The sequence below is a fragment of the Xenopus laevis genome, chromosome 8S (assembly GCF_017654675.1).
Source record: "Xenopus laevis strain J_2021 chromosome 8S, Xenopus_laevis_v10.1, whole genome shotgun sequence".
Classification (NCBI taxonomy): Eukaryota; Metazoa; Chordata; class Amphibia; order Anura; family Pipidae; genus Xenopus; species Xenopus laevis.
The window spans coordinates 94,876,802-94,927,455 of NC_054386.1; the positions used below are offsets into that span (position 1 = coordinate 94,876,802).

The 50,654-nt window shown below is 41.4% G+C and overlaps 1 protein-coding gene across 5 annotated transcripts; it reads right to left on the reverse strand.

Moving 5' to 3' along the window:
* Window positions 1–277: 277 nt before the first annotated feature.
* On the reverse strand, window positions 278–41,835 carry arnt.S (aryl hydrocarbon receptor nuclear translocator S homeolog). 5 transcript variants are annotated; one of them, XM_041574145.1, is made up of 22 exons: window positions 41,817–41,835; window positions 36,419–36,530; window positions 34,963–35,013; window positions 31,788–31,838; window positions 27,232–27,276; window positions 22,674–22,887; window positions 21,003–21,216; window positions 20,809–20,911; window positions 19,228–19,293; window positions 16,299–16,384; window positions 12,470–12,546; window positions 10,984–11,118; window positions 10,794–10,868; window positions 10,197–10,348; window positions 9,817–9,927; window positions 8,711–8,789; window positions 7,694–7,817; window positions 6,941–7,043; window positions 5,546–5,693; window positions 5,282–5,441; window positions 3,824–3,963; window positions 278–3,025 (listed from the first exon to the last, which is right to left on the reverse strand). In XM_041574145.1, exons 2-22 carry the CDS (start codon window positions 36,526–36,528, stop codon window positions 2,936–2,938), a joined length of 2,334 nt encoding a protein of 777 aa, XP_041430079.1. In that variant the 5' UTR covers window positions 36,529–36,530; window positions 41,817–41,835; the 3' UTR covers window positions 278–2,935.
* Between the last annotated feature and the right edge of the window lie 8,819 nt (window positions 41,836–50,654).

The following is a 50,654-nucleotide window of genomic DNA, read 5'->3' on the forward strand; positions in this document are numbered from 1 at the left end:
CAGGGGTAAAGGAGTAAAACAGGAAGTGACATCATTGGAAGTAGGCGTGATCAGGTGGTAAAGGAGTAAAACAGGAAGTGACATCATTGGAAGTAGGCGTGATCGGAAAAAAGGAGTAAAAATCGACATTGAGAAGACCCGCGATATTGAACCGCCGACCCACGTCTATACCCGCACACGGAACTTCTACCCGCAACCCGCAGGTTTTTGTGGGTACCTGACCCGCTGCAGGATCAACCACCCAAGGATCATCACAAAAAAAAAACAAGGCGCCATAGAGAGATCATAAAATTATATTATTTCATACTGTATTCACATAAAACAATTTTCACAAAAAGGGCATTGAAGTAAAAGACAAAATGAGAGCAGTTGATCTGCAGACAAGGAGGCAGAGAAAAGAAAGCCTCTGTAGCAAAAATATAAAAGTGAAATACATATTTATCCAGTCAATAGGAAACAATGATATAATTATATATAGCAACAGGTTACATAAAAAAACAAAAAACAGGGGGTGTCCAGCTTACAGCGCTATTGCAAATGGCAGCAGTGAGAAGACCTAGACAGACGGCAGGAGGGCCACAAGTTGCAAATAATTCAATCTGTGTTTCAATTGGGGGACTTGGTTCTGAACAGAAATATTCTCCCAATGGGATCCCTGTCTTTCTTCCAGTTCTGTACAATAAGTGTCACTCGTTTCTCTCATACTAAAAGGTTTAGTGCTCAGTGGTGGAGCAGCCAGCCAATCACGGTTGTGAAACTCCAAATCATTGCTCAGTGTCTTCTTTCTTCACCCTGTAGTTCTCTAGCACCTCTTTAACAAAGACTCCCAGCATCCTCAGCCAGAATACTGGAAAATGGAAAACAGATGGGCCACCACGGGGGTTGCCAACTTCCTGTTCTAAGAATGCAGATGGTAAATTCCGTTATACTTCGGCAAATACCCATACAACCAGGTCACAATAAGTCTTTCAATCAAGATAGATTTCACTGTATAACACACACGTTGATTCTGTTGCTTCTCCACAAAGCCAGATTACTTAAAGGGGAACTCAGGCTTCCGAACCAAAATTTGATAAAGAGGTAAACATAACACAGAAATCCCTAATATATCCATCACAGTTACCCGTATGTTCAGAAAGTATGAATAAATGCCATTTTCTATGCTGAAATCCAGCTGTTTTAACAGTTCTTCTCTTTCTGCATCATTTGAGATCCTGGCAGAGAAGGAGAGACTAAACACTGACAGACAGCATGCAGGAACTACATAACCCACAATGCATTGCACTGTGATGTTCCTTTCCTTATTGAAATCACGTGTGCAGGGAATTGTGGGGTTTGGAGATGGCTGCTGATACGGAACACATTTTAGGACATGGTCAGGGGAAATTGTTGTCCTGCATGCGCTGTCCTAAGCAAGAGGAATGCAACATGGCATGCTTTTTTACTCATCCATACTCTGAGGCTGACGTCACACCTCCCTCCTCAGCTCTTGCTCCTCACTCCATCCTTCTCCCTCCTCAACCATCCGTCCTGGGTCCACGCTCCTTACTTCTCAGCCATCCGTCCGGTGTCATAGCTTCTCCCTCCTCAGCCATCAGCTGTTGCTCCTCACTCCTCAGTGTACGCATATTTAGCCCTGCGCCCTAATTAAAGTTACTTGTTCTGCCATTTCTTTTAGGCAATAGGCGGTTTAGGTTTTTTAATTGCACCAATCAAATTCGAGCTAGAGCGGACAGCTGGGAAGGGAGAAGCTAGGACCCAGGATGGATGGCTGAGGAGGGAGGAGTGAGGAGCAAGGACCCAGGTAGGATGGCTGAGGAGGGAGGAGCAGAAGCTGAGGAGGGAGAGCAGTGTGTGACGTCTGCTTTGAGGAGGGATGAGCGGGTGTGACATTTGCTTTGAGGAGCGGTGAATGGAAAAGCAGGCAACGTTGCATTCCTCTAGCATTGGAGATCGCATACAGGACATGGATTTCTCCTGACAATGTCCTAAAGTAACAGTAGTCAGTCAGCTCAGCAAAGTAGCCAGACAGATCAGCAGGAGAGCAGGGGGCTAGGCTTAGGGAACTGTTCCAAACCATTAAAAATCATGGAAAGTCTGCATATTTTTTTAATTCATTGCAAAGTTGCTTGAAATTATGTTTACTCTTTAAAAAGCTTAAGTTATGTTTGTGTGGAGTTCCCCTTTAAATTTCTCCTGTGGTCAGAGATATAGGTGGTTCTGAATCTCATGCCTGTAAGTGCTAAAAAGAGACCACAGAATTATTTAAAACCCAGAGCAGCTCTGATCACATGCAAGTCAAGCAGCTGTAGTCACATGATCTCAGCGGGACCTAAATTATGGACTCATGGGTAATTGTGCATACAGCCGACCTGGATCCATTCCTTGCTTTTAGAAATGCAACAGCATTCGCAATTATTTGGGAAGGCTGGGATCACTTGCTGAAGGGTTTCCTGGCATTACAGAAGGCACCGGCTTTGACTTTGATTATCTTACGCAAACGTTTTCCCTGAAAGAGAGGTCCATAATAAACAAATCCTGCTCATTATTTTAGCCATTTAGAAAAGATGAAATGTGATTGGTTAGAATGGGATTTCATCACGTTTTCAGCCACGATGGGATGTTGCTCATTATAGGCTATAGAAAAATAAAGCAGCGGCGAAACAACATGAATTTAAAGCTGGTGTTTATGCAGATCGGCTTCTTTCAGCCTCTCGCTGTTCGATAAAAGGCAGTTCTGTGGTATCCCTGTAAATATCCTTCCACCCTTTTGGGTTCAAGTACTTCGCTTTGTTTTAAGCCTTAATCACAAAAGGCTTTCTCCATTTCTTTGTGCTTCTGGGAGGAGCCAGACAAAATAGCAGTCTTCGTGGACAAAAGTCGGAACGGATTCTCTTAAGGAAACCTTCCAGGAGATCTATCCACTACTACGACTTTACTCAGCAAATGACTGGAACATGTTGAGCTCTGAAAACTCCTCGTTGTTGTAACTTGAGGTCTGGTCTCCCAGCATGGAGAGCATATCCTGAAGGTAAAGTAAAAAAAAAAAATAGAAATGTAAAATGGCTTCACGGGTTGAATTTAAGCAGCTCTAGTAGACCTGACTTCCACATTAAAGGGATTGTTCACCTTTCCGTTAACTTTTAGTATGATGTAGAGGGTGATATTCTGAGACAATTTGCAATTGTTTTTAGTTTTTTTATTACTAAAGGTTTTTGCATTATTTTGAATGTGTCTCAGTGGGACCTGGATTTTATTATTGAGTGCTGTTCTTAGATCTACCTGTGATCTTGTGTTAGGGAGCTGTTATCTGGTTACCTTCCCATTGTTCTTTTGTTTGGCTGCTGGGGGGAAAGGGAGGGGGGTGATACCACTCAACTTGCAGTACAGCAGTAAAGAGTGACTGAAGTTTATCAGAGCACAAGTCAAATGACTGGGGGCAGCTGGGAAACTGACAATATGTCTAGCCCCAGGTCAGATTTCAAAATTAAATATAAAAAAAAAATCTGTTTGCTCTTTTGAGAAACGGATTTCAATGCAGAATTCTGCTGGAGCAGCACTATTAACTGATGTGTTTTGAAAAAAAAATAATAATACAAGGTTTGTGTATTACAGTTTAAAATTATTTGAATGGTTATTGTTGACAATTGTAACAAACCCCCAATTATACCAGGTTAAATCTTTGAGCATTATATTTTCCTGAAACAGAATACTGCTCACGGTGTCACTATGTTTTTTATTTTTGTCATGTTTTGTTGTTACTTTGTTAAGATTGTTAACCACTGCAAAAACAACAATAAAAACAAGGATTGGGTATACTTACTGGGAAGACCTCAGTCTGGTTAGACACATGAGATTCAGCTGTGCTGTGTCCATGATGCTGGCTTTGCCACGGAGGCCAAACACCGACTGAATCACCGGCCCGGGTCTGGAACTGGCCTCTTGGTTGGGCAACTTCTGCAGCTGCAAAGATAATGGGGTTAAAGGGGAACGAGCTAGAAAATGAAAATGTAATATAAGCTTCATTATACTGAAATAAGAAACTTTCTACATACAATCAATTAAATATTCTGTACTGTTTCTGAAATAATCAAGTTTATCTTCACTATTCCTCTCTCAGCATCTGTTTCTCTTCATTCTCTCTTCATGCAGCAGTTGGGTGTCAGATATTCACTGGCAGTTAGATCCAATATATCTTATAGGGGGGCTCTTTTTGCCTAGAAGATGTATTAGAGCTCACTCTATTAAAATCCCCAGACATCATGTCTCTCTACATGCAGAATTTGTGCAAAAGGCAGTTATTTTGTTAGGTTTTGTTTGTACTGGAATCAGTTACTTGAGTGAGCTCTAATACATTGGCTAGGATAGGAAACCCCCCTATAAGATATATTGGATCTAACTGTCAATGAATATCTGACACCCAACTGCTGCATGAAGAGAGAATGAAGAGAAACAGATGCTGAGAGAGGAATAGTGAAGATAAACTTGATTATTTCAGAAACGATGCAGACTATTTAATTGATTGTATTTAGTAGGGATGCATCGAATCGACTATTTTGGATTCGGCTGAACCCCCGAATTCTTTGCGATAGATTCAGCCCAATACCGAACCAAATCATTAGGAGTGGGAAAGGGGAAACTTTTTCTCACAAAACAAGGAAGTAAAAAATGTCACGTAATTTCCCTCCCTGTCCCTAATTTACATATGCAAATTAGGAATAGGAAGGGGAAAACATTTTTTACTTCCTTGTTTTGTGACAAAAAAGTCACGATTTTCCTCCCCGTTCCTAATTTGCATATGCAAATTAGGATTCAGTACGGCCGAATCGGAATCCTGCTGAAAAAGGCAGAATCCCGAACAGAATCCTGGATGAGTATTTAGAAAGTTTCTTATTTCTGTATGATGAAGCTTATATTAAGTTTTCATTTTCGTGATATTTCCCCTTGGCAATAAAATAATGATATTAACAATAGAATAATGAGAACACCCTATTCCATGATGGGCAATGGCTGGTACTCAGGACTATTAATATAAATTAAAGATCAAGACCCCTCGTCCTGGTACTTAGAGGTCAGACCTAAGACAGATAGGGGGGAAGGCTGATGATAGTGATCTCAGGTAATCATACAATGTAATGCTGAAGACTCTGCAGACAGAAGTCAAACAGCAGTGAGATACAGAAGTGTTGCTTCAGAACGGCAAACACCCATCCTGTCTCAAACTAGCAGACATAGATTTTATGGTTTGTGTATGTTGGAATCAGGGAAACTGCAATTATACCAAAGTTGTTTGTCCGGCTGTTCATGCTGGAATATGATGCTCCTGCGGGAGTGGAGGCGGAGCTCTGTGATGACAAATGGCTGAAGTTGGAAGGGGTTGCCTGGAAGTTGCCCGTCCCAAACTGTGATGCCTGAGTCTTTGGTGTTTGTGTTGGTACCTGCTATAAATAAACATCCTAAGTTAATGTGTGTAGAATGATAGCAGGTGATGCACGTGAAGGTGCTCCAGTTAAGGGACAACAATATGTGAGAAAAACATCAGTACCTGGGCAGTGAAGGACGGACGAGTGCCAGAGCTCCAATTGGTCCCTGTGACCTGTGTGGGACTGGTATGGCGGGAAATCTGGGCCAACATCTGCCCTGTGGATACAGGTTGTTGGATGATACTAGGCTGAGGCACCATCCCACCACTCCTTTAAAATAAATAAGATTGGTAAATATGACAACACAGACATGTGATCTTCCCACATCATGATCACGTGACTCCCACATAAAAGCAGTGATGTAAGAAAACAACGCTGAGCAATAAGGGCAATAATACCATTGCTATCTGATTCCAAGCGACTAGTCAGAGTAAGGACGGCTGCAGACACAATGGAAGACGCCCAACAGCACAGTTGTAGTAATGGGTGGGGAATCCTCATTGTGGAAAGAAGAGTCACAGCAGGAGTAGTTACAACAAGGACTCAACAGATAGGACCTGTGCAACATCACTTAGGGGGAGTCCCAGGCTAATGCAGGATAGAGCAGTTGTTTTCCAGCAATTACTATTCAGTTCACTAGATGGCGCTCTGAACAGAAACTAAGGCTCAAGAGCAGCGATGAGCGAATCTGTCCTGTTTTGCTTTATCGGAAAATTTGCGACACTGCGGAAAGATTTCACGGAACTTTCACGAAACGCATTGAAGTCAAAGGGCATTTTACTCGTGTGACAATTCTTCTTGGAAACTTCGGAAAACAAAGTGCTTAGAGTGCCGTTTTGCCGGCGATTTACATTCTAGCGTTTTTTCTTATGGCGACTTTTTTGTCCTAATGCATTAAAGTCAATGGGCGTTTTTTCTTATGGCAACTTTTTGTCCTAATGCATTAAATCAATGGGCATTTTTTCTTATGGAGACTTTTTGTCCTAATGCATTAAAGTCAATGGGCGTTTTTTCTTATGGCAACTTTTTGTCCTAATGCTTTAAATCAATGGGCATTTTTTCGTATGGAGACTTTTTTGTCCTAATACATTAAATCAATGGGCATTTTTTCTTATGGAGACTTTTTGTCCTAATGCATTAAAGTCAATGGGCGTTTTTTCTTATGGCGACTTTTTTTGTCCTAATGCATTAAGGCAATGGGCTTTTTTTTTATTGTGACTTTTTTCTCCAAATGCATTAGTCAGTGGGCGTTTTTTTCTCATCGCAACTTTTTTCTCCAAATGCATTTAAGTCAGTGGGCGTTTTTTTGCAGCAAATTATCGCGAAAAAATTCGTACATGGCGAAATTCTGAATCCATGGCTGGTGAATAAATTCGCTCATCTCAACTCAATAGTTAAAGCATATAAAGATGGGCAGAAGGCTGAAGTCCCCCCTTTCTGTACATTTATAGCAGTGATTTTACTTACTGTACAGCAGTACACGGTACATGTATTTTATTTATTTGCATTTATATTACCTGAAAGTCTCTACAGGGCGAGGCGCAGATGTAAAAGTGCCAGATTGCTGGAAGAGCTGCTGGTTGCCAGAGACAACACTGGGGTTTATTGATTTGTTCTGATCTGCAATAGGGGAAGTTGCATATATTATGAACAAAGAAGTTTTCCACACAAAATCAAAGTACAGCAAAACTCGATTTTAAGTCCCCTGTTTTTAAGTTTTCCAGCATTTTACATTTTTTATTTGTGGTCCCACCAATTTATAATGCATTTCAATGGGTGCATTTCCCTGATTTTAAGTCATATTTTCCTGGATTTTATATCACAATTTTGTCCGGATGTTCCCAAAAACTGTTTTTTTTTTCCTCTATGAATGTTATTTGTGAAATAACGAGGTTTAAAATACTAACCAGATGTATATTTTGCCATGGTTCTACCTGTAAATGGTCAATTGCAATAAGTCTGCCCCTTATACAGTCCTGCACCAATCACTTATTGCTTTAGGTTGTGTATGTGACTGACAGAGCGACTTGCACTTGCCCCCCATAGTGTAACATTAACGCTGCAATTGTTATTAACACAGTAAACATTGTTTCTCAAAGTAAAACGGACTCCTGTGCTTATATACTTTCAGTGCTTGAAGAAAAAGTTAACAGATGTCCCTAAATTTACATTTTCACGGATTTTACATAATTTTTTCCTTGTCCGCTGAAAAAGATAAAAAAGGCAATATCCAAAAATAGAAAATGAGAAATGAGGCCCTTTTTGCCCACCTGAGTTGATGTTGCTGTAGATCTCCACAAATCTGGGGTCTCTGTCCTGTCCATAAATGCTCTCTGTTTTCTCCAATGGTTTGCTGTGATCAGGAACAGCTGAGCCTATGGGCTGCACTGGGACCTGCATTTGGTCAAGGGGTGTTTAAAGGGATATTGTCATCAGAAAAAGAATCAAAAAGCATCAGTTAATAGTGCTGCTCCATCAGAATTCTGCACTGAAATCCATTTCTCAAAAGAGCAAACAGATTTTTTTATATTTAATTTTGAAATCTGACATGGGGCTAGACATATTGTCAGTTTCCCAGCTGCCCCCAGTCATGTGACTTGTGCTCTGATAAACTTCAGTCACTCTTTACTGCTGTACTGCAAGTTGGAGTGATATCACCCCCTCCCTTTCCCTCCCAGCAGCCAAACAAAAGAACAATGGGAAGGTAACCAGATAGCAGCTCCCTAACACAAGATAACAGCTGCCTGGTAGATCTAAGAACAGCACTCAATAGTAAAATCCAGGTCCCACTGAGACACATTCAGTTACATTGAGTAATTCAGAGCTTTCTGGATAATGTGTTTATGGATAACGAATCCTATGCCTGTATGCTAAATAATATTTTTTAAAAATCGAATTATATATGTTTAACCAGCACATACGTAGATACGGTCATATGAAAACAATTTAATATACAATATTTTCTTTCTAGCATTATTGGCCGAACAATGGGTTTGTCTCCAAACCACTGGCGATCACAGAATATCATTTATTTTTTTTATCTGCTTTAGAAATAATCTCCCCAGGTTGTAACAAGAGATACCATTTAGCACATATATACTGTAGCCCATAACTAAATGAAACCTATAATAAGACACCATCCCTAAGCCTTCTGTTACATATATCAGGCACCAGATAGAGAAAGTGAGTAAACTACAGTTATATAAAAAGGCATGGGAAGTAGAAGCAGCTAAATCTTTGTCTTTACACCATAACAACACAGGATAATGGGAGAAAGACACACTGACCTGTGTGTGGTTATAGGAGCCCAAGCCCTCTCTGTTGGACACAACATCTGCTTGAGGAGGTGCCTGTGGCTGCTGCTGCCTAAATATTCAATAAAGAAAATAAACATCTTGTGTTTTCAATATTATTATAGCTGCAAATGTCTAAAATAAAGTGTAATATTATGCAAATCTGGAAAACATTGCTTTCATGCATTAAAAAAAAAGCTATGGATGAGTGAGAGACGGGATAGTGTGACAGCTATCAGTAGTCTTAGAAAATTTGCAATCATTCTTCATCATTTTTTTTTTTTTCAAATATTCACATTTTGCTTGCGTCAGTGTAAAGACTTGGAATTTCAAATGCTATCAGGTTGCTAGGGCTTAGTTTCCCAGAGACGGCAGAATTTAAGATCAACAGTAGACTTGTTTATATAAACTATAGTTGTGTTTCCAAAGCAGATACACCCGTTTCCCAATGCAGGGCAACAGTAAATTATATTGTCATTCCTTTTAAACACTTTCTTTTTTTGGTGTTTTTGGGTTACTGTTCCTTTAAAGTACTTTACGGAAAAAAAAAAAACCAAGACACTTTTAACTTTAAATTCGTAAAGTCTTTATTAAGAAATAACTTACCGATTCTCCACTTGCGCTCGTTGACAGGGTGACGATCCATCGTGCGGTGCTCGATTTCTCCACCCTGGCTATCCCCTCTTCTAGGCAGGGAGGAGAAATCGAGTGCCGCGCGATGGATCGTCTCCCTGTCGCTGTTTCCGAAGAGGAGCGCAAGTGGAGAATCAGTAAGTTATTTCTTAATAAAGACTTTACGAATTTAAAGTTAAAAGTGTCTTGGTTTTTTTTTTCGTTATGTAGAACATCAGAATTTGTTTAATAAGAAACTTATCCAGACTGGATTTGTAAATATCTGTTTACATCAATGCTCTCTATGCTTACTGCTTAAGAGATTTTAATATTGATTAAGTGTCTATTCTAGGACTGAGAAGGTTGATATATAGCAGAACAGGCCAGTCTTGGGTTTGTATTAGTTCTAAGTAATGTTCTATAACATTGTGCTGAGAGATCCTGGGAAGAGTAAAGGCATTGAGTTTTTTTTTCCAAGTAATCTTTACCTCCCTGGAAGCTGAGTTGGCCCCATATCCATGGGGTGGTTGATGCTCGGACCAAGGGGAGGCCTCTGTATTGTACTGGCCAAGGCAGGGCGAGGTTCCTGATTGGAGTTTCTGAAATAAGCGACACAATAGTTAGCACTACTTTCTCTAAATGTATCTTTTAATCAACAGTTTCCCGATAAGGCATTTTATATTGGGGGAGGGGTAATTTTCTGCAATTTTATCTTGTAACATAAATTAATTATTTGTTTTGGAAGAACTATGCCAGTGGATGAACATTTTTGTCCAGTCTATATAGGGTAGGTAGGAAAGGACAGATAATGGGGCAGCAATAATGCTAAAAAATATGAAATGCAGAGTAGAAAATTCATCCTACATACTTCACATTAGTGTTGGTACAGATGATATACTCAATCTCATCAGAGTATGGATTCTGGAAGGTAAAGGAGCTGGTTCTCATCAGAAGCCACTCTCTTGTTTTGGAGCGAAACCGGAACATGACGGACAGGACCTGACCCTTTAATTTCACCACCTGGAAGAAGAGGAGGTAGAGATGGTAGTCACAAAACTTTAGACTTCAGTAGACAATAAGTAAAAACTGAGCTTAAGAACAGCTTTTGTTGTTGAAGGCTGTAGCCCTCACCGCCCTTAACTGAAGACCTAGGATGAAAATGGCTTAAAAAAGGCAGACTCAGAATGGCCCCCACCATTCATTTCAGTAGGAAGTTGCAATTCCCTGTATTTGAAAAATGTGAAAACTCACAATGGAGCTTCTTACAGCTGAATATAGCTTGAAAAAGAGTGAACTTTTAGATAATGAGGCAGTTTTGAGTGTTGTTTCTCACCCAAGGAGCTTTTATCAAAATAATACAAATGTTTAAATGATTTTCTTTTTATCTCTAATATCTATATCCGTCTATCCACACCTCCATCCACACCTCTTAATATAAATATATATCTTTAGATCTACATGTTACCTGTTGGAAACTGTCCCTAAGCAGCTGCTGGTCTTCAGGGTGGGCAAACTCCACAATATCCTTTCCAAGGAGCTCCTAAAGATAGTAAAAGCAAATAAGAAATCTTTAGGGTGGGTCTGTTATAATGAAAAGAGATCAGAAAGTAATGAGGTAGCCCATCCACAGGAATTCAGGGTCGAAGCATCCTAACCTGTGGCTGGTATCCAACTGTAGCAGTGCATCTGTGATCCACAAAAGTGAACAAGCCATCAACACTGTGCCGGGAAATGAACTCTATAGGCTGGCAGACAGTGTTCATGTCTGTGCAGGTTGGAGAACTTGTCACCTTTAAAGAAAAAACAAACATGTTGTTAGATAAAATCAATGCATAATATGAGAACATACAGTGATTATCATGGATATTCCCCAGATGCTGGTGTTTTGTGGAGTCTCCCTGCTAAATGTAGACATGTACAACTCTCTGCATCTGGAACGGGAATCTGATTTGTTTCAAAAGGCACATTTTAAGGGGTTGTTCACCTTTAAATTAACTTTCAGTATGACGTAGAGAGTGATATTTTGAGACAATTTGCACTTGCTTTTCATTTTTTATTTGAGTTATTAAAGGGACAGTAACATCCAAAAATTAATGTTTTTAAGTAATAATAACAATATAATGCAGTGTTGCCCTGCACTGGTAAAACTGCTGCGTTTGCTCAAAAAAAATACGTTGGTTTATTTAAATAAGCTGCTGTGTAAAAATAGGGGCATCCATTCAAAGGAGAAAAGGCTCAGGTTACACAGCAGATAAGCTCTGTAGAACATAATGATGTTATCTGTTATCCACTATTTAACCTGTGCCATATAGCCTTTTTTCAATTTCCACCATTGCTACACAAGCTGCAGCTTGTTTATATAAACTATAGTAGTACTTATCTGTTATCTACCGTGTATCCTGTGCTTGAATGGCTGCCCCTTAGCTATATAGCAGTTTGTTTATATAAACTATAGTAGTACTTATCTGTTATCTACTGTGTATCCTGTGCTTGAATGGCTGCCCCCATGGCTACACAGCAGCTTGTTTATATAAACTATAGTAGTACTTATCGGTTATCTACTGTGTATCCTGGGCTTAAATGGCTGCCCCCATGGCTACACAGTAGCTTGTTTGTATAAACTATAGTAGTACTTATCTGTTATCTACTGTGTATCCTGTGCTTGAATGGGTGTCCTCATGGCTACACAGCAGTTTGTTTTTATAAACTATAGTAGTACTTGTTTGTTATCTACTGTGTATCCTGTGCTTGAATGGTGGCAAACACACCAGTTTTACCAGTGCAGCGCAACAGTGCATGATTTTTTCATTACTTTTAAACAAATTCATTTTTTGGTGTTACTGTTCCATTAAGTGTTTTATTCAGCAGCTCTCCCATTTTCATTGTCTGCAATCTGGTTGCCAGGGTCCAAATTACCCTAGCAACCCTGCATTGATTTGAATGAGAGACTGGAATATGAATAGGAGAGATGAGATGCTCAACCTTTAGGCTGGTGCAATAAGTTCAATATATAAAATATGACATTTTTAGGCATAATCATCTTTTGGGTTTAGTTCTCCTTTAATGTGTAGAAGCAACCAGTTCTGGAGTACAGCGGAGTACAGCGAAGGTCAGGATCATGCAACAAAAACGAAAACGTACCTGCAGTCTGCCAATGGCCACAAGACAGAATTTGCTGCTTTGACCTGCATCGGGATCATCGTCTGGTAACGTGACACCTGATTAAGCGAAAAGAAAAACGTAATTTCCATTTATTAACCACTTAAAGGAACTGTAACACTAAAAAAATATTAAAGGAAAACTTTACCACCAAAATGAATATTTAAGCAACAGATAGTTTATATCATATTAAGTGACATATTAAAGAATCTTATCAAACTGACATATATAATTATCTTTTGCCTTGAACCACCATTTTGTGATGGTCTGTGTGCTGCCTCAGAGATCACCTGACCAGAAATACTGCAGCTCTAACTGTAACAGGAAGAGATCACCTGACCAGAAATACTTCAACTCTAACTGTAACAGGAAGAGATCACCTGACCAGAAATACTTCAACTCTAACTGTAACAGGAAGAGATCACCTGACCAGAAATACTGCAGCTCTAACTGTAACAGGAAGAGATCACCTGACCAGAAATACTGCAGCTCTAACTGTAATAGGAAGAAGTGTTGGAAGCAAAATAGAGAACTCTGTCTTTTAATTGGTTCATGTGACCGTACATTTATGTATGTTTGTGTGCACCGTGAACCATACGATCCTAGGGGGCGGGCCTTTTTTTTTTATTTTTTAAATGGCAATTTTCTATTTCTGATTACCCAATGGCACATACTACTTAAAATGTTTATTATGAAAATGGTTTATTTACATGAAGCAGGGTTTTACATATGAGCTGCTTCATGCAATATATTTTATAGAGACCTATATTGTTCGGGGGGTATAGTTTTCCTTTAAGTAAAAAAAATCCATTCTACCCTGCACTAATAAAAGCTGTAGCCTGCACAAAGTTTACTATATTCAATGCTTTATTAAAAATACCTCAATATAACTGAGCTTCAGGTCTACTGAAATAAGGCGACATTCACACTGCAAGATCCAACATGCAGCACTCGACATCTCCTCCTAGTCTGACTTCTGACAAAAAGTTCATTGTTACTGCTGTATGGAGCATTATCTCAGCTGCTTTGTAATTTATCTCCGTCTTCATTTAATTTAAGAACTTGGAGAGGGTGTGCGTGGGCAGCGAAGGCCGTGCCGTATCAACTTAACAATTGACTTGCCGTTTGAGCAGAGTCCAGGCTAACGGTAGAGACCCACACTGAGATTCGGGGAGATTAAATATTCAGAACAAGATGAGCGAACGAAATCAGATACGTGTAGACCTGCTGTTTCAACACACACCATCCATCATGTGATAAGCATTCAATTTGAAAATAAAAGAAACAGACCAGGAACAGGCAGTACTTTAGTCTGCAAACACCCTTTAATGGTGTATTTTCACTCACGACATGTTTCGGCTCCCGAAACATGTCGTGAGTGAAAATACACCATTAAAGGGTGTTTGCAGACTAAAGTACTGCCTGTTCCTGGTCTGTTTCTTTTATTTTCAAATTGAATTCGGGGAGATTAGTCGCCCGGCAACCAATCTCTTCTTCTTCTTCTTCGGGCAACTAATCTCCCCAACTGCCTCCCCATCGGCTAGGATGTAAATCGCCGGCAGGATGGTACTTGGAGTACTTAGTTTTCCGAAGTTGCCTCACAAAGGAAACTTCGGGCAACTTGGAAAATGAAGCGCTCTGAATGCCATCCTGACGGTGATTTAGATTCTAGCCGGCGAGAAGGCAGAGGAGGCAGTTTGAGGAGATTAGTCGCCCCGAGGAAGAGTCAACGGGTGACTAATCTCCCAGAATGTGTCTCTGCCCTAAGAGAGGATGTTGAGTTCAGGCCGCATGATGGATCTCGCAGAGTGACTGTCGCCCCATCGCCTTATTTAGTAGACTGGAAGCAGAGTTTTATAGCATGGTATGTTTTAATAAAACATTGCAAATAGTAAACTTTGTGCTGGACACGTTACTGTTACAATTTCTTTAAAGGCAAATATAAAAGAACAAATTAGCAGCTATACTCTGTTATATGCACATATTAATGAGAGGGACCAATACATACAAAAGACATTTGTGGACATTTAACTAAATTGTATTGAAGTTGCACAGATGAGTGTACTGACATACTGGAGTCATTCTATTCACTTAAGGAAAACTATACCCCCCAAACAATGTAGGTCTCTATAAAAAGATATTTACTAAAACAGCTCATGTGTAAAACCCTGCTTCATGTAAATAAACCATTTTCATAATAATATAATTTTTAAGTAGTATGTGCCATTTGGTAATCACATATAGAAAATTGCCATTTAAAAAAAAAAAAAAAAAAAAAAAGGGCCACCCTCTGGGATCGTAGGATTCACTGTGCACACAAACAAACCATACATGTTAGGTCACATGAGCCAATTAACAGACATAGTTCTGTCTTTTCCTTCCACACTTCTTCCTGTTACACTTAAGAGTTGTAGTATTTCGGGTCAGGTGATCTCTGAGACCACCAAGAAATGGTGGTCCAAGGCAAGAGATGTAAAAGGGCAATATGTACTTTCATACAGTATATATGCCAGTTTGGTAGGATTCTTTAATATGTCACTTAATTTGATATAAACTGTTGCTTAGATATTCATTTTAGGGGTATAGTTTTCCTTTAATGCTACTGACAGAGCAATGTATAGTGGATAATGTACCCCCTACTGTAATTTATAAAGATATTATAAGTCACCGAGGAGTTATGTGACCATATAAAAGCACGAGCCGCAGGCCGAGTGCTTTTATAAAGGTCACATAACTCCGAGGTGCTAATAATATCTCTATAAATTTTAAGTAGGGGGTACATTATCCATTATAATCTACAGTTTCTGAGTTCAGTTCAGTTTTTACTTCCAGTCTTTGCTTTTTACAAAATGCAATACTTTTTTTGCTGTTGTCCCTCCTTGTTGTTTTTTATATTCTTTCTTTCCCTGTATCCCTTTTAGTACCTGTATTTCTTTTGCTTGTTCAGATTCTTTTGCAGGACCCTGCTCTGCGTGGTCATTCAACTGCATTAGAGATGGGGGAGGAGGCCAGGGAAGGAGGAGGGAGCGACATAGAGCTGGGAGCGAAATTTGAGATTTTGAATGGGAGGGGGCAGCAAATCTTGCGATAGTGGACAGGAGGGGGAGCCGAGATTTGATGGATGGGAGGAGGGAGCGAGCATGGAGAGGAATCGCGTGAGTAAGGGAGCAACACCGGCAGGGAGGCAACTGCAGGAGTCATGAGAGGAAGACGTGAGACGTGACAGGAAGGAAAAAGAAGCAGTTACATGTGAGGGAGTGAAACAGGTGGATCGTGTCAGGTGGGGGAAGCAAAGAAATGTTGCGCTTGAAAGCCAAAATGGTGGGAAACAAGGGTAGGGGAGAGAGCAGCAGCTGCAAGTGCTGTCTCTTTAAGCATATAAACGGCGCGTTCTGACGGAAGAACGCGCCGTTTATAAGGATATAATTTACAGTCTGGTCCCATAGGGAAATGACCAGACTGTAGATTATATAGTGAATAAAGTACCCCCTCTTGTAAAATATAAGGATATTATTAGTTATCGAGGAGTTTCATGACCATATAAAAACACGAGGCCGAAGGCCGAGTGTTTTTATACAGGTCATGAAACTCCGAGGTAACTTCTAATATCCTCATATTTTACAACTGGGGGTACTTTATTTATTATAATACACAAATTTTAGTGAGTCATGTGACAGAAATGACATCACTACTCACCGTTTATAACTGATGACATCACTACTCACCGTTTATAAGGATATAATTTACAGGATATTCATGGCTTTTGTGTATTATAAACAAATACATAAATAAATAACGTCGGATTGCTTACCTGCTGGAGGCCAGGCTTTGATGTATCCGGTGCAGTGCACTACCACAAACTGTGGCTCTCCATCTTTAGATGGACCCAAACCATTTCTAGGATATAAAAATTATAATAAATGTATGATCGAAAATATTTGAATCTCAATTAAAGGCACGCCGTTTATTTTACATTTCCCAGGAGATACATCATTATGAATGGTTAAGTCTATGGTTAAATAAAGGCATTATTAGCTTGCTGGGGGGGGGCTCTGTCCTACGCTGAAAGCCATTGTTTGTATTTTTGGTCCTATAGCTATTCCCATCTTCTCCCAAAGCCCTCAAAGTCTTTGTCTTGTTATCCACTTGCAAGAAACCACCCTGTAGGCATGGCCTTGGATACGGACTGGAAACCTTGAGCTGCCATTAGGAACAAAGCTGACAAGCTATATCAGGGCTGTCCAACTTCATTGTTTAAACCTCAAATTCAGACTAATCCCCTGTTTTGTTCACACCTCTGATCCCCCTTTATTGTTCACACTTGTGACACCTCTATTGTTTATATCCTAAAGCCTGTACTGTTCTACCTGAGACCCACACTGAAACTGCCACATTGTTCACCTGTTCACACTTTATACAAAATGCTAATGGGGCACCAGCACTGTGTCACTGTATGTAGTACATATTAGACTGAGAGCTTTCCTTGTCTCCTGCTCTGTTCTGCCTTCCCTATACTCCCTGTGTTTGCCATACTTTGTCTGTTCTTTGCACCCTGTGTTTGCCATACTCTGCCATACCCTATGGAACGTAAGTCTGGTATTTGTTCTGGGGGTTTGTTAGCATTTCAAAATTATTGTTAGGGGCCCCTAAGGTGTTTAATCATATGCTGGGGTACTGTATTATACACAGGGGAGGAGGAGGCATATGGATTTAAGGGTATGTCTTAATATGATTTAACTTTTTTCACATGAGTGACATCCTTGCCGGTGCCAGGCCAAGGTAGTTTGGCACCCTAGGCAAGAGCTTCAATCAGTGCCCCCTGTCCTGCATTACCATTTCCATCCTTACCATGATGGTTTTTAAAAAAGAAAGCAAGAAAATGTACTTATTCATTTATATTACTGCCCCCTGTACCAGCAAGTCCAGCAGACATCCATAATACAGGCCCCCTGTACCTGTGCCAGCGGCCATCCATCATACTGCCCCTCCGTACCTGTACCAGCAAGCCCAGCAGCCATCCATCATACTGCCCCTCCGTACCTGTACCAGCAAGCCCAGCAGCCATCCATCATACTGCCCCCCCATACCTGTGCCAGTAGCCATCCATCATACTGCCCCCCATACCTGTGCCAGTAGCCATCCATTATACTGCCCCTCCATACCTGTACCAGCAAGCCCAGCAGCCATCCATCATACTGCCCCCCATACCTGTGCCAGTAGCCATCCATTATACTGCCCCCCCATACCTGTAACAGCAAGACATGGTCTTGCGGTAACATGGGTGTGGTTTAAAGTGGGTGTGGTCTAAAAACAGGGAGTGTCTAACACTGGCTTCCATTATCGGCCCTCCACCATGTAGATTAGAAAAATTCCGTGAACAAGACAGCAACTGTTTTTGTTTTTAATGCCCCTGCCCTCTTCTATACTATTCCATTCTATTCTATTGGCTGATTAATGTATTCTGTGATTGCTGGGTTTGGGGTATATATCTGGTTTACCAGTATGTTTTTTGTTCAGCCTATGATTAAGTGTAAGTCTATGTATTAACTCTCTTTGTAGTCTATAATAAATTTCGCAGTTTATTACAAGCCTGTTTGTGGGAGTGCCTGCCATTTTCTCCTTTGATTGGATACCTCCACCTGGAGCTGTAGGTCTGGGGCATGAGCAGCAGGACCCCACATACTACTGGTGAGACTATAAACTTATTGGCTTTACATTTGGACTTTCTTTCTTTAAATGCAGCAGCTTTTTTTGGCCCAATTATAGCACAGATCAAGAGGCTTCATGTGCAATAGCCTAAAACACTTTAAAGTGGACCCGTCACCCAGACATAAAATTCTGTATAATAAAAGTCCTTTTTAAATTAAATATGAAATCCAATTTCTTTTTTTTATTAAAGCATTCATAGCTGTTGTAAACGCATTTAAACATCTCAGCTGTCAATCAAATATTGTCTGCCCCTCCTCTATGCCAGTGGGATAGAGGCGGGGCAGACAATTACTTTCACTTTCCATTCAGCACTTTCTAGATGTCACTGCTCTCCCTGCATTCCCCCAGCTCTCTTAACGATTTAATTGTGTAACCAGGGCATGGGGATGGACATTGGGTCCCTGTCCCCTGGTGCACAAACAAGATTCTGAGATGATACAAGGCTTCTCTTAATAACAAGTTCCACAAAATGGCTCCTTCCTGGTTGCTATAATTATGAGTTCCCAGACTGATGGAAACAATATTCAAATAATTTATACAGTGTAATTAAAGTTCATTTTGCTTGACTAACATGATAAAATAGGATTTGGAATAATTTTGTTTGGGTGACGGGTCCCCTTTAAAGTCCGAACTTATCACAATATTTTCTGCTACAAACGCCTATCAAATCTGCTCGGGTTTTTAATGCTTATTTATTATTACATTTTCCCTAAAATTCACTTTAAGGAAAAAAAATCAGATTTTCAAGATTTTTTCATATTTTCCCCCGAAAAACTCAGATTTTTGCCTAAAACAGGGTATTGCACGGAACCCATATCAAAAGATCATTGGGACTTCTTCCATTGACTTATATGCAACCTCAACAGATCTGAGATGCCGGATTTTCTGATTCAAACGTTTCCATCCTCAGGGTATAATATATTCTAAAAAATTCGTAATATTTAAAAGTCCGATTTTATTAATAGAAAAAATCACAACATTTTTTGTGATTTTTGCATTCGGAGTTTAGTAAATAACCCCTTAAATCATACCTGCACCGGTTTCTCATGAAGCTAAGTCGGTTCATGGAGGAGGATTCAATTACTGCATTTCCACACCTGTAAACAAAAACACAAAGGAGCTGAGAAATGCCTGTCTGTACCAGTTCAAACTTCAATTAATTAAAAAAATTATTCAATTTAAAAAAAAAAAAAAAAATAATAAGTACCAAATAAATATCAGAAGCATACTCAGGCCCACATCACACTTAAAATGTAGCCTTTTTTTCCCAAAACAAATCAGTCAATAGTGCTGATGGAGTAGAATTCTGCAATGAAATTATTTTTTTTTTTACCAGGTGCCCACAGCCATGTGACTCTTGATAAATTTTAGTCATTCTTTACTACTGCACTGCAAGGTTGAGTGATTTCACTTCCTCCCTTTACCCCCCCCCCAGCAGCCTCTCAACAAAACAATGGGAAGGTAACAGGATAGCAATGACCGGATACCTCTGCTGAAGGAAACTCCATGGGCTAACAGCATTGCTGCTAAGACAGTGATCCTCAACCAGTAGCTCATGAGCAACATGTTGCTCTCCAACCCCTTGCATGTTGCTCCCAGTGGCATCAAAGCAGGAGATTATTTTTTAATTCCAGACTTGGAGGCAAGTTTTGGTTGTATAAAAACCAGATGTACTGCCAAACAGTCTTAATGTTGCTTGACAATCCACATAGGGGCTACCAAATGACCAATCACAGCACTTATCTGGCACCCCAAGAACATTTTTCATGCTTGTGTTGCTGCCCAACTCCTTTTACTTCTGAATATGGCTCACGGGTTCAAAAGGTTGGGGATCCCTGTTCTATGAGAAAGAACATTCTTTTTTGAATGGCTAAGGCAGTGGTCCCCAACCAGTAGCTCGTGAGCAACATGTTGCTCTCCAACCCCTTGGATGTTGCTCCCAGTGGCCTCAAAGTAGGTGCTTATTTTTGAATTCCAGGCTTGGAGGAAACTTTTGGTTGCATAAAAACTAGGTTCACTGCCATACAGAGTCTCAATGTCGGTTGACAATCCACATAGGGGCTACTAAATGGCCAATCACAGCACTTATTTGGCACCCCAAGAACATTTTTCATGGTAGTGTTGCTCCCCAACTCCTTTTACTTCTGAATGTTGCTCACGGGTTCAAAAGGTTGGGGATCCCTGGGCTAAGGAAACTCTTAGGAATGGAGCGAATCGCTTCGATGATAAAAGGAACTTTGCGTCTTTTTTCAAAATTACTTACAATGTTACTTGGGATGCACCGAATCCACTTTTTTGGATTCGGCCGACACCCCCGAATCCTTCGTGAAAGATTCTGCCGAATACCGAAGCAAATCCTAATTTGCATATGCAAATTAGGGGTGGGAAGGGGAAAACATTTTTTACTTGCTTGTTTTGTGACAAAAAGTCATGTGATTTCCCTCCCGCCCCTAATTTGCATATGTAAATTAGGATTCATATTCGGTTCGTCCAGGCAGGATTCGTCTGAATCCTTCTGAAAAAGGCCGAATCCCGAACCGAATCCTGGATTTGGTGCATCCCTAAATGTAAAAATGTATATGTGTGGGAAAAAATATGGACCACAACTTTACCTCATTCTGCAGATGAATGATCTGCGAGAGCCCATGCACATTCTCATGGAGGACTGCTGCCCTTCTTTCTTTACTGTACCGGTCTTTAAGTCCAGAATACGACCTGTTGTAGACAAATAAGAAGAAAAAGTGGGTTGGGTTGAGTGGCATTGTGGTGTAAAAAAAGAATCAAAAAAGGACACAATAAAGCTCACCTGTCATGGCATTCTCAGCTGTGGAAAGCTGCTCTCGAAGCTTGTCTAGATCATCTGGGTGCACCTGGTCGTAAACACTGCTCCCAAACCACTCCGACTGGTGCTGGTTAAGGACTGGGGTCACAGAATCTGATACATACACAATTCTGCCGGTTTCGCAGGATACCACAAAAAGAAACCCATCTGCTGCTTCCAAAATGAGGTGTTTAAGCTCCTGTCCAATGCATAACAGAACAATAAGCCCTTCTCAAGGAATGATCGTACGTTTCGTAAGTCTCGAATTCCAAAACACATCAATGAAACCGTGTCCTCACTGACAAACTTAAAGGGGGAACTTTTGCGAAAATGAAAATTTAACAAAAGCTTCCTCATACGGAATTAAGAAACTTTCTAAATACAAGCAATTAAAAATTCTGCATTGTTTCTGAAATAATTACGTTTATGTTCACTATTCCTCTCTCAGCATCTGTTTCTCCTCATTCTCTCTTCATGCAGCAGTTGGGTGTCAGATATTCATTGACAGTTAGCACCAATATATCTTATAGGGGGGGCTCCCTTTTCTATCTGATGAACTAGAGCTCACTCAAATAACAAGCAAAATCTAACAAAATAACTGCCTTTTGCACAAATCCTGCATGTAGAGAGACATGATGTCTGGTGAGTTTAATAGAGTGAGCTCTAATACATCTTCTAGGCAAAAGGAGCCCCGCCCCATAAGATATATTGGATCATTCATCTGACACCCAACTGCTGCATGAAGACAGAATGAGGAGAAACAGATGCTGAGAGAGGAATAGTGAAGATAAACTTGATTATTTCAAAAAGGGTACTGAATTATTTTTAACGGACTGTAATTAGAAAATTTCAGCATGATGAAGCTTATATTACATTTTCATTTTCACGATACTTCCCCTTTAACATCAGAGTTAACTGCTAAATATCACTATGACAAGGTTAACCTGTGAATTATTTGCAGTGTAAACATTTTAGAAATAAAAATTATTACACACTTGTTAATAGATGGGGAAGCAAATTAAAGGGATACTGTGGGAAAACGTTATCAGTTAATAGTGCTGCTCCAGCAGACTTCTGCACTGAAATCTGTTTTTCAAGAGCAAGCAGATTTTTTTATATTTAATTTTGAAATCTAACATGGGGTTAGACATATTGTCAGTTTCCAGGTGCCCCAAGTCATGTGACTTGTGCTCTGATAAACGTCAGTCACTCTGTACTGCTCCACTGCGAGTTGGAGTGATATCACCCCCCTCCCTTTCCCCCCCAAGCAGCCCATCAGCAGAACAATGGAAAGGTAACCAGATAACAGCTCCCTGTTAGATCTAAGAACAGCACTCAATAGTAAAAATCCATGTCCCACTGAGACACATTCAGTTACATTAAGTAGGAGAAACAACAGCCTGTCAGAAAGCAGTTCCATCCTAAAGTGCTGGCTCTTTCTGAAAGCACATGAGCGAGCAAAATGAGCTGAGATGGCTGCCTACACACCAATATTTTAATTAAAAACAATACACTTTTTGGGTCAGGAATGAAATGTTATATGTATAAGTGAATTATTTATAATGTAAACAGTGTATTTTAGAAATAAAAACGACACTATAAAAATCATTACAGAATCCCTTAAATTGTACTTTTATGCCACAAACATAAACAAACCTGATCAGTCAGGAAAGAAGGCTTGTAAGTGCCATCTGTGGGTGTGTTACCAGTGCCCCGAAGAGACTTCATATGTGAGACAGCCATGCGCAGGATGGTGAGCTTGTCAGGCTTACGTGCGAGAGCACTGCAGGTGGGCACCATATCAGACAACTCTGTGATGTAGGCAGTCATCTTGTTTCTTCGACGACGTTCTATTTCACTGTGATTCTCCCTGTAGTAGGGCAAACAAAAGCAAATATGAGGTCTGGTCTAATTGTAGAACATTTACTGCACAGATTTATGTAAGGATTAGCGAAACAAGGCCTTTTGTGTTAGGTCTACGATACCGTGTCGTCATGCAAAGCATGCATGACATAGTGAGAAGGGAAGAAAAAGAGCAAGGATTAGACATACATAAAGCTTTGCAGTTTAAACATCAACATCAGGAACATCATTTATACACTTATCCTACTTTATGTTTGTGATGGGTTGACAAAAAAAAAAACGAACAAAGCGCTGTGAAATATGTTGGCGCTATATAAATACATGTTAATAATAATAATAATAACTCTACCAAGGAGTCACTCAACAAAGGCTCACTTACCAGTAGGGATGCACCGAATCCACTTATTTGGGATTCGGCAGAATCCCTGAATCCTTTGAGAATGATTCGGCAGAATACTGAATCCGACTCCTAATTTGCATATGCGGGAAAGGAAAAAGTGTAAACCCCTTATTTTTTTATTTTTTTTTTACTTCCTTGTTTTTTGAAGAAAAGTTACATGATTTCCCTTTGCTCCGCTAATTTACATATGCAGATTAGGATTCGGTTTGGCTAGGCACAAGGATTCGGCCAAATCCTGCTAAAAAAGGCCGAATTCTGGATTCAGTGCATCCCTACTTACCAGGAATAACCCACTTGCAGTCATTTTATGTACTAAAGGCATGGGAGCGTTTATACAGAATGCTTGAGACCTGGTGGTTACCTGAAAAGGGATCCCTCTTTAATTTGAATCTCCATTCTTTAAAGGGGTTGTTTACCTTTAAGTTAACTTTTAGCACGTTGTAGAGAGTGATAGTCGGGTCAATTATCAATTGGTTTTCATTTTTTTGAGTTATTTAGCTTTTTATTGAGCATCTCTCCAGTCTGCAATTTCAGCCATCTGGTTGCTAGGATCCATAGCAACCATGCATTGATCTAAACTGGAGGGGCCTGAATACAAAGATAAGCAATAAAAAAAAGTAGCAGTAACCATACTTTTTTACCTTTACAGAGCATTTGTTTTTAAATGAGTCGCCGCGCCCATTTAAAAGCTGTAAAGAATCATTAGAAGGCAAATAAATTGAAAAGATAGAAAAAATAATGAAGACTAACTGAAATTTGCTTAGACTTGGCCATACTATGACATACTAAAAGATAACTTAAAGGTGAACAACCCCTTTAAGTCTACTTAAAAATCTTTTAAACGTTAATTTTGAGAGTCTATCAGGCCTATGGGCATGACCTGCACAACATATTAACCAGTACGTTTCAGATGGGCAAACACAAGATCACTGCTAAGTGGTTACCAGTCAAATGTATGAGCACATGTATTGTGTCGGGACAGAGGTAACCAAACATCTAAACTACGCCCCTTTTCTTAACCAGCATGATTCTCACTTACCAGGCACTGCTTAAAGGGTAACTATCGCGACAATGAAAATGTAATATAAGCTAGAGTTATGCAGCGGGTCGGGCACCCGCGGGCAGGGCCGCCATCAGGAATCACGGGGCCCCATATGGCAACATTTTCTGGGCCCTCTGGTCCCCACCCACCCCAGATCCTGCCCCCAAGCCCCACCCCCCAAAACACATTTGTGGTCATGGCCCCCCGACAAGTTAAAAAAAATTCATTAGTGGTCACGGCCCCCCAATAAATTTAAAAAAAAAAAACAGTGATGACAGAAAGCCCCCATAAAAAAGTTTTACTAAAACATTGGTGGTCAGGGGCCGATAGAATATAATAAAAAAAAAATCCTTGGTGGCCAGGGGTTCAATAAACTAAAAAAAAAAAAAAACATTAAGTCCCCCCCTGCTCTCAGTGAGCTGCATGGGGTAGGGTGGGCGGAGCTATAGTGCTCAGTAGTCCCAGTAGATCTACACAGGGATTGGATAGGCTTATCCAATCACCATGCAGCTCTAGGGAAACTACCAATAGTTTAGAAGCTGGGGAGGGGAAAGGCGTGTAGAAGAAGCTCAGCCCTCCCCACATGATTCTGCAGCTTCCTGACAGCAATAGGGGCCCGGCTACAGAGTGAGTACAGCGGCTGGGCCCCCCAACACCCAAAAATCACGGGGCCCGGGACAACTGTCCCCCTAGTCCCCCCCTGACGGCAGCCCTGCCTGCGGGTTACCCGTAAAAACCTGCGGTACCCTGTGGGTTGAAGGTAAAAGTTTCGGGAGCGGGTACAGACGCGGGTCGGCGGTTCTCCGTGTCTGCCTTGTTTTGTGACTAAAAGTCACACAATTACCTCCCCGCCCCTAATTTGCATATGTAAATTAGGATTCGGTTCGGCCAGGCAGCAGGACCGAATCCTGGATTCGGTGCATCCCTAATAAATATTCAACCCTTGATAAATCTGCCCCCAAGACTCTCCATGCAGTGTTTCAGTATGCAAAGCAAAAATTATACACGCCAATCAGGCTATTTTTTTAGGCAGACGACTGATACACGGTCAATAAATGTGCAATAAAATGTAAGCGACATGGATCATTCCTTATTTATAACTGCACTGCTTCCGCAAGGAGCATCATTTACACATCTGTAGCGGATGAAGTAGACAGCCAATCACTTTGGAACCAGGCCCAGAATAGGCATAAATAACTGCATCAGCAGCTGTGGCAGGGGGAGTAGTTTAATCACAGAAAAATAGAAGCTTGCAAGTATCCTCTGCTGCAACGATTGTAACCCAAAAATGTCCATCACGGCAACACAAAGCCACTTCAAGTTTCAGAAGAAGCAGAATTTCTTTTTTTTTTTTTAAAAAAAGGAAAGCTACTGTGGCAGTTTATTGCCAATAGATTAGCCACAATTGTGCAAGCTATAACACTATATTTATTCTGTAGAACGATTTACCATACCTGAGTAAACAGCTCTAGAAGCTCTCTCTGTTTATTTAGGATAGCAGCTGCCATATTAGCTTGATGTGACATCACTTCCTGCCTGAGTTTCTCCCTGCTCACTTATAGCTCTGGGCTCAGATTACAGCAGGGATGGGAGGAGGGAGGGGAGAGGAACAAACTGAGCATGCTCAAGCCCTAGCCCTGGAGGTTTAAGCTGAAAACAGGAAGTCTGATACAGAAGCCCATGAGTACACAATAGAAGAAAAGAAATGTGGTGTTTCTTTTGACAGAGGACTCAGAGCAGCATTACTTTGAGGGTTTACTGGTGTATTTATATAGACCTTTCTGATAAAGCTTACTTAGTTTTAGCCTTTCCTTCTCCTTTAAAAAAACTTTTTGGAAAAAAGCATTGGGTTATATTTGCACTTCATGTATTTCACTTTATTGACAATTTTTTTTTCTAACAGCTGTATCCTACTTTTCTCTACTACAGGTATGGGATCCGTTATCTGGAAACCTGTTATACAGAAAGTACCAAATTACGGAAAGGCCCTCTCCCACAGACTCCATAATAAATATTTTTTTTTATTTTTCGTCTGTAATAATAAAACAGTCGCTTGTACTTGATCCAAACTAAGATATAATTAATCCTTATTGGAAACAAAACCAGCCTATTGGGTTTATTTAATGTTTACGTGACTTAAAATCTAAGTTAACTTTCAGTATGTTATAGAATGGCCAATTCAATAACTTCAATTGATCATTATTTATTTTTTTATAGACTCCCTCCAGCTTTCAAATGGGGGTCACTGACTATTTAAACAACAAATGCTCTGAAAGGGATTTATTGTTACTGCTACTTTTTATTACACATCCTTCTATTCGGGCCCTCTCCTATTCACATTCTACTCTCTCATTGAAATCAATGCATGGTTGCTAGGATTGATTTGATCATAGCAATGAGATAGCTGAAGTTGCAAACTGGAGAGCTGATGAATAAAAAGCTAAATAACTCAAGAGTCACAAATAATGAAAAATTAAAACCCGTTAGAAATTATTTCAGAATATCACTCTCTGCATCATACTAAAAATGAATTTAAAGGTTAACAACCCCTTTAAGGTATGAAGATCCATTATCTGGAAAACCCCAGGTCCCAAGCATTCTGGATAACAAGTCCCATACCTGTAGCTGCTTTTGGAGAGGAATAGCAACCTCCCTACAAACAGATCCTCTTGTTAACTCCACAAGCATTGCTTGATGTCTGGATACCTGCATCCCAATTATGTTCCTGGCATGAAGGGAACGGATTATTCATATATGACGTGACCATATTGTGTGCTACATGGTTATGTAAATTGCTTTCACGTCCTACACAGACAAAAAAATAAAGCTGTGCCACGGAGCAGGAGAGAAATTCAGTAGAAGTGAGGGGACATATAGAGGAGCTTGGCTTGGGATGCTCCTGCTCCTACCTTGCAAGTCTTTCCTTATCCGCTGAGCTCTGCTCATCATCCGACCTAAAAATAAAACCAACCGGGCTAAGCTAAAGAGAGTTGGCATTCTAAGGGTTTGTGCACTCAACTGTTACCAGATGCAATCTAGATTGAAAAGGGGTACATTAGGGTTGCCACGTGTCCAGTTTTGACCCAGACAGCCCGGTATTTTGAAGGGCTGCCCGTGTCAAAACTTCCTGTCCGGTTTTCCAAATAAGGAAAACCGGGCAGGATTCCCCATGATTGACATGGCGATTGGCCAATTGCTGTGTCATAGCCCCACCCCTCTGCATCATGGCCCAGCCCCCTCAACATCATGGCCCGTCCCATGCCAGTCTCCACCGTGGGAAAAGGTGGCAACCCTAGGGTAGATCCAGCTATGGAGAAGGCAGCTATGGTCAATGTATTATCCTGGTAAATTCTCTATTGCAGGTGCATTTTGCTACAGCAAGATTTCATGAATGGAAGAAAAGTAGGGATGCACCGAATCCAGGATTCGGTTTGGGATTCGGCCAGGATTCAGCCTTTTTCAGCAGGATTCAGATTCGGCCGAATCCTTCTGCCCAGCCGAACCGAATCCGAATCCTAATTTGCATATGCAAATTAGGGGCGGGAGGGAAATTGCATGACTTTTTGTCAGAAAACAAGGAAGTAAAAAATGTTTTCCCCTTACCACCCCTAATTTGCATATGCAAATTAGGGTTCGGATTCGGTTAGGTATTCGGCCGAATCTTTCACGAAGGATTCGGGGGTTCGGCCGAATCCAAAAAAGTGGATTCGGTGCATCCCTAAAGAAAAGAGGACCAGACAGCTTTGGAGCACAATGATTATAGTTTTATTGGAAAAGGATGGTACTTTTTTTGCATTAAGGATATAGGCCAGCATCTAGGGTGCAGAAATGGCCAAGGCTTAGAAGGACTGCAAAGAATACACAATTATCCGAATTATGGAAAGGCTGTCTCCCATAGAGTCAGTTTTATCCAAATAATCACAATATTTAAAAATTATTTCCTTTTTCTGTGTAATAATAAAACAGTAGCTTGTACTTGATCCCAACTAAGATATAATTAATCCTTATTGGAAGCAGAACCAGCCTATTGGGTTTATTTAATGTTTATATGATTTTCTAGTAGACTTAAAAGAGAAGGAAAGCTATGGAGGCATTTTATTGCCAATAGATTAGCTACAATAGCGCAAGCTAGAATGCTATATTTATTCTGTAGAATGTTTTACCATACCTGATTAAAAAGCGCTAGAAGCTCTGTTTGTTAAGGATAGCAGCTGCCGTATTAGCTTGGCGTGACATCACTTCCTGCCCGAGTCTCTCCCTGCTCACTTATAGCACTTGGTTCAGATTACAGCTGAGAAAGGAGGGGGATGGGGAAGAGGAGCAAACTGAGCATGCTCACGCCCAGGTAAGGAGGTTTAAGCTGAAAACAGGAAGTCTGATACAGAAGCCCATGAGTACACAATAGAAGGAAAGGAAAACTGTGTTTCTTTTGACAGAGGACTCAGAGCAGCATTACTTTGAGGGTTTACTGGTATATTTAGGTGGACTTTTCATATAAGGCTTACTGGATTTTAACCTTTCCTTCTCCTTTAAGGTATGAAGATCTAAATTACGGAAAAATCCATTATCCAGAAAACCCCAGGTCCCGAGCATTCTGGATAACAGGTCCCATACCTGTATAGCATTGCCTAAAGAGCAGCACCGTATTTTCATTTTTCATGGCCAAAATCACTGAGGTGAGGTGTAAATTGCATTGCAACTTTGTAGATCCCACTAAAAATCCCTGTTGGTTATTTAAAGAAGCCTGTGTAGCCTTAGAGCAGAGGTTCCCAATCTGTAATGCTATGTAGTGTTTATTAATTCTAATGTATATTTCAAATGTTACAAACAGTCCAAGCATTTGATGAAGGTACAGCTGAAACATGTTAAATCCTACAGATTCTCAACTTATTTTGAGCAGATTTTACCTGGGGAGGGTCTGCCACTGCTACTAGAAACCAAACATAATTCAAAATAAAAATGCTGCTCAGTAAATGCCTTTCCCTTGCAGCATCTCTCTCAGCTATGTAGAAAGTGAAAAGAACTTTCAGATTTTTTTAAGAAAAAAAAGTCAGACCAAACTAGAATCCACAATTTGACCTTATTTAGCATTGCAGAAAGCAAAAACACCAAATTTTTCCTTCTATGCCTGAAAAGGTTGAATTTTTTGTGATATTGCTTGAAACTCCCCGATTTTTTCTTCAAATTTGCAGATTACCGATTTTTTCTGTTTTTTTGTCCGAAACAGTTGAATTTTTTGTGAAATCGCTTACATAGTAACATAGTATAAGTAAGGTTGAAAAAAAAAAAAAAAAAGACACATGTCCATCAAGTTCAACCTTTTTTTTTTTTTTTTTTTAATCTGTCTAACTGCCAGTTGATCCAGAGGAAGGCAAACCCCCCATCTGAAGTCTCTCCAATTTGCCTCAGAGGGGGAAATAATTCCTTCCTGACTCCAAAATCGGACTAGTCCCTGGATCAACTTGTACTATGAACTATCTCCCATATCCCTGTATTCCCTCACTTGCTAAAAGGTTTGAAACCCTCCAATTTTTTCAGATTTTTCTTCAAATCTTCAAATTAGAATTTTTCTGGTTTCATGTAAGGAACGGTTGAATTTTTTTTTGATTGAAACCCCCCCCAATTTTTTCAGGATTTTTCTTCAAATCTTGAAATTAGGGATGCACTGAATCCAGGATTTGGTTCGGGATTCGGCCTTTTTAAGACGGATTCAGCCGAATCCTTGGGCATGGCCAAACCGAATCCTAATTTGAATATGTAAATTAGGTGTGGGGAGGGAAATTACGTGACTTTTTGTTACAAAAGAAGGAAGTAAAAAAAAATTCCCCACATTTTCCTTCTCCGGCCCTAAATGACATATGCAAATTAGGATTCGGATTGGTATTCGGCTGAATCTTTCACGAAGGATTCGAGATTTGGCTTAATCCCAAAGAGTGGATTCGGTGCATCCCTACTTCAAATTTTAATTGGTACCTTTGCCATTGACTTCTACAGGACCCCCGACAACTTGCCTTGGGGGGGGGTATATATATATATATATATATATATATATATATATATATATATAAATTTAGGGGTTTTTCCCACTAAAAATTCGAATTTTATGGTTAAAAAAATGCAATTTTTCGAGTTTTTGACATTCGGACTTTAATAAATAACCCCCCTGTGTAGCATATAAGGTACATTTCACAATATAAAAATGTAAATAAGATCACTGCTATAGTATGAGATGGATACACATATAACCTGTTTTTATTTACAAAACACTTTCCTGGGATTTATTACATGGGATGTGAGCTAAGGGTTATGGGTAATACAAAAGGGATCTACAAATTGCTTAGTCGTGGGATATTGGCAAAAAAAAAAAAAAAGCAGGCCACATCATGTTTCCCTGCTCCAGGCAGTGGTAAGAGACTAAAACAAGTAACAATTGCAGAGAGGGAGCAGTAAAAGCTGGGGTAGAGAGGAGCTTGTCATTCACTGGATATACCTAGCTAATATATATGTATTACCTGTCTATAAGAGCATAATGAGTATTTGTAGTATTCTCTGAGCCATACAACATACGTGTTGAAGTTCTTTATTACGCCTCTTGCAGTGCAATACCCCCATTTGAAGAAATTAGCAGTACAGGACCCGGGGCTTTCCGAATAACGAACAAACTCTGGAATTATTAGCAATTTCCATAGGACTGTGGTATTTACAAACAGAGTACGTACCCATATCAGCAGCTAGCATGACTTGACATATCTAAAGACATGGGGATGCACCAAATTTACTATTTTATTTTTGGGAATTGGGAGAATTTCAAATCCCTCAAGAAAAATTCAGGCCAAATCTTTCTGAAAAAGGCCAAATCCTGAACCGCATCCTGGATTTGGTGCATCCCTACCAAAGACCTCTTTCAATAACGTCATTGCTTTATAATACAGGTATGGTATCAGTTATCCGGAAACCCCTTATCCAGAAAGTTCCATTCCAAATTATGAAAAGGCCCTCTCCCATAGACTCCCTTTTATCAAATTAAAGCACATTTTTTAAAAGTATTTCCTTCATCCCTATAATAATAAAACAGTGACTTGTAATTGATCCCAACTAAGATATAATTAATCCTTATTGGAAGCAAAACCAGCCTATTCGGTTTATTCAATGTTTACATGATTTTCTCGTAGACTTAAGGTATGAAGATCCAAATTACAGAAAGATCAGTTATCCGGAAAGCACTAGGTCCCGAGCATTCTGGATAACAGCTTCCGTACCTGTATAATAAATTCTTTATTGAAGGCAAAACCAGCCTATTGGGTTAATTTAATATTTACATGGTTTTCTAGTAGATTTAAGGTATGAAGATCCAAATTACAGAAAGATCCATCATCCGGAAAACACCAGATACCGGGCATTCTGTATAACAGGTCCCATATCTGTAATCCAGAAATTCTAACATGCAAAAGTCACGTGTCAGTACCTTGCAAATCTCTCTTTGTCATTTGGAAGCTGATCATCATCATCGTCACACCTAGGATCAATAAAGGAAAACTTGTTACAGTTTAGTGAAACAACAAGGTGAGCACCCCCCCCATTTCATCAGTAAAATCAACAAAGTTCAACATACATTTAACTGATACACTATACAGCTTACATCATGTTTCATGTTATAGCATGGCTAATTCTAAGCAACTTTTTAATTGGCCGTCATTATTTATTTTTTATAGTTTTTTAATTATTTGCCTTCTTCTTCTGACTCTGTCCAGCTTGCAAATGGGGTCACTGACCCCCATCTAAATAACAAATGCTCTGTAAGGCTACAAATGTATTGTTATTGCTACTTTTTATTCCTCATCTTTCTATTCAGGCCTCTCCTATTCATATTCCAGTCTCTTATTCAAATCAATGCATGGTTGCTAGGGGAATTTGGACCCTAGTTAACAGATTGCTTAAGATGCAAATTGAAGAGCTGCTGAATAAAAAGCTAAATAACTCAAAAACCACAAATAATAAAAAAAATTAAAACCAAGTGCAAATTGTTTCAGAATATTACTCTCTATGTCATACTAAAAGGTATCTCAAATGTGAACCACTCCTTTAAACCCCTCAAGATAGAAATCAGGGCTAACTTATATCTGGTATAACTCTTGCACTGGAAACAAAACAAGCAGCTACAGAATCTGTCTGTGTGCAAACCCATTATTGTTCACTATATGAGACATCTGGGGAATCACTAAGCAAATTCAGTATATTCAGATGAGCAAACTGCATACAGGCATGGTGGTTAAAGGAGAATTAAAGCCTCACTAAAGAAGTAGGTAGAAATGTTGTTTTGTGCTTCTGTACCAGCCCAAGGCAACCACAGCCCTTTAGCAGTAAAGATCTGTGTCTCCAAAGATGCCCCAGTAGCTCCCCATCTTCTTTTCTGCTGATTCACTGCACATGCTCTGTGCTGCTGTCACTTACTGAGCTTAGGGACCCACTCACAATATACAGTACACATAGAATAGAAATGTCACAATATAAGGCTGATTAGTAATTAATACACATAATTACTACATGGCAGCACAGAAACCAGTGCAATTAGCATCAGAATTTAATAACCAGCCTTGTAGCATCGGCTTCTATTACAGACCAAATCTCATTTTTTGCTGGATAATTAGTATTTTATCTACGTCTTTTGTTTCAGCCACCTATTGACCCCCCCATAAGATTCCGACAAAAACACCAGTATAGCAGACGATAAGTAATTTTCACCCAAAAGGCACATGTGAAGAAAATGCTGGTCTCATAGTGGAAATGATGGAAAATTTCTGGTGTTTAGATCCTGCTTCTAGAGAAGTAGTAACATGTAGGGTTAAATGCTCTAAACTGCCAGAGCAACCTCGCATTATTTATTTTAATTGTTATTGCTTTATCTCAGAAACGACACAATTAAAGGAATTTTTTCTGTGTCAAAATAAAAACTGGGTAAATAGACAGGCTGTGCAAAATAAATAATGTTTCTAATATATTTAGTTAGCCAAAAATGTAATGTATTAAGGGGGTTGTTCACCTTCCAAACACTTTTTTCAATTCAGTTGTTTTTAGATTGTTCCCCAGAAATAAAGACTTCAATTACTTTCCTTTTTTTTTTCCAGAATCTAAGGGCAAGGCCAGACGTGGCGTTTTTGCGATGTTTTTACGTTGCATTTTTAAAAAAAGAACAGCCAGGCATAAATACGCTACTGAAACCACATGCGACCGTCAACATGCGTTTTTCAGCACGTAGGATTCTTTTTCCAACATGCACTTCTCATTGTTCTCATTGAATTTGGACGCCATATTTAAAATACGCTGTGTATTTACGTAAAGTGTGGTTTCAAACGTGCAGATCAAATAGAGTCTATTGATTTTATAGTTTCTTGACGTATTGGCGTTTCTGCTAAAAAACGCCAATACTGGCGTCCTGTGGCGGATTTCAGCTTGCAAGCACCCTGTGTGAATTGCCATAGTGCGTTTTCCATTAGTTTCAGTGATAGTGCAGTTTATGCGTATTTACGCCTGTCTGTTCTTTTTTAAAAACGCAGCAAAAACGCTACGTCTGGCCTTGACCTAAGTGTAAAGTTGAATGTTCGTTTCTCTCAGGTGCAGACTCTGAACTGCTACAATTTTACAACATTTAGTTGATACATTTCTCAGCAGCATCTCTGGAGTATTAGTAACTATTGTATCAAGTCTAACAGCTGCCTGTAATGAAACTCAGAGATTCTGCTCAGCAGGGACAAAGATAAGAAATGTATCAACTAAATGTATCAATTTAGAACAGATTACAGGGTCGGCGACCCCCCCCCCTCCCAGAGCTGCTTCAGAAGGAGAGAAATGACACTTTACACTTCAATATTAGAAAAACCGTCACACAAAGAAAATTGAAAGTCATTGGAAAAAGTTATTTCCGGTGATCTATCTGAAAACAACAAATTTGTTTGAAGGTGAACCACCCCTTTAAAGCTGGAGTGACTGGGTGTCTAAAATAATAGAACAGAACACCACTTCCTGCTTTTCAGCTCTCTTGGTTTCCACTGATTGGTTACCAGGCAGTAACCAATCAGTGACTTGAGAGGGGGGGACATGGGTCATAACTGTTGCTTTTGAATCTGAGCTGAATGCTGAGGATCAATTGCAAACTCACTGAACGGTTATGTCCCATGTGGCCCCCCTTATAGTCACTGACTAACTCAGAGTTAGAGAGCTGAAAAGCAGAAAGTAGTGTTCTGGCTATTATGTTACACATCCTGTCACTCCAGTCTTTATATATTACATTTTTGGCTAACTAACTATATTAGAAACATTATTTATTTAGCACAGCCTATTTACACAGGTTTTATTTTTACACTGAACTGTTCCTTTAAGAATTTTAATGAGTTCTGCAGAGTGATGGCAATAAAACTATTGTCTTGCCCAGGTCACTGTTCAGTTAGAGCAACTGCAAGTGTATAAGTGTAAGTGCTGCATAGCCTTGTGATACTATATTTGGTAAATTAAATACAGAGGGTATTTGGGCAGCAGTCAACTGCAGGATCCTAAAAGCCAACTGAAACAGACTAGTGTATGTATCTATATCACACAAGCAATGCATATTAGAATTAGAAGAACGTAAAAAATAAACAGTTTACCTGAGAAATTTATTGCCTGTGTCATCGTCGTCATCGTCATCAAAATCTAACCTGGAAGAAAACAAACATTTCGAAAGAATTAAATATTTATGCGCATACTAAGTTTCAACAGATTTCCTTCTTATGCTTGGCCTTTTATTTACAGTTTTTAATTTTAAATCAGCATGTTGTAAAAAATGAAAACATTTCATTTTGGATTCGGCCAAACCCCTGAATCCTTCGCAAAAGATTCGGCCAAATACCAAACCAAATCCTAATTTGCATTTGCAAATCCAAATCCTGCTGGAAAAGGCAGAATCCTGGCTGAATCCCAAACCAAATCCTGGATTCGGTGCGTCCCTCATTTTCACTACTAAACAAGAGGCCAAAATGCAAATTGTGCTTGCTAACTGGAGAAATTATATCACTTTCAATTATCATTAGTGACTCCCCCAAAGTAAGTTGCACCCGGTAATGTAATGTAAAGTAATGTTGCTCTGAGTCCTCTGTCAAAAGAAACACCACATTTCTTTTCTTCTATTGTGTACTCATGGGCTTCTGTATCAGACTTCCTGTTTTTAGCATAAACCTCCAGGGCTAGGGCTTGAGCATGCCCCCTGTCCCTCTCTCTCTCTCTCTGTCCCGCTCTCTCTGTCCCTCTCTCTCTCTCTGTCCCTCTCTCTCTCTCTCTGTCCCTCTCTCTCTCTCTCTGTCCCTCTCTCTCTCTCTCTCTCTGTCCCCCTCTCTCTCTCTCTCTGTCCCCCTCTCTCTCTCTCTGTCCCTCTCTCTCTCTCTGTCCCTCTCTCTCTCTCTGTCCCTCTCTCTCTCTCTGTCCCTCTCTCTCTCTCTGTCCCTCTCTCTCTCTCTCTCTCTCTCTCTCTGTCCCTCTCTCTCTGTCCCTCTCTCTCTCTGTCCCTCTCTCTCTCTGTCCCTCTCTCTCTCTGTCCCTCTCTCTCTCTCTCTCTGTCCCTCTCTCTCTCTCTCTCTCTCTCTGTCCCTCTCTCTCTCTCTCTCTGTCCCTCTCTCTCTCTCTGTCCCTCTCTCTCTCTCTGTCCCTCTCTCTCTCTCTGTCCCTCTCTCTCTCTCTGTCCCTCTCTCTCTCTCTCTGTCCCTCTCTCTCTCTGTCTCTCTCTCTCTCTCTCTCTCTCTCTCTGTGTCCCTCTCTCTCTGTCCCTCTCTCTCTCTCTCTCTGTCCCTCTCTCGATGTCGCTTCTCTTCCCCCCTCCCTCCTGTAATCTGACCTCAGAGCTATGAGTTGAGCAGGGAGAGACTTAGGCAGGAAGTGATGTCAGACCAAGCTAATATGGCAACTGCTATCCTAAACAAACAGAGACAGTGTCTATAGCTGTTTACTCAGGTATGGTAAAGCAATCTGCAGAATAAGTATAGTGTTATAGCTTGCACTATTGTAGTTAATCTATTGGCAATAAACTGCTTCAGTAGCTTGTCCTTTAAGAATATTTATAACAAATCTTACCCTGAGCGTCGTTTATTGGCTCTTTGCACCATGGATCCGCCAGCCTGTGCACTTGAACCAGGATTTCCAGTAGAGACTGCAACACCCAGAGCTGGGACATCAGATGCCATTTCTGCAAATGAAAATCAAGAAAAAAAAAATAGGAAATGTAAATGAATACAGAAGAATGTTCTGCATTGCAGACAATTTCAACACAATTCAACAAATTGGGTGAATGCTGGGGGCACATACAGCCCAATATTTTCAGACACATTACTGCTCTTAATAAAAATGGCTCTTTGAGAGAACACACAAACTTTATCAATACTTGACTGGTTCTGCCATAGGTTTAATTACATTAAAAAGCAGTGCAATTACACTACTGTACAATGATGTTGCGCATTGCATCCAATCAGCAATTAGATTTCACCTACAAGTTAAGGTGGCCATACACGGGCCGATAAAAGCTGCAGACAGACCGAGTCGGCAGCTTATTGGCCAGTGTATGGTGCCCTCCCGACGGGCTTCCCCGATCGAGATCTGGCCGAAAGTCGGCCATATCTCGATCGGATGGGACTAAAAATCCCGTCAGAACGCGGCCGCATCTGTTCGTTGATGCGGTCCCGCGATCCAATGGCCCGCTCCCATTCGTTAGGATCCGATCGTTGGGCACTAGGGCCCACGATCGGATCAGCCCGATATTGCCCACCTCAAGGTGGGCATATAAGAGAGACATAGCCAAACGAGCGGATCTCTCCGTGTATGGCCACCTTTAGAAAACAAAAGCAAAGATCTAATTGGTTGCCCCTTTGTGTCCTTTGATATAGCTTTAATTACAAGAGACAGAAAAGTGTCGTGAGTGGAAACAGGCGGATTTTACGCATGCCAAACGACAGTAGGCACGGAATATTGGTGGTTTCTTTGTTGAAATATACGCTGGCAAAGCAACGCTAGGAGGCATATTTATCAAGGGTCAAATTGAACGTTTTTTCAAAAAAATCAAATTCGATTTTTGAGATTTATCATACTCTGGCCATTTAAGAACTCAAATTCAACTATTTGCCACCTAAAACCCGCTGAATTGCTTTTTAAGTCAATGGGAGAGGTCCAGGGATGAATTTGGAGTTGTTTGCAGCCTTCCCGACATCGAGTTTAGAATCGAGTTTCTAAAATTTGAATCAAATCCAATTCGATTAGATTTTTATGGTCGATTCAATTCATCAGAGTTTAAAAAATTTGATTTTATTAATTTATGGGAGTTTTAAATACTCACATGAAAATTCGACCTTTGATAAATGTGCCTCTAGGTGTGCCATTATCCTCAGCACCACAGCCATATTTACCACAGGGGGTGGCCCTTGGATGCCTATATATACTAAATAAAAAATTTGCTCAAAAAAAGGTAATGCGCCTGTGATGTCATTTTAGCCTGCAACATCATAACGTCACTTGCGCTGATGTCATTGCTCATGCACATGTGCGGGAAGGGCTCTGGTGCTGGACCAAAATATACAGCCTTGCTGATTCGGTAGCAAGAAAACAAAAGGTGAAAGGAAAGTTGCTACTAATTAGCTTAATCTGTCAAATTCATACAATTAAAGGGGTGGTCCACAGTAGACCACAGCAAAAGAATGAAGGTATGCCTATTTTGGCTAATAGCAACTGCCAGCTCAGGAGAGAAATACAACTGTCACTACAATTCTCATGAATGATCCAAAAGCTGGAGTGAAAAGGTTCCTCTACTATACACTGAAGATACTGGCAGTAGAATTATGAAGGCAGCACTGCAAGGTGGAAACCTTTATTAGCCCCCAGGGCAAGCTGAGATGTGTAACTAGGTACCAAAAACAAAAGGAGACAATGATACAGAAATCACTAACCTGACGTATATCTAGGAGAGAATTAGCGAAGGATAAAGGGGGCCGCAGATATACAAATCATAACACTACATCTCAAGCATACGGAACGCATTTTTTTGAGGACGTGGTCAGGGGAAATCGTTGTCCTGCATGCGTTGTCCAAAGCAAGAGGAATGAGACATGGAATGCTTTTTTACTCCTTTGAGGCTGATGTCACACCTCCCTCCTCAGCTGTCAGCTCTTGCGCCTCCCTACTCAGCCATCAATCCTGGGTCCTCTCTCCTCAGCCCTCCGTCCTGTGTCCTACCTTCTCCCTCCTCAGTCGTCAGCTCTTGCTCCTCGCTCCTCAGGGTGTGCATATTCAGCCCTGCGCCCTGATTATAGTTAATTGTTCTTGCCATCAACTTTAAGCTACAGCTGACAGCTGAGGAGGGAGAAGTTAGGACCCAGGATGGATGGCTGAGGAGGGAGGAGTGAGGAGCGAGGACCCAGGTCGGATGGCTGAGGAGGGAGGAGTGAGGACCCAGGTCGGATGGCTGAGGAGGGAGGAGCGAAGACCCAGGTCGGATGGCTGAGGATGGAGGAGTTAGGAGCGAGGACCCAGGTCGGATGGCTGAGGAGGGAGGAGTGAGGAGCGAGGACCCAGGTCGGATGGCTGAGGAGGGAGGAGCAGGAGCTGACAGCTGAGGAGGGAGGAGCGAGGTGTGATGTCTGCTTTGAGGAGGGTTGAGTGTAAAAGCATGCGACGTTGCATTCTCTAGCATAGGAAATTGCATACAGGGGAACGGATTTCCCCTGATGATGTCCTAATATACGTTCCGTACAAGCAATTTAATCAGTGTGTATCCTCTGGAATGTTTGTGACATGGGCACTGCCTCTATACTGATAAGTCTGTCACAGCAGAATTACTGTAAAGATTCAGTCAACAGATCTTGACCCATAACACACTTTCAGCTCAGCCACATTAATGTATAGTAGATATTAGTACATTGTGAGTGAGGATGAAAGTGTGAAAGTGCATTGACAGACACACACACACAGCAGATAGATTACGCACACACATTTCACAGCTAGGACCACACATACACTTGGCACACATATTATATATATATATACCAATATTTCACAGACCAGCACTCCCTTTGATATAAGACAAACAATCTTTTATTGCATCTTTCTCCAACGTTTCGGTCCCTTTTGGGACCTTTTTCAAGGATGATACCCAAAAGGGACCGAAACGTTGGAGAAAGATGCAATAAAAGATTGTTTGTCTTATATCAAAGGGAGTGCTGGTCTGTAAATATTGGTGTATGCAAGATTTACCGTGCACCCCTGCCCTTATCAAGATTGATCTTGGAGTGCTGATACTCGTTTGGAAGATATATATATATGGGGGATGACTGATGCAGCTGGCCAGCTTAAATATATTGCAATATATGGACATTGTTTAAGATATACATATATAGTGAATAAAGTACCCCCTATTGTAAAGTATAAGATATTATAAGTCACCGAGGAGTTTCGTGACCATATAAAAACAGGAGGCCGAAGTTTCAGTGAGTCATGTGACAGAAATGACATCAGAACTCTACGTTTATAACTGATGACATCAGAACTCACCGTTTATAAGGATATAATTTACAAGATATTCATGGCTTTAGTGTATTATATATATATATATATATATATATATATATATATATATATATATATATATATATATACACACACTCATCTAGACACAGTTACTTTATATAGAAAGAGTTACAGAGCAGCAGTGACTGGGGATGTGTATAAAGTGAGGGATATGTAGGCTTACATGAAGTACATGAATTACATAAAGACTACATAGGATCACTGAGACTTGCACAGACAGAGTTGAACACAATACAGCTCTCTGTCCCAGCACCACCTCAGTGTTATGATGTTAAGCAACATGAAGTAAATAAACCAGCTCTGATTCTTCACATGGACTGTCCCTTATATAGAAAACAAGTCACAGAGCCCCGTGACACAATACAACGCGCACATTGGTTAAAGAATGGTATCGGCCAGAACGGGGGAGTACGAGTTAGGGATATGTCAGGTTGATGGATGTACGAGTCAAAACACCCCCACTACACCCCCGTTTAGTAAATCGGGGGAAAGGAGGGATCGCTGCGCTCAGGCCCGCCATCAACAGGGAAACAGACAGAGTCGCCATCGGGGGGTGAGGGATACAGTCATCCGGCCGGCCGGCTGGCCTTTGAGTAAATGAGGGGATGCAGACTTCGGAAGGGAGGGTGTTGCGAGAGTGCCCGTAAGTTCTTTCCCTTACAATCCCAAAGCCATAACTCTCATCACGCGAGAGTTGCGTCACCACCACACGCATGCGCAGTGACGGACCAACAGGCCGCCTTGTGGGAGTGAAGAGTCAGCGTTTGCTGCTGTAACTCGGGGTTACAATTGTCAGAGGAAGTGGCGACATTTCCCTTCGCTCACAAACAATCCACACTTTGCATCTTCTGTTACTGATAATAAAAAGAAATAAAACGCCTTCTCTTTCATGTTGATTTCTAGTCATGCCCTCCACCGCCACAATTTCATTAGAAGTCATTTCTAGTTTCTCCTCAGAGTTTGTCCCAAGGAACTAAAACGACTCTTTCCTGTTTGATAACAGCACCTGCCCCTGCCACAGCCTCTTCTTCCAGAACAATATATATATATGGATTGTGCACTCAGTCTGTATAAAAATGCAAAAATGTATTATATCAAAAACGACGTACACATACCTCCCAACTGACCCTTTTTCGGAGGGACAGTCCCTCTTTTGACAGCTCAACCCGAAGTCCCTCATTTGTACTGGAAAGTCCCTCTTTTCTCTGCACTGAACAGCCAGAAAAAGAAACAAAGTTTCTCACTTAATTGGCTTTTAGCAGAGAGCCCAGAACAGCTAACAGGTGCAAATAAGATACTTTGTAACAATTTTGAGACACAAAAACACAGTTTAGATAAGGAGAAATATTTTCAAACTTTCATAACCTGCCAAATTTTGTAAAACAAACATGGTAATTAGGGGGTGTGGCCGCAGAAAGGGGTGTGGTCAAAAAATTGCTGCGCTACATGCGGAAAAAAAATATTTGTCCCTCTTTTTACTTCCAAAATGTTGGGAGGTATGCGTACATATTGGCAAATCTCCCTACGCGTTTCGACCGATATGGTCTTCATCAGCGGCAAAACACATCAAGCACAAAAAGGATAAAAAGAGCAGCCTCTTCTTTCTTCATCAGTAATAAACATGGTGCATTATACTCAGGGCCGGCCCAAGGTATTTTGGCAAGGGCTTCAATCGGTGCCCCTCCCCCTGGTCTTACATTACCATTTCCCACCTTACCATTCATATTACCCGTGTGCCAGCAGCCATTGTGTTGCCTCATGTACCTGTGCCAACACCTATCATATTGCCCCTAATTTGTACCTGTGCCAATGGCAGCAAATCCTCAGATTGCCCCCAAATCCCCAATCTGTACCTGTGCCAGCAGCAGCCAATAAATCTATAATTTTTGCCCCTAAATTGTACCTGTGCCAGCAGGAGCCAAAAATCCATCATATTGCCCCAAACATCTCTGTACCTGTGCCCAGGGCCGCCATTAGAAATAACGGGCCCCCGTATAAAGTTTTTTCGGGGTCCCCTGGGCCACACCCCTGATCCACCCCAGCCAAGGCCAAATTTGTCAAAACGCCACCTACTCCCTGGCAAGCCCCACCCCCTGGAACCCACGAATAGGGTGTTTCCATCTCGCTCTGCCACAGTCTCTTGTCTGCAGTTCCCCCTGTGCCAGTCTGTATGTGGCTATTAGCGGGTACCAGCGGCAGATACTGGGACTGTGTGGGAAACAAACAAATATAAATTCCCAACCCAGAATTGATTCCCTTTTTCTTTTCCATTTGCCGCCACTTCAGGTCCCACTCCCTGCACCCAAGCTCTTCCTTCCCTCGCCTACTAGTGATGTGCGGGCCGACCCGATACCCGCGGGTCGGGCGGGTTCGGGTCAACCTCGCACTGCTCCTCGCCACCTTCAAATGCCGGCATCTGACTTCCGGGTTCCGGTTTTGTAGTCTCGCGTCTGCTCGCCCACGTGAGGCCACAAAGGCCTAGGGCGGCAATATTTTAGGGGCGGCATGCCGCCCAACCGCATTGGGGAATATGCTGGGGATGCGACGACTGCTCCCGGCCAGCGCTCCACCACTGTCCCAGAGTTAGACTGCGCAAGTGCGCGCACAATGTTTGGTGGGCACGCTCACAAGGGAAGGGGCGGAGGGAATTTCACCCTCCGGACTTTAGGGGTGGCTCCGCCACTGTCCCAGAGGTAGCCTGTGTATGTGCGTGTACGCTCGCGAGAGAAGATGGGCGTGCTCGCGAGGGGAGGGAGGGAGTTTCACCTTCCGGCCTAGGGGCGGCCTAAACAGAAATCCGGCCCTGTCTACATATCAGTATGGATCTGCACAAAGCAGGTTCAATTACAAACGTTTGGTCTGTGACCAGGTCTGGACTGGGATTTAAAATAGGCCCTGGCATTTCAATTGCACAGAGGCACTAACAGCCCCAACTTGACCAATAAATAGTGACTGTCTATGCAGCGCTGATTCGGACCTAAGCGCCGCCTGAGGCGGCTCCTGCAATGCCGCCCCCCCTCGCCGACTTACTTGTCGGGAGGGGAGGCAGGAACACTAATGCGGAGAGCGCAATTGCGCTCTCTCGCATTAGTAAAGCCGAATTTCCGGTTTAAAAACCGGAAATTCGGCTCTTAAAGGTGCAGGAGCGGCTTTTTGCCGCCCCTGGAAACCGCTTCGGCGTTGCCGCCTGAGGCGAGCGTCTCAGCTCGCCTCATTGGTGGCGCGCCCCTGTGTCTGGCATCTTAAACAGCCCCTCTGGCATTTGCCAGAATCCACAGATTGCCATCCGGGACTGTCTGTGACATACTAGGCACATTAGTCAAATTACATGGATCCCACATGTTGATTTCTCATAATAATTGCCAGTTGTTTGAAAATCATGAAACCTAGATATGTACATGTGTATCTGAACACATTTTGCCTTATCCAAATTATAAATGTTGTTCAGTGATGTTGTATGGAGAGAGCATGTTACTGTTATGAAACCACAACTACTAATTATTAGGGATGTACCAAATCCACTATTTTGGATTCGGCTGAATCACCGAATCTTTCACTAAAGATTCGTCCGAACAGCGAACCGAATATGAACCCTAATTTGCATATACAAATTAGGAATGGGAAACATTTTTTATTTCCTTGTTTTTTGATAAAAAGTCATGCAATTTCCCTCCCACCACTAATTTGCATATGCAATTTAGGATTTGGTTTGGCCGATTCCAAATCCTGCTAAAAAGGCTGAATCCTGGGTTAATCCTGAACCGAATCTCCTGGATTCGGTGCACCCCTACTAATTATACAGTGAACCTCACATATGGGAACCTGATTAGAATGAAATAATGATGCCCTACAAAAAGTTGGTGGAACAGTCTTTTTAAGAGTCATATTTTGGCCCATGGGGCACCAGTTGAATAATTTTGAATCCATTAATAAGAAAAGTGGCAGAGCAACTGTTTTTTGTTTTTCCTTAAATACACCTAGAAGACAATGTTATTCAATTCTGTTTCTAGAAGCAAAAATGTAAAAGGTAAGTCATTTAATACAATTACAAAGCTCAATTAGGAATTCCTTTTGTTGTGCAACACACAAGGACTCTTGGTACAAAAAACAGTTTCACTCTTGAAATTTCCATTTTCATGGAATAGTCTAGCTCACTTGGTAGGTTATAGGGCAGGACTACACAGCCGATTCCGCCGCACAAAATCGCAGGCGTCACCTTGGATGCGACGGAAATAAGGTAAGTAATGCCAGTGTCGGATTGTGTCGCATTGTTGAGTGCAGCGTCTGCATCTGACAGTCGCGTTGCATCAACAATGCGACACAATCCGACAATTGAATTACTTACGTTATTTCCGTCGCATCTGACATGACGCCTGCGATTTTGCAGAGCGCGTCGTATCGCGGCGGAATCAGCCATGTAGTCCTGCCCTTAAAGTACTTAATGAGACCCAGTAAGGGTGAAACCAGCTAAGATTTGATCAGCAACTGCCCTGGTTGCGCTATAAGGCTGGAACTATTCTATGTGTCTTCATCAGATCCGACGCAATGAGAGGAAACGGATGCAACAAGACGGATGCGATGAAAATAAGGTAAGTAATAGAAATGTCGGACCTTGACACTGCGTGCATCCGACACAACTGTCGGATGTGAACGCTGCATATTGTGTCTTCATCCGAGTGTCGTGTCGGACGCACACAGCGACAAGGTCCAACATTTCTATTACTTACCTTATTTCCGTTGCATCAGTTACCTCTCATCACGTCGGATGTGATGAAGTTGCATTGTGTAGTTCCAGCCTAAAACCAGTGGCCAAAAGGGTATTTGATGAAAATTTGAATTTTAGGCACAAACTGGGTTTCTATCCTAGGATACTATTAAATATAATAGCATAAAACAAATGTTTACAGGTAAGGTCCCACTTTAGTTCTATCCAAGCAGAGGTAGACCTTCACAACAGAAACCTCAAGAGGGGGCAGCACTGAACATATTGAATTCATGTGTACAGAAAAAGATAAAACTGAAATTTTCTTTTTGGGCTTACGTCACCATTAAAGAATAATTTTAAATTGCATGTGAGTATCAGTACACAGTGTATTGTGGGAGTTGTAATGTCAGTGCCAGAAACAGCTGTGTGTATATTGGAGGAAGAAATTAATTACAGCAGAAAACCACCAAGCAGACCACAGTTTCCCGTGGTTGTTGTGTCTGCTGCTGCACAGTATCAACATTTAGTCAAGAAGAGCAGCTACACCAGTACAGATTGGTTAGAGTCAGAATGGCTAAACACTGTCTTGGCACATAGCACAGTTATAATTTATGGATCCAATACCATTAATATCTATCATTCTGTAATGGAGGCAGAAATATACAATAGAATAAATAAATTTGATATTTGTCCTTATGGTCTCACAAGACTTGGTCCGTGACTGATGGGATTTTCTAGCTACACTGATTGATAGCTTATAAAGCCCTTATACGAGATTCCATTGTTTTAGGCCCCTATACACAAGCCAGTATGCTGCCAATTTGGTCAGCAATGACCCGTGTATCCCCAGCTTTAGACCATACTAAACTGTGTAACTGTAATTGGCCATACATGAAAGATCCAAACTCCTCCCAGTAGGGTTGTCATCTTACAGTGATGTAAAGGAGTAAGACAAATGATTTCAGGGGGCAGAATTGCAACATTTAGGTGCAGGGCAATGAAGATGAGGGGGGACAATGATGTCAGAGGGTGGGGATAATGACATGGCACATGGGGACTAACTAAATTTTGGCACTTTTGGGTTTGTGTTCGGGACACTGAAATGTAAACAAGCAGTTTTGACCTTTACAGACTGTGTGAGAACCAGACTGTCCAGTTCAAAACCAGACAGGCAGGAACCCTACCTCCCATCCAGAGTCCAAAGCTTATTGGCCCCTTTAAGGAGCCCACTCACTAGCCTCCATGATCACTATTTGGCCAAAAAATCAGCGAGATACCTGTTGGGTAGGTTTGGAAATCCCATTAGTTGAGCATGGCATCATAAAGGATCTCTATAGACCCTACTACAGTATGATCCAATCATTGACCCTGTGTGTGTGGCCTGTGAGTGGCATGAGATCTACTCGTTTGTTGACCAAGTGGGTTGTTTCAGGTTATCCTGTGACCCAGTAAGTGTGCCAATATGGGTTATAGGTCAGGTCCAGGGGGTTTTCCATGTTGTTCAGAGACTGGTCGTTCAAACTGGTTACAATGTTCAATGTAAGATGGTAATAGAGTTTGGTAGGTAATGACTGAATTGCTTGTAATTATTGGCTGTGTGGATAATAATGACTGATCAATTGAAGTAACGCATTAAAAAATAAAATACAGTGACCTCTACTAATGGGATTTGGAATGGAAAATATTGGAATACTATACAAAAGAATAGTTGAATAGTTCTACTACAGTTATTATTGCAACCTCCTGTAGGAATGTTGGAATTACTGTGATGTTTAGGGTGGTGGTAGCTCCATTCACCCCGTGTCAATATGAGTACTGGGCAGACTGGGTGGATGCATTGTCATATAGCTCAACTGTACGGAAGTGCAATGAAAGTGCTTAGACCCAAGTACCCTTAATGAATGGCATCATTACGTGCAAGACAGACGTCCACCACCGCATAGTGGTCATAGTTTCTTTCCTTAAAAGCTTGCTTACAAAAGGAGGCAAATATTTGATATTTTGCCTAAACTAAATGGAATCGTAAAAATAAGAAAGCACTGCTTGGCAAGCTAGAAGGTTCTTGGCAAGGCACTTGGTATTCACCAGTTCCTTCAATAAAGCTTTTCTTGGTCATTGTATTTATCTGTTTCATGTTTTTCACCGGAATGTTATCTTGCACTGATCTACATAAACTTTATATAGACAGCAGCAGCTTCTAGGCCCTTATAGTGCAGAGAGTGCAATTGCCCTCAGCTCCATATGCCATTTAGTGTTTTCAGATGCCCAGTTATAGGTAGCCACTGGAGACCTCCTTGTGCTGGAGGAGGGTGTGAGGCCACTGGAGACCTCCTTGTGCTGGAGGAGGGTGTGAGGCCACTGAAGACCTCCTTGTGCTCATGTCTGGACTGGGAGTCAAAATAGACCCTGGCATTCCAGGTACAAAGAGGCCCAAACAGTTCCCCACCAGCCCACTAAGTAATGACTTTCTATGGCATCTTAGAGCAGCCCCTCTGGCATTTGCCAGTCCGGGCCTGCTTGTGCTGGAGGAGGGTGGGAGGCCATTGGAGACCTCCTTGTGCTGGAGGAGGGTGTGAGGCCCCTGGAGACCTCCTTGTGCTGGATGAGGGTGTGAGGCCACTGGAGACCTCCTTGTGCTGGTGGAAGGTGTGAGGCCACTGGAGACCTCCTTGAGCATAAAGCACTGCGTATCATGTCGGCGGTATATAAATAAATGATGATGATGATGATGGAGGAGAGTGTGAGGCCCCTGGAGACCTCCATGTGCTGGGGGAGGGTGTGAAGCCCCTGGAGACCTCCTTGTGCTGGAGGAGGGTGTGAGGACACTGGAGACCGCCTTGTGCTGGAGGAGGGTGTGAAGCCCCTGGAGACCTCCTTGTGCTGGAGGAGGGTGTGAGGCCACTGGAGACCTCCTTGTGCTGGAGGAGGATGTGAGGCCCCTGTAGACTTCCTTATGCTGGAGGAGGGTGTGAGGCCACTGGAGACCTCCTTGTGCTGGAGGAGGGTGTGAGGCCCCTGTAGACTTCCTTATGCTGGAGGAGGGTGTGAGACCACTGGAGACCTCCTTGTGCTGGAGGAGGGTGTGAGGCCCCTGGAGACCTCCTTGTGCTGGAGGAGGGTATGAGGCCGCTGGAGACCTCCTTGAGAATAAAGCACTGCGTATCATGTCGGCGGTATATAAATAAATGATGATGATGGAGGAGAGTGTGAGGCCCCTGGAGACCTCCATGTGCTGGGGGAGGGTGTGAGTAGTTGAGAAGGAGACTGTGTTCTTACTGTAAGCTGCAGTAATTGTGAGCACCAAGTGACTGGAGAGAGGAACAGAAACCCTCCTCCTACAAGACTATTTGCTGAAAGTCTAACAGAGGACTCTGGGACTGAGTACTTCCAAGACTGTAAGTGCTGGATATATTTTGTTTCGGTGTACACCTATTGCTAATCATATGTTGAAGCAAGTGTGTAGAAACTGTTGGTTTTGTTAATAATAATAGATAATAATAAACAGAGAGGAGAGGCTATTTCAGCTACGTTCTATATAAAGTCAAAACCACAGAGCAGTAAAGGATAAACACTACTTTCAAATGCAATTACATTGACATTAAAATGAAATGCTGAATGTACATTGGCGAGTTGATAGGAATTCCCATTTCCTACATTACACAAAAACACTCCCCTATAATTGTCTCTTTTAGTGTTATAAAGCTCAATACAACTCCTATTTAGATCCCTGCAAAGTAACATTCCAATGAAAAATGTGAAACAGATGAATGCAATGTCCAAGAAAAGCTATTTCTAGGGAATTGGTAAATGCCGGGTGCCTTGCCAAGAACCTTCTAGCTGGCCAAGCAGTGCTTTCTCCTTTTTATGATTCCATTTAGTTTAGAGAAAAAAAATATAAACTATATTCCTCTGTTTGTAAGCAAGTTTCCATAGAGAGTAACTAATTACAGGGTAGAATGCAAAGTGCAAAAACTAGGCACATACCACCAAATTTTTTTACATTCTGTGCACTGCTCTGCACTTGAATGAATGGCTGCAAAATGTAGTACATAGACTTGCATGTGCATAAATATAACTCTGCCTGCATTTTACAACATTGTATTTATGAAGTACAGGAGAGGGTACGTAGGCAACACCAGTCCATCCCAGGGCCGCAATCAGGGGGGCTCAGGGGGTACAAATGCACCGGGCCTCAAGAGGGGCCCGGCTGTGCTGCACTTTTCCAATTAGCCAGGCCCCGCTTACCAGTGAGGAAGTGACTGTCTGGTTTTTAGCATTGATTTCTGTGTGAACTTTTTTATTGTGGTGTGGGGGTGGGCGGGACCAGGGGGCCCAGAAAGTGTTTCTGTACAGGGCCCGTGATTTCTGATGGCGGCCCTGGTCCATCCACTTATCTGTCTTTAACTTGCTGGTGCTGCAATTTGCATCTAGCTCTGAACTGGACTTCGTGCCAGACTGGAACCCACCAGGGCTGCCACTTTAGGGGGCCCCAGCTACAAGCCCCTCCACTCACAAGTCATTTTGCCCCCCAATCCAACCACATCTACATGCCACCAGCGTTTTCCTTAATTCCTTTTCTCCTGGTCCAGGGCCGTTTCTGCCATGAGTCAAGGTGAGAACTTCTACTCATTGACACCTAGAAAGTCCCCATTCTATTTAAAGGAGAATTCAGCCCCTAAAGTTAAAAAAACCCTACCCTACATAGTCCCCCAACCAGCCTAAAAGTGTTACCCTGGGAAAATGCCCCTAAGGGTTAAATTTAACAAAGAGTGAAGTTCTGCCACTAGAGTGAAATTCCGCAGCTCTCAAGTCATTTCTATGGGATTTTGAAAGGCGTATTTATCAATGGGTGAAGTGAAAGTTCACCCTTTGATAAATACGCCTATAAAAATCCCATAGAAATGAATGGAGAGTGGCGAAATTTCACTCTAGTGGCGGAACTTCACTATTAACTTCACTCTTTGATAAATATACCCCTAAGTCTTTACTTACCCCTCCATACAGATTCTGTCTAGTGGAGTTCACAGGCGCCATCATTCTTTGGAATGAGACTGGCGTAGCGGCGCATGAGCAGTTGGAGCAATTTTCTGTCTCGCGACAACTGCGCATGCTGTGCCGAAACTCACTAAAATCGTTGAAGAGCTGGTCCGAAGATTACCGAATCGGCTGAAGATGGCGCCCATAGGGGTTTTTTAACTTTAGGGTTTAGTTTGCCTTTAACAAGGATCCTACAGGCAGGGCCTCTCCTACCATGAGGCAAGGTGAGAACCTTGCCAGCAAAATGGGATATTAATAGGCCATATCCTCTGCCTTGAGTCTTTAAAAAATAAATGTACTCAAATAATATTACTGATGAGGCCATTAGGAACAAGAAACGGTCCTTGTGGCTTTGTCTAATAAAATGTATATCAATGTCACCCAATGAATCAGCTTACAGTATTAGCTCTAGTTTCCCCTTAAGATAATCATGTAGCTGTGATCTGCTTTCTGTTGATCAATCCTGCTGTCAAGGTTGACTGAACTTTCTTCACTAATCCCTTCTAGTCTAGTGTCTCCCCTCATGGAATATGTAGTAATTCAGCTGTGAGTCTCAGCATTTCAAGAGATGTAAGAATACTACACACATTATAAAATGTCACGGCATTATAAACAATCCACAAACATATTCTTATTATGAGCCTTTATTTTTTAGCACCAATATATTATATGGTAGAATATTTACGGTTTTTAGGATGGCAGACTGGCTGAAGTTGATACTATCACTTCTTTCATAGACTTTTAATATAGGATTTGTTCATACTAACTTTTAGTATGATGTAGAAGAGAGTGATATTCTGAGACAATTTGCAAATGGTCTTCATTTTTTATTATTTGACCATTTTTTTTTGTTCTAAGGCTCTCCAGTTTGAAATGTCAGCAGCCATCAGGTTGCTCTTAATTACCCTAGCAACCAGGCACTGGTTTGAACAAGAGACTAGAATATAAATAGGGCCTGGATAGAAATATAAGTAATACAAAAAATAACCATAAAGTTGT

What these genes read in the sequence shown, in the direction of transcription:
- arnt.S (XM_041574145.1), bottom strand. Translation starts at nt 36,528, where the DNA reads ATGGCATCTGATGTCCCAGCTCTGGGTGTTGCAGTCTCTACTGGAAAT. An exon ending in GCCAATAAACGACGCTCAGG is followed by an intron (nt 35,014 to 36,418) that starts GTAAGATTTGTT and finishes GTTTTCTTCCAG; the next exon opens with GTTAGATTTTGATGACGATG. An exon ending in CAGTTGGATACCAGCCACAG is followed by an intron (nt 10,869 to 10,983) that starts GTTAGGATGCTT and finishes TACTATCTTTAG; the next exon opens with GAGCTCCTTGGAAAGGATAT.